Source organism: Callorhinus ursinus, unplaced genomic scaffold (genome assembly GCF_003265705.2).
Source record: "Callorhinus ursinus isolate GAN/ISIS: 27379988/994484 unplaced genomic scaffold, GSC_fseal_2.0 scaffold12, whole genome shotgun sequence".
NCBI classification, from domain to species: Eukaryota; Metazoa; Chordata; class Mammalia; order Carnivora; family Otariidae; genus Callorhinus; species Callorhinus ursinus.
In genome coordinates, this window is record NW_027397074.1 from 59,000,732 (window position 1) to 59,072,820 (window position 72,089).

Sequence of the window (72,089 nt, forward strand, 5' to 3'; positions counted from 1 at the left end):
GAAGGAGAGGGAGAAACAGGAACAGACTTCCAGCGGAGCAGAGAGCCCGATGCGGGGCCCAATCCCAGGACCCTGCGATCATGACGTGAGCTGAAGGCAGACGCTTAACGACTGAGCCACCCAGGTGCCCCAATCTGCTGACTTCTTAACTACTGGAAACTCAGTGTGGAAGTTCTTTAACTGATTCTACTCCCAAGGCCAGTAAGAAGCAAGGCCATCATTTAAGAGTGAGATGAGGAGGAGGTCTTAGAAGTTTGAGGACAAAGAATCTTAAAATAGTTCACCAGTGAAAAAGCTGGTAAATGTACTGGGGAAATGGAATAGAGTTGCCAGGTGGCACTAAGCCCCCCACTTAAGGAGAGCAGCAAGTATGCATGCTTATCTTTCTTTGAAAGAGATGCTTAAAATGTATTATTTGGGTTCCAAAGTTGATTATAAGATATAGGAACATTTCTGATCCCAACTTATTAAAAATTAAATGCCAGTTAATTAAAAAAATAAAGTTTTTCTACTTTCAACTGCATAGAATTAACACTTGGTTTATATTTCTATCTGTGTGGTTTTAGAGGGGTCACTGTGGAACTTGTTTTAAGAGAAGAAAAATGATTTGTACAATCTTATAAAAGAATGAATATACCAGAAGATAACAACCCTCTTGTGGTAAAGCACTGTAATCAAATCAAACACAGGAGGAAGAGACTTATACTCTAGATAAAATTACCATTTTTTAAATGACGAGGAAAATCTTATTTTGTTATGCATGAAGAAACAATTTTTTTTAAAGATTTTATTTATTTGAGAGAAAGAAACCATGAGCAGGGGGAGAGGCAGAGGGAGAAGCAGACCCTGCTGAGCAGGGAGCCTGATGCGGGGACTCATTCAATCCCAGGACCCTGGGATCATGACCTGAGCCGAAGGTAAATGCTTAACTGGCTGAGCCACCTGGGTACCCCTGAAGAAACAATTTAATCACAACAAATGTTGCCCTATTTATTTTCAATCTGTAATCTGAAAACCATACTGTATTTGTCAAGGAATTAAAAATATACTCAGAATATGCAGATAAAATGGACTTTACGGTATTTCCCTTGAATGGCTAATTATGCTTGAAGTACACTGGGGCAGATCATTATTTTAAGGAATTCAGTAATCTCTTTGGAAAACAAGTATTTTATCAATTTGCGTTTTCATAGTTCATCCTCGTATTTGGGAGATGCATAAAGTTTGGTTTGATTAGAGGAAAAAAAACTGACTTATTCAGCCAATAGATGAAATACGATCATCTGTAAGATGAACTGAGGTGAAAGACTTCTGTTAAATAATCAGGTAGTATGTCTGTTTTCTTTAAGAAAACTAACATTTATTGAACACCTTCTGTTTTCCTTGGTCGAGTGAAACGTGATGTGTGTTAGAAGAAGGACCTTTTCTCCTATCCTATTCTAGTTTGGTTCTAAGTCTTGAGCCCTTTTATATTGAAGGATAACAGAAAAAAGTTTTGCTATGGCACTTAGGATAAAATGTCAGACACCGGTCCCTTCCAGTGATATATGGTTGAGTACATTCTCAGAAAAGGAATGACGCAAGTCTTGCTGCTTTGGTATAACCAAGAGCAGACGCTGCCACTAATGACAGCTCCTTGTGCGATCCTTGTCTTCTACAATTTCTTCCTTTTGCTTGAAGTTTACCTTTCAACAGTTGTAGATCAACTGCATCGAAGTACGGGAGTAAGTGGAGCAAGATTTAATTATTACAGTCCTGTGAAATTGGGCCTCCCCTTTTTTACCTTTACTTTTAAAATCTGAATATCATTTTGATTTTGAAAAAAAAACCAAAAGCGGGTGCCTGGGTGGCTCCGTCGGTTGGGCGACTGCCTTCGGCTCAGGTCATGATCCTGGAGTCCCGGGATCGAGTCCCGCATCGGGCTCCCTGCTCGGCGGGGAGTCTGCTGCTCCCTCGGATTCTCCTCCCTCTCATGCTGTCTCTCATTCTCTCTCTCTCAAATAAATAAATCTTTAAAAAAAAAACAAAAACCAAAATCATGTATTACTTCTTTAGATTGATATGAGAAATTATTTGCCACATGCCACTCACTTTCATAACATCTTTAAGAATGTTACACATGGTACATGTCATAGTTCCCCTAGGTGCATTACATAAAAAATTTTAAGGTACTTCTGTGCTTTCTATACTATTGTCTAAATTTTCTTTTTAAATTTCCATTTTAAATATTTCCCTAGGTTTTTAATCCATAATTCAAAAATTTTACATTTTATCTTTATGCTTTGCATTCTCTGAAACAGTTTCAAAATTAATTTCCTAATGCTATATAACAAAAAAAAATTAAATAAGAAATTCCTTATAATTACAGAAGGGAAAAAATACGGACTAAAAGGGTACTGACTTATGAACACTTTACAAATTCTGTAAGATTCACTGTGACAAAGGAAGTTTTTTTAAAAATTATTTTATTCTTTTCATCATGATAAAGTGCCCTCTTTAAGCCCCATCACCTATTTCCCCCAACTCCCACCCACCTCCCCTCTGGTAGCCACCAGTTTGTTCTCTATAGTTAGAGTCAGGAACACACTGGTTTTAAATGTCAAAGAATATTAGATAAAACTTTTATTTTTTTTTAAAGATTTTATTTATTTATTTGACAGAAAGAGAACACAAGTAGGCAGAGCGGCAGGCAGAGGGAGAGGGAGAAGCAGGCTCTCCGCCGAGCAGGGAGCTGGACGTGGGGCTCGATCCCAGGACCTCAGGATCATGACCCGAGCTGAAGGCAGCCGCTTAACTGACTGAGCCACCCAGGCGCCCCTAAAACTTTTATTTTGAATGTGATTTAGAATCACAGAATCAAACTTAAGAATCACTTATAATTTACTGCTTGATCAAAATTAACATAACAATATAACAAATTATGTTTTCAACTCAAACCAACAAACCATTTTCTAAAGAAACTTTCTGCTCTATGCTCTCAGAATTTCTCTCATGGAGTATCAGCAAATAATGTAGTTATACTGTGCCACAAATAGTTAAAAGCAACATTTGTAGGTAATTTGAATTATACATACATTATTCAAAAACAAATATTAGGGTTATTTTCTCTGGAAGCTTAGCTTGCAAACAAGAAGAAGAAACCCAAATCCGCATACTGTAATAGCCGTCCTCTTCAAAATTCTACTATTCCACGTAGATACTTCTTCCATTAATGGTATATGAGTTGGATCATTTTCTCGCTCATTTTGCAACTAATATTTAGTATGAGAAAATGAAAAGAGTTAATGTACACTGAAAATATCTTTGATTTTTAAAAATATAATATCCATGTTAATTCAGTTGATGTAGAGGCAGCCAATGCAAGATTTCCATGGAAGATTTAAAGTGAACACATATGTCTTAAAAGAGTTTTTTTCCCCCCAGGATCCTATCATGGTAAATTAGTTTCACATTAAGAATAAATGCTTTCATAGATTATTACATTTTAAAATCATGTTTTTGTATCAGGAGATAAAGGTCCTTGAATGTGAATGTATCAGGAGATAAAGTTCCTTGAATGTTTCTATTTTTACCTTACAAGCAATGACAGTTGTTATTTTTCCTTCTATATTTAAACATCAAATGATTTCTTACAAAAAAGTGAACCATTTTTATAGTACACCTACAATACATAAAATTTAACAAAAACTAGAAGATTTGATTCTACTGCTAGAAGTTTAATCCTTTATTTAAATATAATTGTAGGAACAAATACTAACAAAAACTTAAGTGGTTCTTCTAGGACTTCTCAGCAATAAAGTACATGGCCCAGTCAGTTTCTAAATACTCATATACAGAACTCCATTGCTAAAGAAGGAACCCAACCACGTGTGTATGTGTATGAGAGAGAGAGAGAAGGGGAGAGAGACAGTTGATGGGGGAGGGGCAGAAGAGGGAGAATGAGCAGAAGCCAAAAGATCTTCAAAAGATAAAAAGAATCAGGCACATTTATAGAGTGATATATACTAGAAACATCCTGGGCTGGAGTGGTGACATAAATATTTTCAACATTAGCAAGAATAACTGCATCTAAAATCTACAGGGTAAATATTTAATTTAAAAAGCCTGCAAAATTAATTTTAAATTTACAGCAGAAAACAGACTTCAGTGCCAATCTCATTAATACCGTATTCTTGGCCTAACTTCCAAATGGCTTCATTCAGTAACAGATTCCTTTTTGACACTGATGCTCCATTTATTGAATCCTGAGACAGCCATTCCTTTTATTAACCAATTACTTAGAATGACCCTTTCTGACAGGAGCCTGTCAGTGTGTTGCTTTGAAAGAGAGTGATGTGGTGTTAAAGTCTAGCCTTGACCTCTCCTACCCTCTCTCTTTGTTACCTCCATACACTTATCTATGGTAACTCATATTTTTTTTTATTTGCTTCAGTTATTACTGGTAAACTGAAGTATCATAAGCTTAGCAGGCATAATAGCATACTCCCAAATCTGGAAGCCTTCGCAGTTCTCTAAATCAAATCTCATTATGGTGATTACTACTTTACACTAATCCAGAAAAACCAATGTAACAGCTTGCGTAAAAATTAAGACTTTCCTGACCAAAGAACTGTTTCTGCCATTATTATAAACCAATAAATGTATTTTCAAGGCTAGTTCTTATATAGAAATGTATAAATTCAAGGTAGAGAAGGCCACAGAAAAAAGACTTTACGTTAGCTAAAGAAAGCTAAAATTTCTCCTTATAGGTATGCATTATTAAAATAAATATCATGGTACCTGACTGAATTATTTATGTTTCAGAGTCAAAGTCACCCCTAGAGTAGTGCTTCTTAATTTCATTCCTTTAGGAAAAACCTGTCCTGTCGCTCTGATTTCACCTCGGTCTTCTCCTCTCTTCCCCCACCCCACCGCCCCAAATGTTTTTAGTTCATCTTGGAGAAACCGAATAATTAACAATCCTGAGGAAAAGCTGTCTTGGGGAATTTCCTACACTAAACATTAAAGGATGATACTTTGCAGGAAGTATCTTTACATAGTCCTTCCAAATTTCCCCTGGATCTTCATGAAAAATATCATGCTAAGTAAAATCAATACCATTTTCCTTCACTTATTCAAGATGATGGAAGGTAGTGAAGATGAGTGGTGCTGTAATTCTCATGTTGTCAACAAGTTCAGAAAGTAGAAAATCAGATTTTCGTACAAGAAAGTTTGAGGAGTGGTGTGGATTAAAGGAACACAAAAGTGGAAGGAGCATAGTTAGGAGATTAATGGGTAGCACAGTTGTCTGACATACAGCAGGCCTCTTATGCCTGTGAATGAATAAATGTCAGAGATAATACAACTTCTAAGATGCCTCTTTCTCTAGAAAGGAGGTATCTTCTACAGGAATTCTCAGATATACTGCTCATTTGCCCCATTTAAAATTTATTCCCCTATTATTTTATAAAATTTGCTTCGTAATTTTCTGCTTACTTTTTAAAAAGACTCCTTTTAATTGAACACATGTTCATAGCTAGGATGACAAATTACCCGGAACATGTATAAAGGTGATTCTGAGAACTTTTTTTGATAAAATATTAATGAAAATATCAAATGACTTATTGGTTAAAGCTATACAAATTTAATGTATAATCTAACATTTACTGCAGCTATTTCATAAAAATATTATAGATACCAAAGATATTTATTAAATAGACTAGGAGAACTCAGAAGTGAGTTCTTGAGTCAAATGAAAGTGTTTTCCTTTATTACCTATCTTCAGCACAGTTCCCTATTTCAGTAACTTGGATCTTGTTATAGCCAATTTTCTTAAAGGGGGGAAAATCATCTGTCCTTAAATCCAGATATATAGTTCTATATGAATATAGAAACAACATCAAAAAATCCCATACTCTTTAAGAAAGTCTAGAAAATAGAATATTTCTTCTAAAAATCTATCTCATCAACAGAACTGATAAACATGTCATTTTCATAATTTCCCATCTGCATATTTACATGTAAATAAATTTTACAAACATAACTTCATACCTTTAACAAGTTGATACTTGATTTTCATTATTTTTTTTGGCTGCATATCATTGTAACAAATGGGTGTACCATAATTCATTAAATCATTCTCCTGGCATAGGACATTATGGCACATAAAATTTTGGAATCATTAAACTACTGAAAGATACAAATATTTTTATGGTCTTTGGCACATCTTGCCCAACTGTTTCTAAAAGGGGATGTGATACCAGTCTCACATGAAAACAGCTTGGTGAATAACCAATAATGGGTAGGATGATCATTCTACCTTGCTAATTTAAAAGATGAAAATGATAGATCTTGTTCTTTTAGTCTGCATTCCTATAATGACCCACAAAGTTTGTTTCTTATATTTATTCCTTCCTTCCTTCCTTTTTCCACTTGTCTGGTGGGAGCTTAAGTTGCTCTTGTCAGAACTGCTTCACTGTCTGACATGTTATTTGTACATCATTTCCCCCCTTTTTAATATTAAATAAATACCTTCTGAATTAAGTCTTTTAGTTTGCAGACCTCTTCACTCAAATCTTCAACATTACTAACCAGTTCTTCACAAACTGAAGTAAAATTCCGGGGAGAAGCCCATTCTAGTACTATCTGTGAATATTTTCAAAAGTTACATTTTAAAGAACGGGAAACGACTTTTTACAACTTTGTATCTACAAAAATTATACAGTGTTCTCACCCATTAAATTATGTAACTGAAAAGCATTTTTTGTTCAGGATAAATTCTGACACCAAAAAGAAGTTAGTGATTAGTCACATCAGTTTCCTGAATACATTTACTAAATATATGTATGTATGACTTTATGGAGACTAACATTTAGTAATAATAAAATTTATGGTGAACAAATAAATTCATGAAGGTTTTAAGAATGATACAACTCCTATATTAGAGTTATATAAAAATCAGAGGAAAACAAATGCATTAAGATTTTTTCACGATAAACAAATAGCTAAAACCAAATCAAATGAAAAACTCTACAAAAAAGTTTGCTTTTACAGGTCACTTACACTTTAACTTTTCCTTCATTAAAAAACCTTATACTGATATGGTTTTTAATAACACTCAACACATTGTTTTGTTTCAACTTTCACTTGGGTCTCCTGTCACTTTATATTTTAAACAACTATATTCCCTTTAAGAACAAATGTTAAGTTCAGTACACAGATCAGTATAATTTTTGGCCTGACTCATTTTCCTTTTCCTAAGCTAGAACAGTTTTTCAAATAATTAGTATATAAAGGAGTAATAATTAAACATATTGAGTTATTTACATTTTATGTGATTTTATAGATGAAAGATACAATTTTACCAGATCACTGTTTAGAGAATTATCAACTTATCTGGAATGTTCTTCAGCACTCATACTTTTCTTAACAACTTTTATAGAATACCTTGTGAGAATTTACAGGCAACTCAGTAATGATATTCTGTACAGCTGTTATTAAATGGCCACACTGTTTGTTTAATTTCAGAAGAAAGTTGAGGAACTCATCACCACTAAAGAGAGGAAACAAATAGGAATCACTAATATGAGCAAATTACTTCATTCTACTGGGTTACTCAGTGTCTAGTCATAATATTTACTAGATTCTTTAAAAATATTTATAGAATAGCTAATATGTATTAGCTATGAAATAGACATTGGGTATACAAAGAAAACAAGTCTGCAATCTTGAGGATCTCAAGCTTCAGCATGACAGGCAGACATACAATTATAATCTCATTATTCAAAGGGACATATAAAGAAGGAATATAAAAGTACCAATATTTGAGTATCTATTACATGAAGGCACTGCACTAGTTATTTTACATTTATTATTCTTTTAATTCCTCCCAACAACTCCCATAGGGTAGATGTTAACATTAGCTTATAGCTGAGACATCTAAAACTCAGAGATAATGAACTTAGTATAATGGGAATAGAGAATTCGTAATGCTTCACAGAGATGGTACTTGAATATAAATTTACACAGTCTTAATGAATAAAAGGAAAATACATACCTTTCTTGTGATGCATAATTTTCAGGGCCACTGAATATTGACAGGCATGTTGTAAAAATCACAACTCTAGAGTACGCATTCATCACATACTATGTGAATGGCTGCCTACTCCCCACCCCAGAGCTGTACAATATGCCTCCTGTTAGGATGTATCTTTCTTTACCCTGCCACAGGAGCCACATGTCCAGGGTGGGGCTGTTTCTCCAGCCTGTTCTCAGAATAATAACAAGAAGGAGATCCACTTCAGTGCAGCCATGATACAGGTGCTCAAGAAATACATTTTGTTATTATAAATCATTTAGATTTAGAAGTTATTTCTTTTTTTTTTAAAGTGTAGTGCTTTTATTTTTATTTTATCTTATTTTTAATTGGGATGGATTAAAAAGAGGCACAAAGGAACTTTCTGGGGTAATAGGAGTTATTTCTTACTGCAGCATGACATGGTGTAAACTAACTAGAACAACAGACCATGTTTTAAAAATGTGAAGTATTGGGAAAAAATTTATACCTTAAATAAAGGTACTTCAAATAAAAGATAAAAATATCTGGAAAAATCAAAACCAAAATTACCACTACTCTTACCACCTAAAGATAATGACTGATGCTATTTTCTTCCAGAGTATTTTCTTATAGCACACATTTTCTTCCAGTATTTTTCATATGCATATATACAACTGGCATTATACCTCTCATTCCATTTTATATTTGCCTTTTATACTTACTATGAGTATTTTTTCATGACATTAAGTCTTAAAATAATTTGAAGGACAGAACAGAATATATTAATGCAATGTAATTCAACCATTCCCCTGATGTTAAATATTTAGAGTTTCCAATTTTAGAAGGTTTATAAATAATAGATGTGAACAATACATTTTTACATAAAATTCTGTATCTTTTTCTTTTTGGAGGAGAAATAGTTTCCTTAACGGACACAGTTTTGAGATGTCTTTGATATACTCGAGTAAATGTCAGGTAGGCTCAGATAAAAGGTCTGGACATAAACTGCTGAAAATGTCAAGATATGGATGAAAGCTTACTGTTTCAGTTCAAAGCATCTCAAGGTAGTAATGAAATTGTTATTATTTTTAAACTGAATTCTCTAATTCTGCAAACTAGTAAGGCTAAGTGTAGAAAAAAGTAAATGTACTATGCATATGTGTTCTTGTAACAGACTATTTTAGAAAACTTAACACATAGAAGGAAAGTATCATAAAATAAATCAGTAGCTAGATTGTTGAAGTCACCTTACCAGAAGATTATAATCAATCAGTTCAACTTTTCCTGCTGTTAGTTTTCTTATGACTTAATGACTAATTTCTTCTTTAAAGAATGACTTTGAACAAATGGGAAGTAAAACCTTTTTCATAACAGCATGTAAACAAAGTCTGTGATTTAATAACAAGGTCAAATTCCTGGAATATATGTCTGCCAGTTATATTTTTAAAAAAAAAATTCAGCAGTTTTAATAAGTGAACCATTCAGGATTCTGCACATTCTTTAAATCTATTAAATTCCACAAAGTAAATTCTTACAGACAACTCTGCCATCATATAAATAAGTTACATTAAAAATTTTAATTTCCAATTTAGTCATGTAGAACTTAGAATATTCATTCCTTCACAGAGACAATAAGTTAAATAAATTTTAAAAAGTAACAGAGATTCAAGAAGTTTTGCTGATTTTAAGTTCTCACACCTGAAATCCTTTTAAATATTTAAAGTGTTTAAATATTTAAAAGTTATAATGTTATTTTGAAACAGTGATGAGGCATTATTTTGAATACAGATCATCTTGTTATAAGGAAAAAGATAAAGAGAAATAATTTAATTTTGCAATAAGCTATTTAGAGAAATCTGGATCATTTAAATTATCCCATGAAAAACTTCTCTAAATCCTAAAATGTTGTGGAAATTAATAATTTATTTGTTTAATTCATGTTTATTATAGTTGTAATGTTACTTTTAGATAGGATACATTAGTGCTGATAGTTCTGCATTTGTAAGAAAGACAGAACTTGGATGACACTCAAGGGAATTAGGATGAGTGAAAAAAGCCAATCAAAAAGGATACATACTGTATGATTCCATTTAGGTAACATCTGTGAGTAATATTATCAAGATGGATAACCAATTATTGGTTGTTAGGGATTGGGGGATGGGTGTGGCTATAAGGGAGCAGTATGAGAGAGCTTTATAGTAATGGTATGTTAAGTATACTCATGGTAGTGGTTAAATGAAGATACACACATGATAAAACTGAATAAAGCTATACATATACGTACAAATGAACACATGTTTAACTGGTGAACTACAAATAAGCTATGTGGATTGTATCACCTATGTCAGTTTTCTGGTTTTAAAATACTGGGTGAAACTGAGTAAAGAATGCATGGGACTTCCCTGTACATCTCTTTGCAATTTCCTGTGATTCTATATTTATTTCACTTAAAAAGTTAAGCAATTTACTGCCCCACAAAATATTACTAAAATCAAATACAATTATTTTTAAAATAGGTTTTAGATTACTAATAATCAGTGCTTGAAAAGTTTATAATATTGAAACCGAACTTTATATACTGACAACATAATTCCTTAAAGAGTAAGGCTGAAAATAGAGCTGAGCTACACTGCAAATACTTTCTTATTGCCCTAAGTGAAAAAATTACCACTAATTTTCAACTTGACACTTGAAATGATTTAAAGAGAATAAGAGCTATACTACAAAAAGCATGGGATCTCATATAGTTCATTTAACAAAATGCAATGAAAAAATAAAAGTGTTTCTAAGTGAGTTAACAAGAAGATGCACTGTTTTGCTTTATGGTAAAATGACTTTACAAAAATTGATGTTGTAAAGTACCTCCCACTTCAGAACATAATATATTGTAAAATGAACTATCCATTTCCTTGGGAAAATGACAATATCAAGTAAAAAGACTCAGAAACTATCAAAATTAAACTTTTTAGTTCTTTTTTAAGAACAGCTGATTCTAAACAATATTAATGTTAATTTTACCTGATTTCCAACTTTGCCACTTCAGGTAATTCTCCAAATTTTATCTCTTCTACCTCTAGTTCTTTAAGAGCAGCCAGAATTCTCTGCTGATCTCTACTGGTAATTCCATTCTAAGTAGAAATAATTTTAAGGTACAATAGGACAGTCATACTTGAGTAATTTAATATTCAATATTACTAAAGAAATTTTCTACTTGATTAATTCACAACTTGAAAAAACAATTGAGAAAAATAAGAAACACTGAAAAATAGATGGTTTGCTTTTAATTGTGATTGATAAGGTTACATCATTAAGATGTTTAGATATATAGTAACTATAGACAATTTTTTGCAAAATTGGATTCTAAAAGCAAATTACTAGATATTAAAATTTCCAAAACCACCATAGTAAAATAATTTTTCCTTCAAAGTATTTAAAATATTATCAGTGATTAAATAAGGATTATGTCTTTCCTTTATCTTTACCTTTAGTGTTAACTAAATTTTCTCTCCTGGATTTAGCTAAGTAGTATGTTTATTTTGACTTGTAGTAACACTGAAGATTTCAAGTTTCCAATGTGTTCATGGAGGAAGATTATTACTTTTTAGGTATTCTATTAAAGTATCTCTAAATTTCCCAAGCTTATTTTCAAATTGTTACTTAATAATACTAGATGGCAAAATAATGGTCTTGATCTTTTTGAGAACCTAGCAAAACGCAGTATTTGGATGACACATACGCATACCTACGTACACAAAAAGCCACCTCTTACTTCTAAGTAACCTGTTTTACAAAACTATTCCAGATTAAGAAATGAAGCACCAGTTTTAGTTGCGACGTCATGATTAATCTGAAGAAAAAAAAAACTCTAAGTCTTTAAATGTTCTTAAAGCAACTTAATACTATAACAGAAGATTTTAAATATGGTTATAAATAATCGTATCTAGTAAAAAACCTAGCAAAAGGTCATTTACAGTCTATACCCCTAGGATTTTTAAAATAGAAAATAAAAGCATCCAGAATTCTTAAAATATGAAAGAATATCTGAAGTTTTTGAAACTGATACTAACCTTTGTAAATTCATCTTTCCTCATGGTCAAAAGGTGTCTTAAGGTTATATCCCTTTCCTGTAGAAAAGAAAAAAAATGCAACCTTTCAATATAAATAAGACATTAGAAAGGGAAGTAGGCAAATATCATAAATTAGTCAGTTATATACTACCCTCCTAAACAACTTTCAATTCTAAAAGGGGATAGGATATGCAGGTATAGAACTCTACTACTGGGTAGACAGTACAGTGTCTTAATATGTATAATTACCTAAAAAAGTACAAACATAGCCAGTTTCCCAGATTCAAAGAAAATCATTACAACTTTTATTTCCTCACATAAAGGGAAAGATAGCTTTATAAAATTTGACAGAAATTATGTTTTATGAATATTTTAAATTTCTAACTGTGTATTAAACAATCAGTAACTCAGTATTTCTCAAATAAGAAGTTTCAAGATTATACAATGAAGCCCAATTCTGAACTACCTAAACAGAATGTGCATATTCCTAAAGAGAGCCTATCTTAAATAGTGCTTTACTGCTTCATATCAGCTAAATGGCTGATAACTGTCATCTATTCAAATGCCATAATACATATCTGAGGTATCTGTAACAATGCTAGGCATATGATCTAATTTAATCTCTATGACAATCCTAAACTAGGTATTATCATCCTTATGAAAAAACAGATTTAAGTAACATTTCAGTTAATCATTAGAACAAGAATCTGATACCAGATTTGCCTGAATGAAAATCATGCTTCTAATATTCTATATGGGAAGATCAGCAACTGTAAAAAACAAACTAAGGGCTTAAATGTACAAGGAGGAGTTCTATGAAGTTTTAGGCAGTGAGTAAAAACTGTTTATTCCAGCCAGATTCAAATTTATATAAATTTCCAGAATAATAAATTTTTCAAATGTTTTTAAGTTTAAAATGGGATCTACTACAAATTATGGAGGAAAGTGTACTTGGCACTTTTATATCAGCATGCTTATGAATTAATACTTAGTTAACAAATAAACATACATATGTAACTCACTGTGGCTCACACAAAATCTTACCTTTAATAAATCTGTCATATGTTCAAGTCCAAGACCGTGTAAAAATATTTCCAGATCTCCAAATGCTGTATATGAACTATACATATTTATAGCAATGTCAATTTCAGAAGAGACTATAAATGCACAATCAACATATATTTATAATACAGAGAGAGAGAATAAGAATAAGAATGAATGTTCTATATAGATAGAACACAGGTGCAAATTTACACACTAGACCTATGGTATATCAAAGAAATAAGGAAGGTTTCTTGAGTGAAGATCTAAGTAAACAGAGAAAATGATGACAATAAAATGTAGCTCATCTTTCCTAAGAATTAGTTGCCTATATGTATGTTCCTTGTGAAGTCTCTATACATGAAAATCTCTTTAACTGTAGGAAGTAAAGATTTAATAATTTTAAATGTGGGTAAGCAGAGAATAATTTTGTGGCCATGTACTGAACTGTGTTCAGCAAACAATGTATTTTTAATTTTAGCTTATAAAATCAGAAATCTGCTAAAAAGAATTAGAAAGCAAGATGCAGTCTAGTTTGTAGGGCACCTGGGTGGCTCAGTCATTAAGCATCTGTCTTCGGCTCAGGTCATGATCCCAGGGTCCTGGGATCGAGTCCTACATTGGGCTCCCTGCTCAGTGGGAAGCCTGCTTTTCCCTCTCCCACTCCCCCTGCTTGTGTTCCCTCTCTTGCTGTCAAATAAATAATTAAAATCTTAAAAAAAAAAAATACAGTCTAGTTTGAACACTAACAAAAATATAATCTTTGACTTTTTAAGAAATAAATTTCACTGTTATTTAAAGTCAGAAATTATTCTCATTACTGTTAGTACACATATATAAAATTTTTCAAAAATTCTGGAGAAGAAAAGCATTTAAAATCCAGACATTTCTCAGTGATATTGAAAAATGCTTGTAAAAGTGTAAAATATATTTTAAATTGTCATCACATTTACTAAAACTTCTAAAAACATGCATATTTTTTGCTTATTTATAGGTATTTTGTCAAATAAAAACATGTTATTTACCTAAATATGTGATCTTTTTCTTTATCAGAATCCGTTGTCAATAGTTTACAAATAGTCTCTTCTTTAGTTAGCTGTTGAAGCTTTCCCTCCAATGGATTTAAAGTTAAAGAAAGAAAATTGAAGATCTGCAAAAAGTTAACAAGCCATTCAAATATAGTCAACATTATTATATACTATCACTTACACTTAGAATCTAACTTTTTAATAAGTCAGGATTATGTCACATAATCAGCCAGAACACAAAATCAAGTCTCTTTAAAAAACAATTTATTACACAAAATAATCTTTGATGTTCATAAATTTCTCATGTCAAATTCAGTGTCATCTACCCTAAATTTAATACTGCAGTAGACTAATTAAAAGTTTCCAAATTTTCAAAGCTTAGAAGAAAAATGGTAAATTTCTTTTTGAAGTTTCCTAGGGCATTAGTAATTAGTAAATATTCTAGAATAATTTTGGAAGTGCAGATTTGAGTTAGAAAATGAAAGGCATATTTATCAGATTGCTTAAAATATAGAGAAAGTTATTTTCCATGCAGTAAAAGTGGCATGGTCTGATTATGTGATGGAACTTTTTGAATGTTACCATGCTTTTAAATTCAGAAACTCAGGTTTAGAAGCTCTTGAACTATATGTTAGTTTTACAGTTGTACTGTATTTGATCCTTGCTTAGAAATTACAGGTCTTTGGTCAAAAGCTTTAATACTCAGACTAAAAGTTTGTATCAATAAAGTGATTTAATGTATGGCAAATATTTATTATTGACTTTAATATGTAAATGACAGTAGATCATCTACCCAAGTATGTTATCACTTTATTATATGCCTTGTTACATGTATAGGAGTAATGTAGCTTAAAGGATTTGATTTTTAAAATGTTTACTATGTATTAATTAAAATTAAAAAACAACATTTTAATGTTCAAATTTTGGCTTTTTACTAGCTTTCTCAAAACACTAGTTAATTTTTAAAAGTCTGGACCAGTTTGAATTGTTAAATGGTCTATTACAATTTTATTTCTAGGGCCAGAATAAGACTTTATTATTTCCTTATATAGCTTTTAAATTACCACATTATAAATGCCTCTTATTTAGTAAAAGTGAATACTCTAGTAAAATAAAGTTTTCATTACCTGGCCAGAGGAAAATTACATAAACATTTAATAATAGCCAGATACACTATTATGACAGTTGTTAAGTTCTAACAAAATATTACAAAAGTTCTGAAATAATAATATAACATGCCATAGAAAAATTAATATATAGGATACCTCTAGATGTTTATTTCTTTTTGCAATCTCACTTGGTGTCTTTCCATCTTTGGTTTGTAGCATTTTATTAGCACCAAGTTCAAGCAACTTCAAAACTACATTTTTATGACCCTGACGTGCTGCCCATGTTAAAGCCTGTAAGTGAGGGGAAAAGAAGATTGTTTCAAGAGAGGGAGTGTATATGAGACAGAAAGGAAAACTTTTCAAAAGTATCTATGGCACAATAAAAGAGTGAACATGGTTAATTAACAGAATGAGGCAATCTCTTCATTTTACAGTATAATGTAAATAAATTTCCAAAGTTGTAATTGCAAAGCAGACTGCCATTGCTCACTGATTTTATAAAATCAAATAATGTTTTACATAGTCAAGTGATGTTATAGAATGAAATAATTTATCTGCTAATCACTGAACTGTTTTCTATAAAAACAAATTCTGTGTGTATTCTAGAACCCAGGCTTTGTTGTACGTTATAGCTTCTTGTGTCAAGGGTGAGGAAAAAAGAAAAAAGTTCATTCCTTTTTTTCCATTTCAGCTGTTTTCTTCACCAAACAGCAATTATAACCCAGTCCCTCTGTAATTTTTATTTCTCAAAAACTTTTTTGTGGACTACTAATAATGACAAGATATAAAAAGGAACATTGTGCAATCAGTTCTCACAGTATAACCATTCTCATCCTGGATATTAACTTCCGCTCCATGAGCAACAAGGAGAGCAACAACCTGAGGGTGACCATCTCGGGCAGCATACATGATTGGAGTCATAAGTCTCCTGAAGCGGAGGAAGAAAAGAAACATCTGTGTTAATGCTGCCATTAACAGCTACTCAGTTTCATGAATTTTACCATATCTAATACCAAAGTATTGTTTTGAAAGCAAAGGAAATGAAAGCTTTTAATAAATCAGATGATTTAAAAATCCAATTTCCCAGCAAATAAATGTGTAGAAGGTACTTTTAAAGTATTGAATGCTTACACAGCACCCTCTAGTGAAGAGATGTGTTTAAAAAAATCACTAAATAGGCCATACTTTCTAATATGAACTTTCATGAATTTACATATTCATACAGAAAACTATCAGAGTACCTACAATGCTTATTCTGGGAATATAGTGATGAATGACACAAATAAGGTCCCTGTCCCCTCAGCATTAATGGCTCATACTTAAATGCTTATTATATTTTATTACATTTAATAAAAATAAAAGTTTAAAATGTTCTCTTATTTCTTAATGTCGTCCATTATGATTCTATTTTAGTTTAAGCCTGAAAGAATTTTACCCTGACTTGGAGTCTTACTCTAATCAAGAAAGAGATAGTTTAATAGTTTAGCCAGACTCTCGGAGACTATTTTCTGAGAAAGCACAGTGGTTCCCCTCTAGTGTATCATTTCTCGAAATAGAGATTCAATCCCTCTCCTTCTGGAAGTTAGTCAGCTTCTGGTTCTATTACAAAGGACAGCAGAAAGATTCTATTAGTTCTACGTGGGCTGAACTTAGTATCATGGACTGTTTTAAAGGAGGTCTGGGATCCTGGGCTCAATCTTCCTGAGTTGCCTCAAATATCTAATTTATATACAAAGAATTTCACAAAAGAACAACAAATTAAATAACTTCAGAATTCTGTTTTAATCTGATTAAGGAAGTTCACCTTGGTTACTCACATTACATACATGACCTATAAATTTCTCTACAAGGTTTGTTAACATAAGGTATATCCTGAATCTGATCACTTCACACTAATGTCTTTAGCACAAAAAGATTCACACACTTCTCTCTTTCTTCTATTTCCTAGCATATTAAAATTTCAATGTTTTATTGGAAATTATATGCTAAGGTAGCTGTCAAGCATTGCCTCTTCTATCCTGAACATCTCTAACATAGTGGCTTCTTTAGACAATCTTTACAAAGTAAAGAGTGAATTGCCTGGATAACTTAAGAAAACATGGAAAATACATACAATAGAAAAAAATTATGAGTGAACTAGTCATTCAAATTCTCCACTAGGTTTAAATTAGACCTCTTGATGCCTTTTCTTCATCTCACCTTCCTGTAACAGCCCAAATCTGGTCCTTCTAATCTTCCCTATTTCACAAAGCTACCATTAACCACATAAACTCAGGCCTATGACTAAGCATAATTTGTGACTCTTCTCCATGACTCCATTTATGCCTTTTGTATATGGAGTCATACACAAGTCATCATCTGGTCCTACTGGCTCTACCTTCATTAGTATGTTCTGAATCTAACCACTTTGCACCATCTTGTTAGCCACTGTAAGCAGTCTAAGCCATCATCATCTTTCTTCTGACCTATATTATGGCAATAGCCTCATAATTGCTCTCCATGCTTCTGCTCTTGACCACTCAGTTTATTCTCTATGAAAATGCCACGTTCTTCCCCTTCTAGGGACTGTGCAAAGGTAGTTCCCTCCACCTTTTCCTAGACCTTTATAGTGCATACTCCTTCACCTTATTCTGATCCTCATTAAGAGAACAAAATCAATAAAGTTGGCAAGCATATAACCAAATTGATCAAGATAAAAAGACACAAATTACCAGTATCATGAATAAGAGAGGTGACATCAATACAGATTCCCCACAGTTTAAAGGTATAAGGAAATATTATGAACAAATTTCTGCCAATAAATTAGACAACTTAGATTAAATGGACAAATTTCTCAAAAGATTCAAACTACCGAGGCACACTCATAAATAAAGAACCTGAATAGTACTATATTTATAAAAAATTAAATTAGTAAATAAAAACCTCCCACAAAGAAAACAGCAGGCCCAGATGGCTTCACTAGTGAATTCCACCAGTTAATGAAAAGAATAATACCAATTCTACTCAAACTCCTTCAGTAAGTTGAAACAGAAAGAATCCTTCTCAATTCATTCTATTTGCAAGAATTACTCTAGTAACAAAAACTAGAAAGAGACATTACAAGGAAAGAAAACTATAGACCAATAATCTTAACTGGGCATAGATGAAAAAAATTCTCAACAAATTTTGGCAAATAGAATCCAAAAATAGATAAAAAGGATAAATATATTATAACCAAGTACAATTATCCTGGGAATGCAAGATTAATTTGACATTTGACCAAAAAAAGAAAAACAAGATTATCTCAATAAATGCAGAACAAGTATTTTACAAAATCCAACATCTTATGTAGGAGTAGAAGAGAACTGCCTCAACTGGAAAACTTTATAGCTAACATCATACTTAATGGTGAAAGAGTGAATACTTTCCTCCTAAGATCAGAAACAAGACAAAGATGTCTGCTCTCATCACTTCTATTCAACACTGTATTTCAAATTCTAGTCAGTGCAATAAAACAAGGAAAAACAGGCATCTAGGTAGAAAAGCAAATAAAATTGTCTTTATCCACAGATAGCACAGTCTATGTAGAAAACCCGATGGAATCTACAAAGAAAAGTACTAGAATAAATGAATCAGCAAGGCTGCAGGATACAAGATCTAATGGAATACACACAACATTAGTTACAGTTATTATTTCAACTTGCTGAACTCATGATATGCCATCACTGCATGGAATTAAAATCAACGGGGCAGAATCATTTCTTTCTGATTTACAAAAGTCTAGTTCATATAGTTCAACCCATATAAAAAACAACTTACATGTAAACACCAATTTAGAACACAGAATCATCAAAATTTGGTAATCTCAGCATTGACTATTAACTTGGAGAAACAAAATCATTATGCAGGGCTAGGCAGTTACCTTATTCACTGCTCAAGACCAACCTTACAAAGTAGAAATTATTCTCACTTTAGAGATGAGAAAACATGGGTTGGGAAATAAGTAATTTTTGCTGAAAGATCACTGTTGGTATGTTACTGAAGTAAGACTGTGTGTTTATTCCCCCCCAAATCTCCTGAAAATTACTTTTAATAATCTATCCTGATACAGAGAAACTTAAAGTTCTTTTTCTCTAAATTTTTATGTATTTGATTATGAAATATGGGTTAAATTTCATAAACTCACTCTACAAGATGGCAAAATTGGAAACCTAAACAAAGTAAATTGGCTAAAATATAATCTGAAGGAAGTGACCTCTGGCAGAGTATCCAAAGAAGGTGACATGAAAGTGTGAGTGTCCCATTTGCTTGAACTTTATTACTGAAAATTATAAGTGAAATTTATGATTTTGTACTGAAATTTGTTCTGAAATTGCACAGAAAATTGAAATTGTTGTTTGAAATATCAATTTCTCTTAGAATCTTGGAAACCAGCAGAGATTATAATTTTTGGTCAATTCACATGGACATAAATTGCTTCTTGGAGATGCTTACTTCCCCCTAGATAAGTACCGGACCAGCACAGTTTGCTTAGAAGCTTTAGATTACTACTGAAAGATGTGTTACAAAAGTGTTGCATTGGTTTCTTCTAAGAAAAGTTGTATTTACTGAATGGAACAGCAAACTCTTATAATAGGGTCTACATTACTTAGAAGGTTTATAACTTAGCTTCTAAACAGTTATTAAAGTTATTGATAACATCAGTAATGTTGCATGACAATTTTGAGAGGAGAGAGAACAATTCTTCTTGTGGTTTTACACCTACAGAAATTTGTAACATCTGTAGTTTCCTGCCTGTTACTGATTAACGAAATCTAAATGAATTATTCAATCTTACAAACTCTTATGAACAATCTTAAGAACTCTTCAAGGAAGTTATAAGACTTTGTAATAGCTGGTCTACTCAGGTGACATGGTAACAGTTTGTGCTACTGGTAACTTTACTTTCAGTATTAATTTCCATCTATGTCCTAAGATTTACCGTAGAGAATTCTTTACTTCCAATTCTCTCTTTAAATCATTGCAATTTTGTTCTGTCTGTCCCTTCTAACAAAATAGCTTTGGCAAAAGTCAACAGTTATTTGGACACCTTTTATTTTTCTAGCACTTAAAAGTATGTATTTCAAAGGCTTCTATTCTCAATGCTTTTCCCTTTTCACTACATTAAACACCATGCCTAAATGATCTCACCTACTCTCTTAACTTTATTGTCAACACACCAATGGCTGCTGAATCTGTCTCTCTAGGCCAGGCTCTGCTCCTGAGCTCCAGACTGAATCTGCCATTGCCACATGGGTATCCTAACCAAACACATATCCAACACATATCCCAGTCTGAAGTCACCATCTTATCTCTAACACACAATTCTCTTATTACTTACCTCTGTGAACAGCATCACAATTCATGCACTGCCCAACCCAGAAACCTGGAATTTATTCATGACTCCTCATTGTGCTTTCATATCTAAATCAGCATTCCTGTGAATTTTACCTCCTTTCCACCATTTTTATCTGTCTACTTTGCTCTCTCTCTCCTTGTTTCATGTGTTTATCATTTCTTACATGAATTACTGCCTCCTTGCTGCTAGTCTTTCCTCCACATTTGTGAATCTTGTCAATTCACTGTTTAAAATTTTCAAGGTTACACCTATGATATGGTAATTGTATCTTTGATGCTAAGCGCTCTGTCTGCCATTTTAGCACCTGCAATCCTACTCCATCCTAATAACAGACTTTGGTCATATCTGCGGGGCATGAATTTCAATTTCTCTCTCCTCTGGATGTCCTATATTCAGAGCACTCTGGATGAAATGTCTTTTCACATCTTTGGTCAACAGGCTTACTCCTAATCTCCTCCTAAGGCTTCATCTTAAAAGCCAACATTCCCCAGTTTTTTGATGCCCTACCTCATCTTAGATAGCAATCCCTCTCTCCTCTATGTTTTCTTAGCATTTTGTGTTCAGCTATCAGGCCAAAATGTATCTGTTCATCTCATCTATTTTTTTCAACTAGACTATAAGCTCTTTGAGGATAATGACCTTAATCTATCTCTATCCACCCCCATTCCACACAGTAACTAGTATAATCGTGTGTTTTGTGTCATGCTTACATTTAATACAGGCAGGATTTTCTCCTTATCTACTCCACCATTACATGTGTATTGATTGTATTTTTTAACACATTATGTCCTTATTCATTATAGACATATTAGATCTGCCTATTGAGAGCTATCCGTTGAAATGTCCTGCTATAATGCTATTTTGATCTACATCTTCTTGAATTTAATAGATTTTGATTTATGGATTTAGTGGCCATGTAGTCTAGTGTGTACAGGTTTATGCTTGTTGTATTTTCATTGATTTTGCCTTTTATTGTCAGAGTTCTTTATTTACTGTATTTACTATTAATAATATCTGATGTTGACAATCTTGATTTCTGTGAGTTTGCCTTCACTTGTGAAGGGTTTTTCATATTCCTTTCTCTTCAACATTTTTTTTATAAATAGCATTTAGCCATCTGTTTTTTAAGCCAACATCTCAGTTGATAAATTCAGTCCATTCTCATTTAGCGTAATGACTGACAATTTCGTTGACAATATTTCTTTTTTATTTTGTTGGTTCAAACAACTGCTATTCACTACACTTTTCCTCCTTGAAAATCTGATGATTCTGCTTTTCCTTTTTTTTTTCTTAAAGATTTTGTTTATTTATTTGACAGAGAAAGAGAAAGAGCACAAGCATGGGGAGTGGCAGACAGAGGGAGGGGGAGAAGCAGGCTTTCTGCTGAGCAGGGAGCCTGATGCCGGGCTTGGTCCCAGGACCTGACCCCAACCAAAGGCATCCGCTTAACCCACTGAGCCACCCCGGAGTCCCTGCTTTTCTTTTTTTTTTTTTTTTTAATGTCATTAAGCATTATCATCTTTCTCTGCTCTTACTAAAAAACATATGACCCTGTATTTGTAAGCAACATAAGACCTATTTCTCCTAATGAGACTATGGTTTCCTCCACCACCACGCCGTAATTCCCCTAGGCTTCTACTCTAATAGGATAAGATCTTTTGAATACTCTTAAGTTCCTCTTAGGAACTTTATCAATCCAAACTAAAACTCAGGGACTTTTCCAATATGCAGTCTTTCTTTCAATATGCAGTCTTCAGAGTTTTCAGCTCAGCAACCATTTTTTTTTTCTAGAATGTGTTTATTACCAATCTTGCATTTGTTCCTTTTTCTTCCCTGAATTTTGAATTCAAATACCACATTGTTTTTTAAGTTCCAAGAGATCTTTTTTCATGCTGCATTTAGATCTCCTTATATGCTCTTAATTTTTAATTCAGGTATTCACCATTCTCTGTCAGCAATTTTATTATACTAGGCAAGCAAATATTTTAATTAATAATCCTTTCTCTAGCTGCTGGGAAGTTTTTTCTATTGCCTCTTCAAAACTCAGATCTAGTTGTTGGAATATTCATTTAATTTTTTCATCATGATAAGCATATTCTTTAATCCCCATCACCTACTTAACCCATCTCCCCCCACCACCCCTCTGGTAACCATCAGTTTGTTCTCTATAATTAAGAGTCTGTCTCTTGGTTTGTCTCTTATTTTTTTTCCTTTGCTCATTTGTTTTGTTTCCTAAATTCCATGCGAGTGAAATCATATGGTGCTTTTCTTTCTCTGACTTACTTTGCTTAGCATTATACTCACTAGCTCTATCCATGTTGTTACAAATGGCAAGATTTCATCCTTTTTATGGCTGAATAATATTCCATTGTGTATATATATATATATATATACCACCTCTTCCTTACCCATTCATCTATTGATGAACACTCAGGCTGCTTCCATAATTGCACTATTGTAAATAATGCTTTAATAAACATGGGGTGCATGTATCCCCTTGAATTAGTGTTTTTGTATCTTTGGGGGTAAATACCCAAGAGTGTGATTACTGGATCATAGGGTAGTTCTATTTTATTTTTTAAAAGATTTTATTTATTTGACAGAGAGAGACACAGTGAGAGAGGGAACACAAGCAGGGGGAGTGGGAGAGGGAGAAGCAGGCTTCCACGGAGCAGGGAGCTCGATGTTGGGCTTGATCCCAGGACCCTGGGATCATGACCCGAGCCGAAGGCAGATGCCTAATGACTGAGCCACCCAGGCGCCCCCTATTTTTAATTTTTTGAGGAACCTCCATACTGTCTTCCACAGTGGCTGCACCAGTTTGCATTCCCACCAGTAGTGCAAGGGAACGTTCCTTTTTCTCCATATCCTTGCCAACATTTGTTTCTTATTTTAGCCATTCTGACAGGTGTGAAGTGATATGTTACTGTAGTTTTGATTTGCATTTCCCTGATGATGAGTAATGTTGAGCATCTTTTCATGTCTATTGGCCATCTGGATGTCTTCTTTGGAGAAATGTCTGTTCATATCTTGTCAATTTTTTTATTAATTTGTTTTTGGGGTGTTGAGTTATATAAGTTCTTTATATATTTTGGATACTAATCCTTTACAGGATGTGTCATTTGCACATATTTTATCCCATTCACTAAGTACCTTTTAGTTTTGTTATTTCCTTCACTGTGCAGAAACTTTATTTTGATGTAATCTCAATAGTTTATTTTTGCTTTTATTTCCCTTGCCTTAGGAGACGAATCTAGATAAATTTTGCTATAGCCAACGTCAGAGAAATTATTGCCTGGGCTCTCTTCTAGGATTTTTATGGTTTCAGGCCTCACATTTAGGTCTTTAATCCATTTTATTTTTGTGTATGGTGAAAGAAAGTGGTCCAGTTTCATTCTTTTGCATGTAGCTATCCAGTTTTCCCAACACCATCTGTTGAAGAGACTGTCCTTTTCCCCCTGGATATTCACTCCTCCTTTGTCAAAGTTTAATTGACCATATAATTGGGGGTTTATTTCTGAGTTTTGTATTCTATTCCATTGATCTTTGTGTCTATTTTTATGCCAGTTCCATGTTGTTTTAATTACTATTACTTTGTAATATAACTTGAAGTCTGGAATTGTGATACTTCCAGTTTTGTTTTTCTTAAGATTGGTTTGGCTATTCAGGGTCTTTTGTGGTTCCATACAAATTTTAGGATTGTCTGTTTTAGTTCTGTGAAAAATGCTGTTGGTATTTTGATAGGGATTGCATTAAATGTGTAGATTACTTTGGGTAGTATAGACATTTTAACAATATTTGATCCATGAGCATGGAATGTTTTTCCATACCTTTGCGTTGTCTTGAATTTTTTTCATCAGTGCTTTATACTTTTTAGAGTCACCTCTTTGGTTAAGTTTATTCCTAAATTTTTTATTGCTTTTGGTGCAGCTGCAAATGGGACTGTTATCTTAATTTCACTTTCAGCTGCTTATTAGCATATATAGGAATACAAAAGATTTCTGTATTGATTTTGTATCTTGTGACTTTATTGAATTCGTTCATCAGTTCTAATAGTTTTTTGGTAGAGTCTTTAGGGTTTTCTATATACAGTATCATATCAGATGCGAATAGTGAAAATTTTATTTCTTCCTTACCAATTGGGAGTATTTTTTTTTTTAAAGATTTCACTTATTTATTTGAGAGAGAGAATGAGAGAGAGAGAGAGAGAGCACATGGGGGGGAGAGTCAGAGGGAGAAGCAGGCTCCCCGCTGAGCATGGAGCCCAATGCGGGACCCGATCCCAGGACTCCAGGATCATGACCTGAGCCGAAGGCAGTCGCTCAACCAACTGAGCCACCCAGGCGCCCAACTGGGAATATTCTTAATAGCAGAAATCCTTACAGATTTTGAAAATCAAATAAATTTCTTGCGCGGTAGGTCCATAGTTTAAAAGCAGGCTATTCGCTCCCTCCAGAAGTACCTGGAGCATTCTCCCTGCTTTCTTATCTTCCCAAATTCTCCCAACCTCACCGACAGAGCCAATTCAGCTCACTTGTTTAGCTCCAAGTCTTTAGGAGTCTGGAAACCTAAGACATTCATGCAGGATCAGCTTCACCCCAGGTCCATATATCTTCTAATATCAAGCTTGTATGGAATTATAGCTGCTCTCCACCTAGACTTACCCCTGATGACTTCCCACCATTTTGCAGGGATAGGAACAAGAGCCTGAGACCTCATCAGTATCCAGCTGCCTTAAGGTCTTAGGAGTCTGAGGCTCAAAGAAAGGCAAGCAGCTTAGAGTTGAGAAACAAGAGGAAGAGAATGATGTCTTGGTAGCAATTTCCCAGATATCCTTGTGTCATGTATATAAGGGCCTTTGCCAATCCAACATATATTCATCCACATTTTCATCTAGTAATTTTTATTATTTGTGTGGCTCTACAGTTTTTAGTATTTAAATATCTTGAGGCATATGAAATAATTTTGGTGTGAGGTTTAAAACCAGCATTTTTTATTCCTTCAAACAGCTATGCAAATCCCCAGCACTAAAATGATCTATTTTCTTCCTCTAGTTTGAAATGCTGTATTAATCATATATAATAATTTCAGATGCTCTTGAATTCCCTTACATTTTCTTTTCTGTTTTACTTCTAGGGATCAGCAATAGACAGTTTTCCACTAATTCCACACTGCTTTAATTATTGTGATTTATTTTTAATATAAGGCTAAATCTATACCATTACTCTTTAACAAGATGTATTAACTTCTAACAATTACTTAATTCAGGGGTGCCTGGGTGGCTCAGTTGGTTAAGTGTCCAACTCTTGACTGGTTCAGCTCATGATTTCAGGGTCATGAGATGGAGCCCTATGTTGGGCTCCGTGCTAGGCATGGAGCCTGCTTAAGATTCTCTTTCCGTCACCTTCTGCCCCTCCCCACCGCACTAAGGTAAATCACTGATATGAGTTGGCTATCTTTCCAAAAATAAATAAATAAATTTTACATTGTATAAACGTATGTAGAAAAAAATGGCATTTTTTAACACAATATCATGCTGTTCATGCAATGCTTTGACTTGCCAATAAATGAATTTAAGACTCTTAAATTCCCTGTGAGGATTGCTTTGTCTCAATCACACAAGTTTTGATATCAAGGCTTCAATTGCTCAGGTCTAAGTTTTACCACTTCTCTTTTGGTTTCTTCTTTAATCTACAAATTATTACAATGTATAATTTTAAGTACCCAATTTTATGTACTGGAGAGGCTTCTGGTTGTAAAATTCTAAATTCATTACACTGTGGTTAGTGAAAGTGTTCTATAAGAGATCACTTCTGAAAAGGAATTTATTAAGGCTTCCTTTGTGGCCTAAAATATCACATTTTGAAAGCAATCCAAATGTATTTGAAAAGAATCCATATGTGTGAATTATGTTACAGTTAGAATTCTAGATAAATATCAATTAGATATATTTGTTAAGTGTTTATTTCCTATATCTTTACTTTTTTGCTTACATTATTTTTGTCTGACGTTTTTTTATTAAAATCTTCAAATATGATTACAGATTTTCTATCCTTTTAAAAAATTCTAGCAGTTTCATTTTATATATTTTAAAGCCATTATGTATTGAAACTATTTTGTTAAAGTTTTGCTTTTTATCCCAGAGGTCTTTTTTATCTTGGGATCTACCAGGTATAAATATTTGCTAAATGAAGGATATAGTTTTTGATCATTTTATTTTCAACCATTATATATTATTTTGTCATTCTCATTGGATTTTGGTTTCAGCCAATATGAGAGTTACTATATTTTGGTCACTGAGTTTTACCAATTATATTACTTTTCTGTTAATATGGTTAGACTTATTTCTGATATTATGCTTTTTATTTACCATGTTTCCATGGTAAATACATGCTTCCATGTCTCCTTTGCAGTCTTATTAAGACTGACCAAATTCTATTTATTCTTTTTAAAAAAAATTTATATATATATTTTTTTAATTTTATGTTATGTTAATCACCATACATTATACATCACTAGTTTTTGATGTGGTATTCCATGATTGTTTGCATATAACACCCAGTGCTCCATTCAGTGCGTGCCCTCTTTAATACCCATCACCAGGCTAACCCATCCCCCCACCCCACCTCACTCCCCTCCAGAACCCTCAGTTTGTGTCTCAGAGTCAGTCTCTCATGGTTTGTCTCCCCCTCCGATTCCCACCCCTTCATTTTTCCCTTCCTACTATCTTCTTCTTCTTCTTTTTTTTTTTTTTTAACATATAATGTATTATTTGTTTCAGAGGTACAGGTCTGTGATTCAACAGTCTTACAAAAATTCTATTTATTCTGTCTACCCCTTACTCCTACTCCTAACCCCTTGATCTGAAAGCTTATAATATCCTTATTTTAGTACCTACTTTTAATCCTTCTCACCTTCCCAACACTCTTAATCTTACCATTTAACAAAGACTAAAGTTAATAACTGTGGTCTCATCTGCAGAGAGAAGTTTACTTTTATTTTGCTTCATTCTCCCCTCAGCCACCCAAATTCCAAAACTGTTGGCGTGGAAATTTAGTGTAACTTGTCATTTTATTATAAATGCTCTTTTCTTTTAAAGAGCTAGTAGTTATTTAGATTTACCAATGTTTATTAATTTCTTTGTCCAACATTATTTCTTGCATCCCATTTCTTCTGGCTTTATTTTTCTTTTTGCAGCTAACTCTTTAGATGTTATTTTTAACAGTCAGAAGAACAGTGGTTCTTGGCCAGGAACACTTTTCTATGATATATGTGGAAGCATTTTAGCTTACTAAAATGACTGGAGGGAGCTACTGGCATTTAATGGGCGAGGGCCAAGGATGCTAAATATTCTGCAATACACAGTACAACCTTACTCAAAATGTCAACTGTGCCTGTAGTGAAATAACTAAGTTTTTATATTCATGAAAATGTCTATTTTGCTTTCACTCTTGAACGACAGGATAGCCAAATAAAGAATTAAGGTTCAAAGTTTATTCCTCAGATCATTTATCTTCTTCCATATACAGTTGTTAAGCTTAATATCAGATGGTCATTTCTTGATAGGAACTGTCATGATAAATTGCCTTTTCTACAGGTATCTTTTATGATTTTTGCCTTTATTCTTGATATTCTGAAGTTGTGATGTGTCCATATATTTTAATTTTTAATTAGAAATATGTTGTATATCTTTATCTATTTGTGTATGTGTATAAATCTTGTTTTCAAAGATCTTTCAATCCTAAGGCTTTGTGTTTTCAGTTTGAGAACATTCCATTCTGGCTACTATTACTTCAAATATAGTCTCTTTCATTTTCTCCTTCTGGAACTCTTATTAGATAGATGTTAGAACTTTGGTGAGGTTCTCTGTCTCATATCTTTTCCTTTGTAACCCTTTCCTTAGAACCCTAGTCGTATTCTAGGAGATTTCCTTACATTTATCTTCCAGTTCTAATCAGCAATTCAGCTGAATCCCATCTGCTGTTATTCACATATACTTAGTTTTAATATTCAACAAGTTTCTTTTTTTTTCCATAATTCACTGTATTTGTTTGATAATGTCTGTTTGTTATTTAGTGGAGGCAGTTTCTTCTTTTATTGTTCAGAAGAATAAAGTCCTTTTTAAATTTTTTTCCCACTTTCTCTAGGCTAAGTTATTCATTTGTTGTCCGTTTTATGATGCTTACATTCTCCAGATTTTGATGATTTGTGATTGTGCACCATCTTCTGGCCTGAAAAGGCTTCTCAAGCATGGAAGATTCAAGCCAGCAACCTTGGTCTAGCTGATCAGTACTGTAGTTCTTAGGGATTGCCAGAGAGGGTTCCCATCTGTTTCCTTCTTTAGGAAGTTACTTCTTTTCCATTCCAGAGATTATTCCCTTTCCTGTTTCAAAAAGAACTTTACTAAAACTTTATGGATATCCAAAATTTGTTGTGGAACGGGAAAGACTTTAGAATTTGTTCACTTTAACATCTTCAAGTCATAAACCTATTCTTCAGAAAATTCTTGGTCTTTTCTTTGGTCATGTTTTTCTCTCAGATTTTGTAAAATCATTTCATAAAGTTAAAACAATCCTGGGGCGCCTGGGTGGCTCAGTCATTAAGCATCTGCCTTTGGCTCAGGTCATGGTCTCAGGGTCCTGGGATCGAGTCCCACATCGGGCTCCCTGCTTGGCGGGAAGCCTGCTTCTCCCTCTCCCATTCCCCCTGCTTGTGTTCCCTCTCTTGCTGTATCTCTCTCTGCCAAATAAATAAATAAAATCTTAAAAAAAAAAGTTAAAACAATCCCCTTGGCACTCTGAATGAGATGTTTAATTTTACAGACTAATTTACATAAAAAAACAAAATGTCTTTTTTTAATGCTGAATCATCCCAGCCAAGAACATGACACATCTATTTAATTCAATCTCCTTTTGTTTCACTCAGTGTAGTTTTAAACTTTTCTTCATTTGGATCTTTCACATTTCTTGTACACGCACTTTTAGATATTTATGTTGTTTGCTCTTGACACTGGGATCTATTATCTTATTGTATTCCCAAGCTGGTTATTATTTATAATTTGGGAACCAACTTTATTTTGCCTATTAGTATTTAAAAAAAAAAAACCTACATTGGGGCGCCTGGGTGGCTCAGTCGTTAAGCGTCTACCTTCGGCTCAGGTCATGATCCCAGGGTTCCTGGGATCGAGCCCTGCATCGGGCTCCCTGCTCAGCGGAAGGCCTGCTTCTCCCTCTCCCACTCCCCCTGTCTGTGTTCCCTCTCTCACCATCTGTCAAAAAATAAATAAAATCTTAAAAAAAAAAAAAACTACATTTTATGATTACTACTTCTAATAGTTTCTGGGTTGATTATCTTGGGGTTTACCATGCATATAGTCATATAATCTAAAATATTAGAATTTTATCTCCTCTTTCCTAATAAAAAAGGCCTAATAGTTTGATCAAAGGTAACATAGGTTAGTGGTTTAAAACAGGATTTGGCAAAATTTTTCTGTAATGGGCAAGAGAGTAAATATTTTAGGTTTTTAGAGTATACAAGGCTGTGTCACAGCCACTCAAGTCCATGGCTGTAGCATGAATATAGCCACAGAAATACGTAAGTGAATGAGCATGGCCCTGCTCCAGTCAAACCTTAAAGGTTTGCGAACTCTTGGTTTAAAGTAGAAGTTGTATACTTGTAAGTATAGTCATTCTGCCTAAGTTCAAATCTAGTGTTCAGCATTTATTGTCTGCGTAACCTTAGGAAGTTTCTTACACTCTTACTGCCTCAGTTTCTACAACTTTATAGGGGCATTTGTGGCACCTATTTGTGGTATTATCATATCTGTGGTAATGACGTAATAATGTTCAATAACCAGAATAGTACTAAGCATGAAATAAATTATCTATCATCATTAGCTATTTTTATTATTTGTATCTCTTGTTTTCTTCTTCCGCATAATTGAATTACTCTACAATTCCTAAAACAACGTTAAGACAAAAAGAGAGCTTATGATAAGCATCCTTGTCATCTTCTTGGCACCAGTGCAAATGCCTCTCGTGTTTCTCTGTAAAGCATATGACTTGTTTTGGTTTCAGTTACATGTTTATGAAATTAAGGAAATATTCATCTAATCAAATTGTACTAAAGTTATGAAAATTGGAATGTGATTTGAACTTTTATAAAAACACCATTCTGGCCATCTATTATGATGGTAACCTCCTTTTAAAAAATCCCTTGACCTATTTATAAAATATATTTCCCTAATATTGAACCATTTTTTGTAGTTGACATGAATCCCATATGATCACTGCATGTTATTTATTTAATCTGCTGATAACATTTCTTTTCCTGATATTTCATTTAAGATCTGGGATTTTTCTATTTATATTTATAATAGATTGATTTATAAAGTTTGTTGGAGTAGATAATTTTTTTTAAAACTGGATTTCAGAAATCAGTTATGTTTACTTTATAAAAAAGAACTGAAAGGCTTCTCTCTTTTTTTTTATACCCTGGAACTATTTAAATTGTATTAGTGTAATCTATTCCTCAGAAATTTAAAAGTAGTAGCTTGTTTCAACTCTTTGAGCCTAGGACTTTTTTTTGGAAGTTAGCTTTCTGACAAATTTTCTCAAAAGACAGAAATCACAACATAAAATTTAAAACAAAAAACAGCACAAATGAAAACATTTGTTTTAAACACATATAACAATAAAAAGCTAAAAGATCCACTATACAAAAAGATCTTATAAATCAGTAAGAAACATGTGGACCACCAAATCGAAAAAACGGCAAAGGTCATAGGCAATTAGTAGACAAAGAAATATAAACAACTCACAAATATGTGGAAGACCAATCAATGAGGTATTACTGAAAAGCATGCAAACTAAAATGAAGTATCATTTTTACACATCAGATGGGACAATTAAGAACATCAAAAATATCCAGTGATATCATGGTGTAGGTCCTCTCAAATACTGTTGCAAGTAGTATAAAGTAACCAAATTTTTCAGACGACAATTTGGCACCACTTATCACAATTCTAAATATAAATATATCTTTGAGTCAGCAACTCTACTTTAGGAATATGTTCCATAGAAAACCTACCCATGTTTCCAAAGATGTTCACTGTAGCATTTTTTGTAATATTAAAAAAACTGAAAACAATCCAACTGTTTTTCAGTAAAATATTAGGTTAAGCAATGATAACACATCCATACAGTGGAGTATTATGCAGCCATTATGAAGAGAGAACTATAGTGATCATACTGGCAGTAGAGTGTCTGCGAAACACAGATCAGTTGGAAAAACAATTGCAATGCAGTATACAGCAAATAATCCCATTTAAAAAGAAAGGAAAACAAAAGAAAAATGCTAACACATGGAAGAAATTCTTTAAGAATATATAATAACCTATTACAGAGTAGGAAAAAAAGACTTTTCACTTTCTGAACTATTTTTTAAAAAAAATTTTAACAGGAACATTTTGTGATTAGAATTTTAAGTAAAAATACATTTTGATAACTATTAAGGTATAGTGGAACTAATGTTTTTCAAATTCAGGCAAAATTACTTGCTATTTTCAATTCTGAATATATAGTCCATGGCTCTGGCGAAAGCAACAGTCTTTTAACTGGACCTCTTGGCTCCAACTGATCCTCAACCTACTGTCAGAATAACCTTTATAAAATACTAATACATTCCTTTTTCTTAAAATTGTTCAATAGCTTTCAGGATGAAATTCTTATTTTCTAGCATGGATGACACAGATTATTATCTAGCCACTGCTAAATTCTGACTCATTTTCTACTCTTAATACCATATGATTTGGTTATATAACTTACAATTGCCTGAACAAAATGTGTCTCTCTTATCCTTCTCTGCCTGCAGAAGTACCTCCCTCTACACTGAATATTATTTTCTATCGTCTTCATTTGACTGCCTATTCATTCTTCAAGTCTCAATTCTAAAGATAAAACCATAGGAATCTTTCACTTGACATCTTCATCTCTGTTAAACTCTGTCCTAATTTCTATTCCTAGAGAAACCCTCTATTACCTGTAGTCTTACTATATTGTAAATGTCTGTAATCCTGTAATCTCTTCTACTATATTGTCAAATTCTTGAGGCAGGGAATGAATTTGTTACCTTGTATCTCCTAGTGCTTAGCATATATTGTTTAACTAAACCCAGTTGAATATACTAGTGATATTGTTTTTTCCTTCATCTACCAAAGTTCCTCAAAAATTGTTAACCATCAAGAGTTGATAAAAAAATTAAATGTACACATGTTATTATTACCATAATTAAATTTTTTCTTCTGGATGATACAGAGCCTTTTATTCATCTCTTTGTAATTATTTCAATAAAACTTCCACTAGAGGGCATACAAGGAAAAGTAGAAGCAAAACCCTTAATCTGACAGGGGAAAAAAATGTACCTTCATAATGATATATTTATTACTTCTCTGTACCAAGGGCAAAATGGTTGGTTCGTCTGCATGTCACATTTTTACCGTATAGTTCAGTACTATCTACTGTTTTTGCTCTGCTTTAAGCAATCAGCTTTTAGCTGGGGGCTTAATGAAATAACTATGAAAAAGGAGATGATGATAAAATGCTATGAATTGGACATCCATTTCCAGCTATCAAGAGTAGTTGTATTATATTAACCCTCCCACTAACAAAGGCTGTAAAAGCTGACAAAACACAAAATATGTTTGAAGGCCTGATAGAAAACCAAGGCAGCCAGAACATGAGAAGCCAGTATCTTGGGGAGAAAAGAGGCATCTGTTGAACTGAGTACTAAATCCCCTGTCACTTTCTCTCTTGAGACATTCACCATTCCTCGGTAGCATACTCAGGAAACAGTACCCCTAGGCCTTCTTATGGGGATAAAGACACAAAAATTGGGGTTCAAGGCTACCAACCAAGAACTTCAAGGATTAAGAGTCTGGAAAAAAGGGAACAGCAGAAAATAAAAGGGACCCTGCAGAGAAGTGATCTTCTGCTAGGCTTTTATCTTCAAGGCATATGCAGATTCCTAAGATACACAAAATATGTGTGGGGAGGAGAGAAGAAGACAATAAAACAGATGCTAAGAGGCTGAAAAGGTAAGAAGAGCTTTTAGCATTCCCATAAAACTGAGGAGACAAAATTTATCATTCATGACTGTTGGAGGGTGAGTGGCTCAGGTAAAATCCCAAGTTTGAATTGAGATCACTAAAGGGCTATAAGGGAAAGAGATTAATACTGAAACCCAACCTGAACCATCATAATCACTGATCAGACCAAGGTTCTAACTCCCAGTCAGAAGAAAATATTTTCTGGAAGCAAACAGATCTATACAAGTGTTTATACATTAATACCTAACATTCAATCAAAAATTACTAGGCATTCTAGGACACAAAACAAGTGACCAAAGAAAAGAGAAAGAGACAATTAAAAAAGACCTATAGAAACATACTTTAAAATAAGTGTGATTAATATGCTCCAGAAAACAGAAGACCAAGAAAAAATTTAATTAGAGACCTTTAATTTTAGGAGAAAAAAGAGGTAAGCAGAAATTCTAGAACTGAAAAAGAGGATTACTGAAATTAAGAAGTTAATAGATGAGTTTAATAGCAGGTTAACTGCAGCAGTTAACTGGATGGAGGTTAGGAGGCGGCCAGGAGAAAATACCCAGGGTGAAATATGGAGAGGAAAAAGGATGGAAAATAAAGAAAAGATTGTTAAGAGACATATGTGATATGAGTATAATGGTCTAAATCTCAGTTGGAGAGAGAGAGAGAATGAGGTAAAAGCAGTATTTGAAGACATATTGGCTGAAAAACTTTTGACTCACAATATATATCAAACAACAGATTTAAAAAGTTCTATAAACCCCAAGCTGAACAAATTCAAAGAAAGATATACCTAGGAATATTACAGCAAAGTTGCCCAAAACAGGAAACAAACAGAAAATCATAAAAACCACCAGAGGATAAAATAGAATACCTTCAACAATAAGACTAACAGCTAGCTTTTCAATAGAAACAAAGGAAGCCAGGAGACAGCAAAATGATAGCTTTAAAATACCAAATGGAAATAACATCTAACCTATAGTCTATGCTCAATTAAAATGACTTTCATAATTAAAGTTTTAATAAAAAGGTTTTCAAACAATAATAGACTTTGTCACCAGCAAATACACTAAAGAAAGGTTTTCAGAAGACGAATAATCCCTGATTGAAACATGAAAATATAGAATGGAATTAAGAATACCAGAGGGAATGAATATATGATTAAATCTAAATAAGAGTTCAAAATAACAACATAATTGATAACAATAATAAAATGACAATTATGTGCTGTGAGGTTTAAAATACACAGAGATTTAAAATATATGACACCACCACCACAAAGGAAGGAGTGGGATGAGCAAATGGAGTTAAAATGTTCTAAGATTCCTAACATTGTCCAGGAATTGGTAAAAGTATTAGTATATAATGGACTCTTATAAGTAAAAAGTACATGCTACAATCTCTAGAGTAGCCACTCAAAGAATAAGAGAAGAATGAATAGGTAGCAAGACAGGAAACTGAATAAGAAAAAGATTAATCCAAAAGTAATCTTGGGGAAAAAGAGCACTATGAAACAGATATATCAGCATGTACCCTAAACGCGAGTGAACTAAATATTCCAATTAAAAGAAAACTATTGTTAATCTGAATTTACAAAAGATCTGTTGCTTACTTTAAATAAAAGCACATAGAAAGGCTGAAAGCAAAAGGAGGGAAAAATATACTAAAAGAAAGCTGATACAGTCATACTAATATTAAACGAAGTATATTATAATAAAGAAGCATTATTAAACGTGTAGAGGAACATACTTCATAAAAGGTTAATGCATCAGGAATATGATGACCTTAAAAGTTTCAAAAGTTGATCAAAATAGAAATCACAGTAACTGATAGAACAAGCAAGCAAAAAAAATCAGTAGTCCTTGAGGTTTGAATAACAGAACAAATAAATGTGGTCTAATTAATATACATGGACTATGAAATCCAACTATTGCCAAATTATTAGTGGACGTGAACATGGAACATTTGCAAAAACTAACCACATTCTGGGCCATAAAGAAAATCTCAACAAACTGTAAAGATCTGAAATCATGTAGAGTGATGTTCTCTGACCACGGTGGAATTAAGACAGAAATCAAAAACAAAAAGAAAACAAGAGATTAAAAAAACTGTGATATATTCAAACACTGGACTATTTATCAGCAATAAAAAGAAATGAACTGATACATAAAACATGGATATATCTCAAAAATATTATGCTGAGTGAAGATTTCAGATACTAAGAGTATATAATGTATGATGCACTAAACAAAACACTAATCAGGGTAGAAAAAAATAATAGTGGTTGCCTCTAGGGTTCAGAGGATTGTCTTGGAAGGGACCTACTAGAACTTCCTAGGGTAATGGAAAAATGTTCTGTATTTTGAAAGGGATGTGAACTACATGGGTGTATTTATTTTTCATTCTCCAAACTGTACACTTAAGATCTGTAAATTTCACATTGTAAATCAGATCTCAATGAAAAAATGGAATAAAAATGTACCAAATGATGTAATTTTTAAAGATATATGGATGGATTACTATATGTAAGTACATGTGGATGATAATCAATCCAACTTGGGCAGGAAAAATACATACAAATTACAAGATTTCTTACCTCTGGGGAAGAAAGAAATGAAATGATTATGACTGGGGAGGATGCACAGGGGCGTTTAATCATAGCGTATTATTTTAAACATATTTAAAGCAAAATTAGAATCAATTTTCAAAGACTATATGAGTTACAGCTTTGATATGCAAAGTTTTATGTTTTTCTTGATGTTTTAATAAGTCTAAATTGGCTTTAGTAAGGGCCAATGGATATTAAAAATTAGTATCTTGACAAGATGCAATAAATTCTTGACTCGGTAAAGGTCCTAATTAGTGCACAGTTCTACAAAGACATATTAACAGGAGATATTAAACTTTTCCAACAAAAATGGATTCACTTCTGTGTATAGGTATTCATGAAGTTGTTGCCATAAAGCATTATGTAGGAAATGTCGGAAATATTTTCAGAAGGAAATATAACTGTAGCAGTATGCTTCTTATTGACTAAAATACCATCTATACGTATACAAGATAAGCATAATGGAGAAATAAATCAATTCTTTTAATCTTATGCTTCATTACATCAGAAATCCATCCTTCTTTAGCACAGACCATTAATATGTAGAAAGCAACCTATTTTGGTGGGAACCACTGAAACAGAGTATATTTCTTTTTTTTTTTTAAAGATTTTATTTATTTGTTAGAGAGCAAGAGAGCGTGAGCATAAGCAGGGGGAGTGGCAGGCAGAGGAAAAAGCAGGCTCCCTACTGAGCAAGGAGCCCGATATGGGGCTCAATCCCAGGACCCTGAGATCATGACCCTAACTGAAAGCAGACGCTTAACTGACTTAGCCACCCAGAAGCCCCACAGAGTATATTTAAGAAAAAGAAAAAAAAACTTTCATTTTTGAAAGCTATGAAATCATGAGAGAAAGCTTAAAATGTTATTTTTACACTGTTCACTTCTTCCAGGACTTCTAGTACCATTGGACAACCCTGAATACAAAAAATATAAGCCAAGACAAAACAATTAAAATAGGTAACAAATCTATATTTCATTTGATCTATGACACCATCAGTTTTTGGAGGCACACCAATTTCAGAGATGCAAATATGTTAAAAAGATGTGTCAGAATACATGAAATATGGTTGGTTTTTATTTCAAATTAATTTTAATCTTTTTCAGGAGTGTTAGACAAACTACAGCTTCACTTAAAAAAAAATATTCTTTCAGCAGTCAGAACAGAGCTTAAAGACTAACTGCTGAAATCACAGTGTATCTAACTTTCCGAAACATTTAGCTAATATCCTCTATCTTTTCTTCCTTGTTAAGCTACTGGAAAGGGTAGTTCATATCCATTCTTTTCACATCCCCAACTCTCATTTACTCCTGATCTACCACAATAATAATCCAGGTATATGTCATATTGAAATATTTAACCATTTTTTAAGTTCAAAAGAATAGACTTACACACTTATGTACATTTTATTAACATGATAAAAATGTTTAAAGAAAAATAGTATTCTTATCAGTTTAATTTTATAAATGAGTAAGAAATATGCATTTCAGAAATTGTGCTCTTAAAATACAGCACAGGAAATATCATCAATTTAAGTAATGTGACATTTAGTAAGCATGTATTATGAAATGGCAGCATGTTAAGTACTTTCATATTCATTATCTTCTTTTAATTCTCACAGCTACCCTGCTAGCTAGTTAGGTATCACATCTTTCAATCACTGAAGAAACTGAGCCTTAAATATTTCAAAAAGACTTAATGGCTACATTAGCTTGGGCAAGTAGGTGAGATAGTATTTGGACCCAGATCTTTAGCTTCTAAGTCATGTTTCACGTTTTCTCTGGTATTAATTACTTCATAAATAATATGTTTCAGTTAAGTTTTGCAAATAAAATAGATAAATGATCATTCTATGTCAAATCTATTAAAGTCAACAAAAACTTGATAAATATCAAATCAAAGAACTGTGAAGGAATCGAAAAATATGTAGTGCCAGGATAGTCAAGTGGCTTACAGGGAAATCAAGACTTTCATACAAGAAAACAATGAAAGGACAACACGGGAACTGAACAAGATAATCACCCATCCAAAATCATAGCTTCTGAACCAAAGTGCTCTTGTGGCCTTAATAACAAAGGAAAGCATCACAGACTATTAACCTGGCACTTGAAGACACAATTTCAATGCACAGTGAGGGAAGAAGATATTCCAAACTGAAGAACAACAAAAGCAAAAACACAGAGGCAGGAATGACCATGTTATCTAAGGAACAATGCTGAAATAAAATGAAGTCAGACTTTAGGAAGTAGCGAGAAGTCATTAAGGTGGGATCAAATTACAGAGAGGTTTGGCTTTCACCTAAAAGACAAAAGGAAGTGTGTTCTACAGGCAACAGCACACAAGACTGACTAAATTACATACATAGTGCAGTCAAAACTATCAATTAGGAGGCTATTAAAGTAGCCCTTAAGGTAGGATTATAGGGCGCCTGGGTGGCTCAGTTGGTTAAGCAACTGCCTTCGGCTCAGGTCATGATCCAGGAGTCCCGGGATCGAGTCCCACATCGGGCTCCCTGCTCAGCGGGGAGTCTGCTTCTCCCTCTGACCCTCCCCCCCTCGTGCTCTCTCTCTCTCTCATTCTCTCTCTCAAATAAATAAATAAAATCTTAAAAAAAAAAAAGAAAAAGAAAAAAAAGGTAGGATCATAAATATCAAAACTGCAATGAATTTAAGAGATAATATAAAGAGCAAATTAGGGACAAAATTTTTTTTTTAAAGATTTTTGAGAGAGAGCGAGAGCGAGAGACAGCAAGCAGAGAGGGAGAAGCAGAGATACAGAAAGAGAGTGCAAACACAGAGGGAGAGGGAAAAGCAGACTCCCTGCTGAGCAGAGAGCCTGACATGGGGCTCCATTCTGATTCCAGGACCCTGAGATCATGACCTGAGCTGAAGGCAGACGCTTAACCAACTGAGCCACCCAGGCGCCCCGGGACAAAATATATATAAAAGTAAATGAAAAGTCTGAGATAAATACCAATTTTTCTTGCTACAAATTTATGTTCAAAATTCAAAATTAATTACTGCGTTAGGCATACAGTTAAGAGAAAATTATTGTGGCCCTGAAGAAAAGGTATTTAAGGTGACATGGTAAATCATCAGGGCTGTCCACCCAATATTGCTGATTCTCCTGTGACATAGTAAGATTATACTTCCTCACTCCTTTGAAGCTAGATATGACCACAATTAACTAGAAGAAATGGTATGGGTCTCTTCCAAGTGAAAGCTTTAATAGCCAACACACAACTTACCACTGGTGCTAGACACCAATAAAACAAAGTCAAGTCAGAATTTGGAAGTTATTTTTTTATTTGTTTTCAAGCCTTGGTTTCTGTGCATGTGTTTTCAGAGATTAGTGTCAAGGGCTTTCATAACTAGCTTTTCTCACCTCTAGTCTCTCCATTCCGTGTTTTCACCCAAAAGGACCAAGTAGATTTCCAGGTTTATGAACAGCAATATTAATGCCATGCCCTAAGTATGCAAGGTAACACTAAGGTATTTGTCACTGTTTGCATACATGTAAAACTGCTAACAAAGATAAAATCAGCTCCTATATGCCGATAAAGAAAACACAGGTAAATAAAAAGATGAGCAAAGGGTCTGGATAGGCAATTTATAAAGATATATAGGAAGAAAAAAACCCACAAAGTAACAGTTTCTAGTACTGTTTTCTAAGTAAGCTATTTTTAAATTCTTTCTGAAAATATTATTGTGACTTCAGCCTATGTTTTCAGAGCAAAGATATGCCACATATTTACTTATGACTAGAAAACAAGTTAATCTTGTAATCCAAAATTACACCTCAATCTACCAAATGCTCCAGTGACATTTACAAGTAAATTTATATTCTGAGAAAGAAAGTAACATTTTTCCCAGAGTATTTTCCATCTATTAGAACAGGCAGTAACATTCAACAAGTTAACAATCACACAATGATTACGTCAAAACCTTGGATATCAGTTAATGTGTGCTGTCTTATCAATGGTAATAAAAACATCTATTGAAATTAAAATGCCACATCATTTTACAAAACCTTTATCTCATGTCTGAGCAATCTGAATATAATAAACTTCTCTGCCAGGAAAATTGCCTTCTAAATGTAAAAATATATGTATCTTTTTTTGATATAAGAAAGTGTTTCAAAAAAAAGAAAAAATGTTTCAGAAAACCTGGAGAAAAGAACCCACACAATTCCTAAAACCAGAAATTATAGGGGTGCCTGGGTAGCTCAGTCAGTTAAGCGTCTGCCTTCGGCTCAGGTCATGATCCCAGAGCCCTGGGATCAAGCCTGCATTGGGCTCTCTGCTTAGCAGGGGAGTCTGTTTCTCCCTCTCCCTTTGCCCCTCCCCCTCTGCTCATGCTCTGTCTTTGGCTTTCTCTCTCCAACAAATAAATAAAATCTTAAAAAAAACACAGAAATTATAATTATATATACTTTCTGAAAGCTTATTACTTTAACAATAAAAATTTCAACTCCAAATTTAAGACTAGATTGAAGAAGTTTTCAAATTTTATCATATATCCAATCACCTAATACAGAACTTTTAAACTTTAATAATTTATAATGTCATTGGTTACTATGTTATCAATATGAAAAGAAAAATAATGGTTGGTTAAGTCCATACTATGGCACAACTGCCAAGTTACAAGTAATCTGGTTACAGGCCACCTTGTTTTCAGGGCTAAATATGACTAAGCTACATTAAAGTGATAATATTTTTGTGTTCACATACTTTCCTTTGACATCTGTAGACTTTTAAAATCAAAACATTAAACTATCTACAATAATTTAGGAAAAAGAGAAAAAAAAAATCCCAAGATATAAGGCAGGTTAACACAAACATGTGTTTTGCAACAATTAGGAAAGACCATGTTGTTTAAACTGGTTGTGTTGAAAAATCCTAAATATGGACAAGAAGGGAAACATAAATACATTCCGATGGTGGATCCTGTTTGGATTAAACTGTTGTAAATTCCTTTATCAAACCTGTGCTACATTCAAAGTTTTAAATACTTGACAGCCACTTTTCCGTTCTGTAAAAAACACTACCACGGGGGTCTAAGGATTATATTAGAGAATTTATTTAAGAGCAATCAACACACTGCCTGGTATACAGTTTCATTTAAAAACAAGCTAAAGAACTAACCCCAGAAACAAACCGAAACCAGTACTAAATTTGCTAGACACAGTATACTGTGCTAAGAATTGTCAATAGCAAAGTCCAAGAGAAACATAAGATGTGATTTGTGTCAACTTAAAAATGGCTTTCAAGTTGTCAGTTTTTTTTTACCATTTGTCCCACAGGAGGAAAAATTAAAATAATTTTAAAAATTAAGAAAAAATAATAAAAAAAACCCAAGGTAGGTCTGTAGGTAGTAATACAGAAAGTTCATCATTAAATATTAAATTAGGGCTATTTTCAATAAGATAGAAGTCTGTATGGAAAACAAGGAATTAAAGAATTAACAGAAGATCTGTAAGTAAAAAACATTTAGAAGATGCAGGTTTCTACTTCCATTAATGCCAAGCTAATTTGTATCAAAATTGTGAAGGTATCTAAAACAGCTAAATGAAATTTTGTTCTAATTTCTTAAAAACTGAAGGACTAATAAAATATTGAAGAACCACTAAAACAAAATCTAGATGGCAAAACCCCAAAGAGGTAAATAAACATAGCATTTGTGGTTGCTTTTGCCTTCAGGGCATTTGCCAGTCCAGAAGAACCCAATGGGAAAATAAGCTGTGGTTTTGGAGGCAGTGAACACAAAGAGGAACAAAATTCAAAGTTCTGGGCCTATATAAAGTATAAAGTTTACTAAACCACACTCAACATACATTAAGCTAGGACTCTAAGGACTACACCTTCAGGGTAAGGATGAACCAGAAACAAACTAGCTTTCTTGGTATACATCACCAAATGATCCAGGGGAACTTCAACCCCTGTACTTAGTTAGGTTACATTAAGTCCTGGAGTGATGGTACCCAAGGCACATTTTAGAAACATAAATTCCTACTTGATGGCCTCATATTATTCCGACAAGTAAGTTTTTTTAAAATCTAATGACTAGTACCTAGTCATGAGTCAGAAGCATGAGAGGCTACTGCTAACAGAAACAAACCCACCAAGATTTCAAATATTGTAACTGTTACTTCTAGACTACAGTTGACCCTTGAACAACATGGGTTTGAACTGTATAGGTAGACTTATACAGATTTTTTTCAATAAATACAGTACAGTACTGGGGCACCTGGGTGGCTCAGTCGGTTAAGCATCCAACTCTTGATTTCAGCTTAGGTTATGATCTCAGGGTTGTGGGACTGAACCCCACATCAGGCTACATGTTCAGAGTGGAGTCTGCTGGAGATTCTTTCCCTCCCTCTCTGTGCCCCTCCCCCATACATATTCTCTTTCTCTCAATAAAGTCTTTAAAAAAATACAGTACAGTACTGTATCTTCTCTTATGATTTTCTTAACATTTTCTTTTTTCTAGCTTACTTCATTGTAAGAACACAGTATATAATACATATACAAAATATATGTTAACTGTTTATATTATTGGTAAGGTTTCTGCTCAACAGAGGGCTATTAGTAGTTAAGTTTTGGGGAAATCAAAAGTTATATGCAGATTTTCACCTTACAGGGATTCACCGTACACCCCTGCATTGTTCAAGGGTCAACTGCATATGTTTGCCATATTAAAGAAGTTCTAATTTAGAGCTTGAAAATGTTTTCAGGGAACAAAGAGCTATAAAAAGTGACACTGCTAGGGGCACCCGGGTGGCATAGTTGGTTGAGTGTCTTACTCTTGGTTTTGGCTCAGGTCGAGATCTCAAGAATCCTGGGATCAAGCTCTGTGACCAGCGCCATAGCCAGCTTGGAGTCTGCTTGGGATTCTCTCCCCCTTCTCCCTCTGCCCCTCCCTGTCCACACATGCACGCCCTTGCTCTCTCAAATAAATCTTAAAAAAAAAAAAAAAAGTGACACTGCTGGTTTTAAAAAGAATCAAACAGAATTTTCAGAAAAAAAGTAACTGAAATTATGAACTCAACTGATGAGTTTTAACAATAAATCAGAAGCAATAAATTAGAAGTGTGTTTACAAGATAATAAGTAATTGGAAGGGTAAAGGTTTTGCTTTCTGTAATACAGTGCAAAAGCAATTAAAAAAAAAAAAAGAGCATCAGCAAAAAACAATTTCCCACTGAACCCAGAATGGCAAATCTTATCATAAGCCACTTCTCAAGGTAAAAATTACAATTATAGCACCCATCGAGGCTTACTTCAGCTAGATGTTTTGGAGTCCCCAATTCCAAAGTACAGCCAAATCCAAAAGTTATACCTAACTAGGGATTATACCATATATGACAGAATAAACGTTCCTGTGAATTGATTTGCTAAAAATTTGCAGATAGTCTTTCCAGATCTTTAAAAAAGCTGTTTGTTAAATACTGATTATCCATTCTGTAAGTCCTGACTTTTCTCACACTAGTTTCTCAACCTGGGCACTATGATATTTTGGGATGGATACTTGTTTTGAGAGGCTGTCCTATGTACTGTGGATGTTTAGCAATATCCCTGGCCTCCACCCACTATGCCAGTAGCATACTCTAAGCCAGAAGAATCTCCCAGGTGTGACAATCAAAAATGTTTCCAGACATTACCAAGTGTCCACTGGGAAACAAAATAGACACCTGTTGTCTAGCTGTCAGAGAAATTAAACTAAATTAGGGAAAAAAAACCTTCTAAAGTCAAGTATAGTTATTTCTATATATCAGGCATTAGATCATTATTATTTGAATGAAATATGAATAATCTATTCATGCTAGACATATTTCAGTTGGATAGCCTATTTCCTACTCTATTCATTTTGAAGATTAAATAAAAGACAGAGCCAGATTAAGGGAGGTCAGTAACAGAAATTTTAAGCTGATTCATTTTTTAAATTACTGACATTTCAACAGATCCAACAGTTACTGCTTGTTTTCTATGCATCTAGACACTATTACCTATATGATATAACATAACTGGAAAAGTCTTAGGAAAAGTAAAACATTTCAATATATTATTTTGGAATTCTTAATATTTGTGCAGAACTGTTTAGCTGGTAAATGTTATACAGAGAGCACAAAGAGGTTTTACTATTATAGCTTAATCATCTTTGAGTATATGATTCATAAGAAATGATATAGTTTATTGTCTTCCTTTCCCTCTCATTTCAAATTATTAGAACATTCCTCTAAAAATTGAAAGTTGAAGGACTACTTTTGTGATATGCCCTTCCTCTGATAATCTTATAAAATTGGAACCATGACCTTATGACCTATTTTCATTCCTCAACTATATGGTCAAGTAAACACACTGTTTATGATTTTTAAAAAATCATGCTATCAAATGTTTAACAGGCTAATAAAGAAAAATATCCATAGTTTTTAATAGATAATAAGGCTCTTACCTACAAGCAACATTTGGATCAGCATTTCTTGAAAGCAGTAGCTCTATACACTTTAAAATCTGTTCCTCTGAGCCACGTGCAGAACATGCAGTTATCAAAATAGTCTGCTTATCTGTAGTGAAAAGAAAAGTGAGGAAACGCCTCCACACACATCAAGAAGGTATCTTTTTTTTACCATTCAAAAGATTCTAAATTTTTCCTGTACTCTTAAAATTTTATAACCTATTCTCAAATCTCTTACTCTTAGTAGATACCTTTGTCTACCTGTCTACCTTCATCAAAAAATGAGATTAGGAATGAACTGCCTTAATCTCCAAAATATATCTAGGGGCACCTGGGTGGCTCAGTTGTTAGGCATCTGCCTTCGGCTCAGGTCATGGTCCCAGGGTCCTGGGATCAAGCCCCACATGAGGTCCCTGCTCAGCGGGGAGCCTGCTTCTCCCTCTCCCACTCCCCCTGCTTGTGTTCCCTCTCTTGCTGTGTCTCTGTCAAATAAATAAATAAAATCTTTAAAAATATATATATGTATCTATAATTCATTTCTTAATTTCCCTTTTTTATTCCCTTTCCTTTAAGAAAATAGGAAAGTGATAAGAACATGAAGGCTGTGTAGAGATACTGCCTGGAGTTGAACAGTTTTTGGTTGAAAAAAATTTGCTTTGCTGAACTTGTAGGTGAAAAACAATAATTGATATTCTCTGATTTCACTTCTTTATTTCTCATTCATTTGACATCTCAGTGAAATTTTGGTTTTTATCCAAATCATCCTATTGAAAATGACCTGCCATATCCATTGGTTTCTTTTTGGTCCTTTTCTACTGGATCTCACTGAGCTCACCCTGTTTCCTAAAAACTTCTCCCCTTGGCCACTATGGCACCAAAAGGAATCACAGATTAAAAAAATAAAAACACCTTTCAGGTTAAGAATTGGGGAATTCAAAATAGGTCATGGCAGCTATGGTTTACATCAGTGGTTTAATACTGATCAAGTATAAAGATTCTAGTCCCAGTTCTGCTACTGATAAACTGAGTCCAGTGATACTTTAATATCTCAGTAGACCTAGCTTATAGATAGGAAGCTGCCCTCTTTACCTGACGGGGCTATTGCTGAATACATAAAGAATTTATATGAACATGCTGAGAAAAATATAAACTGTTTTATAACTAAGTATTCCTCTGATTACAAAAAGCAGAGAAAGAAAACTATTAATTTTTTTAATTTTTTAAGTTTTTACTTAAATTCCAGTTGGTTAACACATAGTGCTATATTAGTTTCAGGTGAAACTAATCATCACAAGTGCAGTGATGCTGCCTTCCAAAGTTGAAACAGGTGCTCATCACAAGTGCACTCCTTAATCCCCATCCCCACACCCATCTCTCCTCTGGTAACCATCAGTTTTTTCTCCATAGTTAAGAAAACTATTATTATTTTTGAGAATATTTTATATACTTTCAGAAATCTCATTCCTAAGTCCAGCTTTCATTGGGTGATATTTTAAAATGACATAATAAAAGAAAAATGTATTATAGAAACAGATTAAACATTAAACTACTGAAAAGATGGGAAGTTATATAAAATACATAGATGACAAAACAGAATAGAAATGGTTTTACAAACACCTAATGTAGGTACAAAGTAAATGTGAAAATTAATTCTAAAGTGAAATTAATATCTGAATTATGAAATGAATTTAACTGCCTATTGGAAACATGTTAAAAGTAAGTAAGCAATAATTCAATATAATAATTAAATTGGATTTGCACATATACTCTTATTTTTCAAAAGCATCCAAAGCAGTACAGAGTAGGAATTATCTAATAACAAAGAAACATATGGATTTAATAAGCTATCTTTGAAACAACCTTAGATGATATAATTCAGAGTTGAGTTTTAAATTCTAAAGACTGGTTTTCAAGTAATTTTTGACAAAATTATCAGCCTTTTGTTTTCTTTCAATGCATTTTTCCTTTAAAAAATAACCAAACCCTCTAGCATAGAAATTAAAGGTATATAATAACATAAGCAGTTATTAAGATAATATAAATGCAATCTATCTTCTTGGAGAGAGAGTTCCCCCCCCAAAAAAATCTATGGTTTTTAATTTGATTTTGTATCTTAATTACATAATATAACTAATAGGAAGGCTTGTTTTTTAAACTGCTTTAACTTTTTTCACTTTGCGTAATAGTTGCTTGGGAATCAAGAAAATCACAGTAAACAAAATCAGTTGGGTTACCTCAACATCTTACCTTATCTTTTTTCAAGGACAAAGGCTTATTTTAATGTATAAAAACAGAACATGGAAAGTGTACATCACCACCCTTAAACATTATAATTAGGCTTCTAAACAGAGATACATACAAAGTAAATACTCACATATTTTAAATGTTTAAAACACCTTACCCTTATCAAAGCTTGCATTAGCACCTCTGTCCAGAAGGGCCCGAACCAGCTCTACATTGGAAACACTAGCAGCATACATAAGAGGAGTCCATCCATACCGAAAGCTGGAATCTACACTAATGCCTGTCAGTATAAAAAGCAAGTTTTAACAGCCTCCTCCACCGAAAGAAAAATCATTGCCACCTTCATATGCTTAAAGTACTGTGCATAATAACATATACCACGTAATTTATAACAAAAGGGAATTTCTTGGTAATAATGGCCTAAGTTTAAAAGGGTCCACACAGTAAATGATTGTAGCTCAAAAATATTCAAAGTAACACTATATGGTTTGGGGATAATATATACCTAATAAAAATATAAGGACACACATAGGAATGATAAGTATCAACTACAGCAGAATGGTTATCTCCAGGGGTAAGGAGAGAAACTGCTATACCTTTTGGAATATATGAAATATTTAGTAATTTAAAGAGAACTGAACAGGTGCGCCTGGGTGGCTCAGTTGGTTAAGCGACTGCCTTTGGCTCAGGTCATGATCCTGGAGTTCCAGGATCGAATCCCACATCGGGCTCCCTGCTCAGCGGGGAGTCTGCTTCTGCCTCTGACCCTCTCTCCTCTTGTGTTCTCTCTCTCATTCTCTCTCTCTCAGATAAGTAAATAAAATCTTAAAAAAAATAAAGAGAACTGGGCGCCTGGGTGGCTCAGTCGTTAAGCGTCTGCCTTCGGCTCAGGTCATGATCCCAGGGTCCTGGGATCGAGTCCCACATCGGGCTCCCTGCTCGGCGGGAAGCCTGCTTCTCCCTCTCCCACTCTCCCTGCTTGTGTTCCCTCTCTCTGTTAAAAAATAAATAAATAAAATCTTAAAAAAAATAAAATAAAATAAAGAGAACTGAACATATTAACAGATTAACAAAAACTGGAGATATCTTTCAACTGTTAGAAGTGGCTGACTCAAAGGGAACTTTCGTTTTTTTTAAAAAGATTTTATTTATTTATTTAATTGACAGAGAGAGAGACAGTGAGAAGAGGAACACATGCAGGGGGAGTGGGAGAGGGAGAAGCTGGTTTCCCGCTGAGCAGGGAGCCCAATGCGGGGCTTGATTCCAGGACCCTGGGATCATGACCTGAGCCAGAGGCAGTCGTTAACCAACTGAGCCACCAGGCGCCCTGGGAACTTTCATTTTTTATCAAACTTCTCAACTGGTGCAGAAATTGCAGAAATATGTATCAAAACCAAGCATAACTTTGGAAGGCAAAAAACTAAACATATTTTTTAAAGTGTGAAATAATGACATCTGGAAGGAAACTAGGAAACGCTAAATTAAGAGTTACCTGTGGAAATAAGACTTCAGGGGTACTGGGGGAGAAAATGGGTACAAAGGTTATCTTTCTACTTATACCTATATATTTATTATTGGCTTCTGAAAATTAATTTTTAAAATGTTTGTAATTAAAAACAAATTCTAAAAGGTTGACTAAATATCTACTTCACCAGAAGGTCTTTTTAAGTCCTAATCTTTCAGGAGCCTCCATCATTTCACTGCACCTAGTCCTACTACAAACTCAAGCCCCAAGGCAAATTCTCTTTTCTAAAACAAATTTCTAACTATTCCATCCCATCCAGCACTATGCACACTCCTGCATGTGTTCATATTAGGTATTAAGCCTGTTTCAATTATTCAAATTTTATTTAGTTTCATTCTTCAATTTACAAACTCAAGTTCCACTGTCCACAAAGTCACACAGATCCTTCTTTTTTGTTACAACAGCTAATATTTATATAATGTCTGTATGTTTTAGATGTTTATGTATTCTTTCACTTTAATACACCCCCAAACCCTCTGATATTATGCATTCCCATTTTTAAAAGGGGGAAATTGAAGCTTAGGAAGGTTAAGTAACTTGGTCGGATTACAAAGCCATCAGGTGGCAGGGTTAGTAATCAAACCCAGAACTGTACTGTTTCCAAAATGATTCCTTTTCCACTAAATCATGCAGTGTCTCTAGCATAAAAGAAAAACATTTTGCTATATACAATCTCATTTATCTACTCTGTGTGAATGTTTTGGATTTACAAATAAATAGTAAATGCCTATTACTCCTTTGGATAATTTCAATCATTATTATCAACAACTCACATTCCCACATCAGGTAATTAAAAAAATTAGTATTTACTTTGATCACAGAAAAATGTTACAGGACCCTGGACAGAATTATGACGTTTTACACAAAGAAACTGATGCATTGGAAGTTTAAATGATTTTCCTAAGGAACCACAACTAGCAGGCAATAAAGCTGGAACAGATACCCACATATTGTGATTCCTACCTCAGGCCCCATTACACAGACACCTAGCACAACAAAAGAACATAACTAAAATATACATAACTAGAAACAATTCTGGAGAAACATGTAATAATACTATAGACAGTAAATGCTGAGAAAAATGTGTAAGAATTACTCGAGTGGGGTAGGATTAATCAGAACAGGCTTCTTGAAGGAGGTCCAAGAACTGATGGAAGAAACAGGGTGGCATTCCAAATTTGAGCGTAGAAGAAGAAAATAAGGCAAAGAAAACTCAGAATCAAGTAAGATATATAGAACACTTGCTACATTAACATTCATTGTGCTTCCACTAGAAAAGCAACTCAAATCTTTTAAAATAAGGAACCCTTGTAAATGTAGACAATCGTGTTAGGTTGAAACTATCCCTTATCTCTCACCAGAATCTAGGAGCTCCTCGACCAATGAAATATCTCCTGTGGTCAATGCTTTTTTAAATGTTTCATTCTTTTCTTCAGGGAGTAATGGCCCTTTTAATTTCTAAAAAGGAGAAAGTTAAAAAAAATTGTTATATTTTCATTTCCACTACATCAGAAAACAATGACTGGTTTCAGGTACATCTTCTTTAGGGGGCGGAGGGAGTGCAACATACAAAGTTCGTAAGGAATTCATGTCTAAAATTATCTTTAAAGGAAATGGTAATACTATGGGTCCAAACCCAAGTGAAGAGCTACATCGACGACCTAAAGAAGCAATTGATGGAAAGCACAAAAGGGAACAGGAAAACTCCGGGTTTGTTGGGAGTCTAGAAGCCTGTATTTCCACTACGGAAACAGGCAAGCAAAAGGTTTCACGAGATTGGGCCTTCAAGGGCCAAGGGGTGCTGATCCAGGTGCGGTCAAAAAAAGGCCTCCTGGGCTACCTGAACCGTCCGATCGAGATAACCAATCTCCCAGCCGTCATCCTCGCTCTCGCTACTCTCGCCTCCACCGGCCACTGCCAGCCCACGTAGTGCACCAGCCGCCATGCCCGCCGACCTCTCCTAAGCACACGGCACCGCCCACCCGCTCCCCCGGCGCCTGCGCACTGGGGGAGCACGCAGGGTTGCGCGGGAAAGCGCGCGTGCGAGCAAGAGGCCTTGCGCCCTTAGGCGCAGGCGCGTGGGCATGCGTAGTGGCCCTCACCTTCCCTCTATCCAGCGACCCGCCCTGTGGTCTAGGGAGGTGGAACCCTGCCTAACGTGATAGGGTCGGTGGTCTTGAAGCTCCGGATGAGGTTCGGGCGCCACGCCTCTAGCCACTGCTTCCAATTCCTTTCAGGGACTTACTCTTCATTCTTTTTAGGGTATTTGATGAAGTTCTTGCTCTTCAGGGAATGCCCTACTTTCGGTGGAGCATAATGGGGATTAAAATGCCAAGTAAGACTAGGCTTTCTCCCTCATCCCCTTCAAGCCGCTCCCTCGGGATGAGGAAGAAAACCTGTCTAACATGCGACCCCCTGGGAAAGGGACAACTCTTGGTCGGAATACAGATAGGAGCACCATCCTTGCATTCAGAAAGCCGTCAAACGGGAGCTGACAAAGGAGCCAGGAGAAAATACCATCCCAAAGGAAGAATTCTTTTTCCTTTAAATTTCATGTGACCTCAGATCTCAGCTTAGATTTGGAAACTTCAAAACCATCCAAACACCTTCCCAGCTAGACACTGGATGCCCTAAAGGAAAAAGTCAGTCGACAAAGCGGGAGTTTGGGGAGAGAGTGGATCAAAGTGCTAGGAAGAAGAAATGATTTAAACGTTCAGAGAGCAAGTAAATAATACAAACAACTCCAGGTGAAAGCCGCCCAACCTCAAACTGGCTTTTCTGCATCTAACTTCTGGATGAAATGGTAACAAATTAGTTATCTTTGCCACAGAAAATTAGATCCATCAAGAAGTAAGTCACGTTTGTGTCCCTCGAGATGATTGCTTTAAAAGATTTGATTTATTTATTTGACGAGAAAGAAAGGGGGGGAGCACAAGCAGTGGGAGCAGCAGGCTCCCTGCCTGAGCCACCCGGGCGCCCCCATCAAGCTGATTTAAAAGGAAAATAGCCATACACCATTCTTTAAAAGTTTTTGTTGTACTTTTTTTCTTAGAGAATCTCCAATATAAGATTTTGAAATTGTTTCCTTAAGACACTTTCACAGATAAGTATTTTTAAGTAGTTAAGTTATTTTGGGCCCCACCTCTGTTTTCTAAATGCATTCCTTCAATAAATGTTAAGGATTGTTGAGTACAACCAGGCACAACTAGGTTTGGGGAGACAACATCAAAGCTAAACCGAGCTGCCTCAAGGAGCTCACATTTTAACCAGGAGAGACAATAAGCAAGCAAACAAATAAATAAGGTTATTGCAAATTAGAGGTGCCACAAAGAGGTAAGTGTGCTGGGTTTCTGGAATCAAACCACTTAGGTTTCCTAGCCAAACCATTTATTGCTGTTAGCTGTGTGCCCTCTAGCAATTTAGCCTCTTTCTTCTTTTTCACTTTCCTAATCTGTAAAATGGAGAGAATGATAGTACTCACCATATAGCGTTGTTTGAATAAAGTAAATAAAGTCATGGGCTTGGCATAGGGTTAGTCTCAATGTAAGAGGTAAATAAATTTTAGCTACGACTATTATTGTTATTTTCGATAAGGTAGTTAGACCGGAGTAGAATTCTGAATGACAAGGAGCCAGCCATAAAAAGTCAGAAAGCAGAGCGTTCTGGCAGAGGAAATGGCTAGTACCAAGGCCTGAAAGCAGGAAAAAGCTTGCACCCAGGCTTGAGACTAAGATGGGCAAGTGAGACTTCTTTAAGCTGGTGGCGTCAAAGGCAACCATACTGTTTTGCATCACAAGCAAAATTTAAGGAAGCACTTTCTTCAGGAAGGACCTTGTAATTCTTATATTTTGCATCTGGGCACCTTACTTACTTCACCTTCATCCTTGCCCTGCTTGGACCAGAAAGGAGGCCTGAGGCTGGACCATCATGAAGGAAGGGGTGTGTAATGAGAGGACCTTATGGAACTTAAGTAAGTAGTCTGGATTTTACTTTAAGAACAATATAACATTAAATATTTTTCAACTAATGAAAGACATTCTGGTGTGTGTGTGTGTGTGTATTTGAAGACACTCAAACTCTTTCGTAAAGAAGGTTTTTGTTCTGAGCATTTGGCTAGTTAGTGGTACCACTTACTAAGATAGGGGAAGACCAGAGGATAAACTTGAAAATGAAATGAGCATCTCAAAATTAACATATTAAAAATGAAACACTGAAGTGTAGCTGTCAAGTGGGTAGTTGGATGTTCAAGTATGGAGCTCAGGAGAAAGACTGGTCTTAGAGATATAAATTTGGGAATATTACCCATATTGTTATTGTATATGCATATTGATTACACACAATAATCAATACACATATTATTAAAAGCAAGATTTTTCTTTTTTGTAAATATACACGCTTTAGATTGAATGTTTGTGTTTCCTTTCCCCTAAAATTCATATATTGAAACCTAATCCCCAAAATGATGGTATTTGGAGGTGGGGCCTTTGGGAGGTGATTAGGTCATGAGGGCAGAATTTCATGAATGGGATTAGTGCCCTTATAGAAGGGACCCCAGGGGCCCCCTTGCCCCTCCCACCATGTGAGGACACAACCAGATGCTCTATGAACCTGGAAGTGAGCTCTCACCAGACACTGAATCTGTTAGCACCTTGATTTTGGACTTCCCAGCCTCCAGAATGGTGAGAAATAAATTCTCTTATTTATAAGTCATCCAGTCTGTGGCATTCTGTTAAAACAGCCTGAACAGACCATGACAATAGATAATTTGAGAATTTATGTGGAAAGACAAAGGAACTAGAGAGCTAAAACAATTCTAAGAGAGAGGAATAAAGTAGGAGGAATTTCTGAACTTGATTTTAAGTCTTAATGTGTAGTTACAGTAATCAGGACTGTGTGGTATTGAAGAAGGGGTAGACACATAGATGAATGGAACACAACAGAAAAGCTAGAAATAGACCCACATAAGTAAGACCAAATGATTTTTGACCAAGGTGCAAGAACAATTCAGTGGAGCTTCCTTAATATCTTCAATAAAGGATGCTGGATCAACTGAATGTCTGTTAGGTAAAAAAAATGAACCTATCTAACCTTCATGTCTTCTATTAAAATTAACTCAAAATGGATCATGAACACAAATGTTCATAGCAGCATTATTCCTATTAGCCATAAAGTGGAAACAACTCAAATGTCCATCAACTGATGAGTAGATAAACAAAATGTGATATCCATACCATGTATATTAGTTTCCTAGAACTACAGTAACAAATTACCATAAACTGGGTGGCTTATAACAACAGAAATTTATTTTTTCACCATTCTGGAGGCTAGAAGTCTGAAATCAAGGTGTCACCATCACCATGCTTTCTCTGATGATTCTAGGAGAGGATCCTTCCTCACCTCTTCATAACTACTGGTGGTTGCCTGCTGGCAATCTTTGGTTTTCCTTGCCTCCTGGATGCATCACTTTAATCTCTGCCTCTATATAAGGCATTCTCTTCTGTGCGTCTGTGTCTCTGCATGTCTGTGTTTTCTAAATTTTCTTCTTCTTGTAAGTCATATTGGATTTAGGGCTCTCTCTAATTCACTGTGACCTCATCTTAACTTGATTACAAATAAATTCCTATTTCCAAATAAAATCACATTCACAGGTTCTGAGTGGCCATAAATTTGGGGTAGGGAGGCACTCTTTAATTCAGTACACTATACATATTGCTCAGCATAATGTTTTCCAGATCTACACCGTGGTATGTTCTATACTTAATTTTCTTTTTATGTTGAATATTGTGTGGTATTGATTTCAGAAGGTGATTTCAGAAGGTGGCAGGATCCATTGGAAGGTTACTACAATTGTGGGGCACCTGGGTGGCACAGTGGGTTAAGTGTCCCGACTCTTGGCTTTGGCTCAGGTCATGATCTCAGGGTTGTGGGATTGAGCCCTGTTTCAGGCTCTGCGTAAGATTCCTCTCTCTCTCCCTCTGCTCCCCCTCCCTGCACACAATCTCTCTCTCTAAAATAAATAAATAAATCTTTAAAAAGAAAAAGAAGGTTACTGTAATTGTGAACTGGAGAAGGACAGGAAAAATGGAGAGGAGAGGATACATTCAAAATTTATCGTGAATTGCAATCAATAGGATTCAGGGATTGTATATGAAGGATGGGGAGAGAGAGAAGTCAAAGCTGATGTGGTAAGAACACAGGAAAAAGAAAATGTTTTGAGGAAACAGATAAGTTTTGTTCTGCCCAGAGACAGTCTGAAATGCCTGAGGAATATCCATGTCCAGATAAGATCAGGAGCTCCCCAGAGAGGCCCGGACTATCAATTTAGCCTTAGAAATCATCTTCCTAAGAGGTAATAATGGGTCTATTAGAGTGATGATATTGTTACAGGAGAAGGGATAGGATGAGATGATCGAAGGGCCAAGAATATCCTTAGGGAATGACTTCTTTTAGGAAGCCACCAGAGAGAGAGAAGCAGCAGAGGGGCCTGAGAAATAATAATCTTAGAGGCAGAAGACTAGGAAGAAATCAATGCCTCAAAAATCTTACACTGAACTAGAACCTAAAGATAGAACAATGAAATCAATAATGATAAATTCATTTTACTGTACTTCCTATAGGCCAGTCACTGTTCTAAGGGCTTTACTTATACAAAGTCAGTTAATACTCTTAAAGCCCGATTGAGGTACATACTATCTCAGTTTTGCAGAGGGGGAAATGGAGGCCCAGAGAGGCAAAGTCATTTTCTTGAGGTCATCCACCTGGCAGGGCTGGGATTCTAACTCAGGAAACAACTCTGCAGTCCATGCTTTTAGTCATTAATTAGTATCTAATACTGAGGTAGCACTTCCCTGTGCCCTGACACTCATCTAAACATTTTATATCCATTAACACGCATAATCCTCACTGTAACTTTTTGAGGTATGTGCTATTTTAAAGACACATTATACAATATGTTTATTTTACAGTTGAGGAAACTGAAGTACAGAAAGTTGATCTAAACTGCCCAAGATCATGCAGCTGCTAAGTGGGATGGTCAGAATTCACACCAGGCTCTCCGGCTCCAGAGTGGGAAAGGGATGCCCACAAAAGCACTCTCTCCTTGTGGGGGGATACACGTTTTGCCTGTGGGCGTTCACTTTCACACTGTAGTGCTCCTTTCCCAAGCTGATTTCATCTGACTAATAAATCAGACTCGGAATAAATGTTGACTCATTTACAGGTTAATCACGGGCTTCATTCCCGGACAGATAAGAAATCGGTGATTTAGTTTTGTCTGAAGTGATTTGGGAATTCCCCCAGGGTGACTTCCTGGAGTGGGTCAGAAAGCCACCTACCCACATTGTTAATGGCTGTAGTGTTCTGCTTGGTTCAATGATGACAGGAGACTGGTAAAACAAAGAGGGCAAGAAACTAGCAGGATCCGAGAAATAAAAGTTATTCAAATTTAGGTTCTCCTTAGTTCCTGGGCATTTTTAGTTTGTTTGTTGTTTAATTTTTAAGCTTTGACTCAGACATGAGTGATGATTAGCTAATACAATTCATTATACCATTACACATGATTATGCTGTACATTGTGAGGAACTTGTTTTAAATTTAATGTTATCACATTTTTAAAAATAATTCTTGCTTATTTTCTATAGTGATATGTGTGGTATCACTTTCGATAATTTGAAAATATTCTTTTTTAAAAATTTTATTTTATTATGTTAGTCACCATCCATTACATCAATTTGAAAATATTCTGTTGGGATCCCTAATTCTTAATCGCGTCTGTGATCCAGTTGGGTTAACTGCCTCTTTTAGGGATAATTTTGGAGGCATAAAAATGGTAAATACATTTTTTTCATTATTAAAATTCATGTTTCATTATTAAAATTCACAAGACAGTCAAGGAGAGAGAGAGAGAGGCAATATTTAAAAATTATTATACGGTATTAATTGATTCCATAAATACTTACTGGGCTCCCACTATATTTTAGGCGTAGGGGGTGAAGTTGCAAGGAAGACAGGCTAAATCCTTAATCCCCGAATGTTTAGAGGGTAGTAAGAGGAAAAAACAAATTTATAAATAAATATTAGGTAATGATAAGTTCTATGAAGAAAAATTAACCAGGTGAAGGGGGTGGAAAGTAATGGAGGCAATTGGGAATTTAAAATCGGGATTTCAGGGAAGACCTCTCTGAAGTATTCTTCTTAGTGTGATAGGAAGTTACAAAGATTTGATTTCTTATTTTAAAAAAAGATTTATTTATTTATTTGAGAGAGAGTGAGCAAGCAGAGGGAGGGGCAGAGTGAGAGAATCTTTTCAAGCAGACCCCGCACTAAGCTCAGAGCCTGAAGCCAGGCTCAATCCCATGACCCATGAGATCATGACCTGAGCCAAAACCAAGAGTCAGATGCTTAACTGACTGAGCCACCCAGCTGCCCCTTGATTTTTCCGTTTTAAAAGGTTATTCTGGCTACAAGGAGAAAAGTAAGTAGGAGGACAAGAATAGAATCAGGAATACCAGTTATGAGTCTGTTAAAATATTTTAAGTCCTCAACCCTACCTGTATATTAGAATCCTCTGGAGGTGATTCTAGCCAGACCCAATCTAAACCAATTATGTAAGAATCTCTGGGAATAGGGTCCAGGAGTTGATATTTCTTAAGGCTCCTCTGGCGATTTTAATATGTAGCCAGGTTTGGAAAAGGTTGTGGAAAAAAGATGTCAGGGGATGGATCTAGAGCAGTTATCTATATCCATTAGGAAAATATAAAAAACCCAGAATGTTTAAGTTAAGCTATTAAAATAGGAATGGATCTTCATCTGTATCTATTTTCTTCCTTAAGGAATATGGTTAGATCAAAGAACAAAACACATCCTTAAACAAAGAGGAAAATAATCATCAGGAAATGATGAAAATGGATTTTGGTTAACAAGCATTAACCAATATAATACAAAGAAGTAATGGTTAATGAAAATGTTTGTTTGCATCATGTTTATTTCTTCAAATATTCTGGTATGTAGCCCAGGTTTGAAAATGACTATAGAAGGACATGGGAGGCTGGATCTAGAGCAATTATCTTTGTAGGCGGCTAGATGTCAGATACAGGGTATATATGTTTTGTGGAGGCATCAGGGAGATGGAAAGTGAGCTGAAAAAGAAAGATGGGGTCAGGATTGGTTTCCAAATTTAGTCCTGAAAAATTGAGTGAGTGATGATTGAATGGGAGAAATGGGAGAAAATGGGTGGAAAAGCAGGGATATGTGTGTCTGTGTGTCTGTGTATAGGTGTGGGTGGCTATTGAAATCAAGAGTATCACTTTGTAGAGAGGGCTAATCAACTCTAAAATGGGGTGTTAAGTAGAGAGTTAGATAGAGGTTCACGACTGAATTATCAGTTTCCTGAAATAATTGTCTTCAATTTTGTATCTGTTTCTTATTTATATTAACTAGAAAATTTACCCCATTATTTACTTCACTTGTAAAGGCAGCCTTTGTACATTAGAAATTTTTTTCCATGTAATTTTATTTTAGTTTTTCTTCCTAGATTCTTAATGTATACTCACAAAGCTACTGTACTGCAGATAGGCATCGTGTAAGAGAGTGCCTTATGAGTATGGTTACCCTTACTTCCAACAAAACATTATGGATGTAGACTTCTGGGAAATAGTAGAAGGTCATAAATGCCAGAATATTTTTCCGTCAAAAACATTGCAAAAATTTACTAGTTTTTTTTAATTTTGATTTTAATTTTTTAAAGGAATTAAAAGGTAGCTAGCTAATTATGAAATTCCAGAGCAACTTTTCCAAAACTTACTCAACTAAAGAGCATCTTTAAATTCATTACATACTGATGAACAGTAAGAGGAGCTCAACAAATATAATGGGCTCCTGAATTAAAATAGCAGAAGGTGGGCTTTTAGATTAATTGCTACAAGAAACAAATTTATCCTGTATTTAAAATGCAGTGAATTTTAAATAATGTTACAGCTCTATATTGAAACTGTAAGACAAGACACACAAACCAGACAAATACAGATCATGGATTCATGAATATCAAGTGGGTGAAATACACAACATGTAATTAACAGCAAAATAAAACGTATAGCTAAAATATTTTGAATATTTACCATGGCTAAGAACTATGCCAAGCATTTTACATGTGTTGATTCTATATCAGTTAGAAATCCTTTTTTTTTCCCCCCCCCAGTTGGGAATACTTTTAGCTACAGTATTCAATATCAATCATTGAAAAACACACGGTTCATTTTTCTCGTGTTAAAAGGAGTCTGGCGGCTGACGTTGGTTTGGCGGCAGTGGTTTCTGGCAGCACTTAACCCGTCCTTTTGGCCTTGTCCTCTTAGTTGTAAGCTATCTCTCTCAGCTCCAGTGTGTTTGTGTGGAAAGCCAGAGAATGGAAGGAAAAGATGGTCCCGGTCACATCCGTCTCCTTTTATCAGGGAAGGCAATGCCTTCCAAAAGCTCCAACAGATACCTGCTTTTGTGTCCTCTGCTGACACTGTCACTTAGCATCCCAAGTTGCAAGGGAGATTGAGAGATCGAGTATTACATTTTTCAGGCTTCATAGTGGAGCAGGAGAAGGGAAAAGAAGGTCGAGGAAGGGTGTTGGGTTAAGTAGCCAACAGTGACTGTCACAAACCCATGTCATCCTTATAAAAACCCTACCAAATGGGTACTGTTTTTTATTGCCATTTTACAAATGGGGAACTAAGACTTAGAGAAGTTATGAAACTTGACCAAGGTCCAAAGCTAAGAAATGATAGAACCAGGAATCAACTCAGGTGGTCTGCCTCCAGAGTCCACGCTCTTCTCAGCCACCCCTCTACGTTATGGAAATAAAGCCTTACGTGATACCACATTGTGCCTTCTTGTGTGAATGTTCTCTCATATCACGTCCTAACATACTCATGAATGCCATGTTGTTTTTTATACAACAGGCAAAGTATTACCCTAAAAATCAAATAAATATTTACTTTTGCAGTTATATTTTCTTACTTGACCAATAATAATAAACCCCATAGTTAACTTAAATTTGTAGACTCTCATTCAAAGAATTCTACACATTTTCATGCATAGTTTCATACTTGATTTCTTCATAAATCCTGTAAGAAAAAGACAGAGGTAGGTATGACCATTTGCATTTGATAATTGAGAATACTAGATAAAGTTATGTCAAAGGGATCAGAGACTTAAACTCAGATCTATGTAAAGCCAGGGCCTTCTTCATTAAACACCTGCAAGTATAGGTGTTTTTACTTTAGGACACATTTTAAATAAATTTACAGAAGAATAAAACTAGTGTTACGTTAAAAATTTTCCTACCTAGGCAAAGGCTTAAAACTTTAAAATTGAGCATGTAAGAGGTGCCTGGATGGCTCAGCCGGTTAAGCACCTGCCTTCGGCTCAGCTCATGATCTCAGGGTCCTGGGATAGAGCTTCACATCACATCAGACCTCCCTGCTTAGCAGGGAGTCTGCTTCTCCCTCTGCTGCTCAACCCCACCCCACTCGTGTTTTCTCTCTCTCTCTCAAATAAATAAATAAAATCTAAAAAAAAATTGAGCAGTTAAATATATCTTCATTTCCTTTCTTAACAATGGTCTCTGAAGTACCTTATTTTATAAGAGCTAGTTCCATTGGTTGCTTGAAATTTTGACAAATTTCTATGGCTCTATTTAGATAAACTATTACCCCAAGTAACTGTAAATTTTCTGCAGGAAATGAATTGTACACTTTGTTGTTATTGCTTGAAAGAAATTAAAAACTCACTGATGTCATTTATGTCAAGTATTTTTTCGGTTGGAGTCAATCTTTTATTTTGTTTCTTGTAATCAAATTCATTTTCTTCCTTACTAATTTTTTACTTGTCTAATAGACAACATTGATTTTTTAAATTTCTACAAAGTTTTGTAAATAAACAAATAGATCATTATTTCCCTTTAGTAGACTTCTTGTTTACATACCACCATGTCAAATAGCTTTTGTCTTTCAGTGTTGTGAGTTTATGGAAGATGTTTATGCAGTCATTACTGCCATAGAATGCACATAAAACAGTTGCTGTGAACTTGTAGAAAATGACCTCTGGCACATCATTTTTATCATTTCATATCATTTTTATTTTTTAAAAAATTTGTATTTATATGTGTACAGTAATTAAAACTATAACTTGCATGTTTTCGGCTTAAAGCTATGTTTGGAATTGTTATATTAACATAGACCAGTAGTGTAGATGGAATTTTTTTGGCCTCCAAGAAAAATTTCAGAAATGTACCTCTCACAGTTTGTTATTTGGAGAACAAACAGATCTCCAAATGGGGGCTATTTGAATGGTATTTATTATATTTTGGGAGAGAGAAGCAGCTGTCTCCTTGCTCTGACCTGGCTTTATGGCCATTGTTTTTCTTGGGTTCTTATACGTGTCCAGATTGTATAGTATACAGATTGGCCGGGCCTATATGAGTTATTAATAGGTAATGAGCTAAAGAATAGATCTTCTAAAACTCCACAGTTTTATGCTGAGTGTTATCAGCAAGATAAACGGAAAGCAACAGCACAAAGAAGAAAAGGCATATTTAAAGTGGAAATGTAGTTACTATTGAGCACCTACAATATGTGGGGCCTTTTTCATACTCTTTTATTTAAGTCAGGAAATCACCCTGAGAATTATGTGTCCACCCTATTTTGCGTGAGAAAAATGAGGCTTAGAAAGTTTAAATACCTTGATTAGAATCACTAAGTCTGAGGCTTGGATTTGAACCCAGTCTCTTTTGTTCCACAGTTGTGCAAATATTGCCTGACACCAAGATAGGCTTTGAGAGGGGCACCTGGCTGGCTCAGTGAATAGAGCATGGGGCTCTGGATCTTGGGGTCATCAGTTCAAGCCCCGTGTTGGGCACAGAGCTTAAAAAAAAAAAAGGTTTTGAAAAGCACAAAGAAGGGGTATTTCATATTATACTGTAAATGTATTTACTATAAAATATCATCTGCCAGATAGAGTCATTTTATCAAATTCTCCATTTTTAGGAAGCAAAGGTGAGCTATTATTTGCTGGGCAAAGGTACACACAAAAGCCCTATTTAATGCATTTATGTTTGGCTGGGAGTTGCCTGAAAAGTCTGACTCAGCACCCACTCCTCAGCATGGTGAAGAATGCAATAGTGGAACGCACTTGGACCCCGGGGAGCACGGAGGTGGAAAGGCTAAGGAGAAAAATATGCTAGTTGTAGGGAAATCCCGAGAATGTCACAACCTTGAGTAGGAGTTAGCACCAGGGGATGGGAGAGAGGGTAGCAAGTTTAATCCAGTAGGCAAAACACAACAAAAGGCTAGCTCAGGCCAAAGATGATACTTGACAACAGAACAACAGAACAGCTGTGGCTTCTGATCTTCTAACGATCTTTTAACGGGGATCAGGAGACAGGTCATGAAAGAGAGAGGATCAGCAACAACCTTTCGGTGCCCTTCCACTTTTAATCCCCTGCTGCACACGTCGATGCTGCTTCTTGTCACTCTTGGGACCTCAGTTTGTAACACTCTTCCCCTTGCCTATTCCTCTTTTTGCTTTCCCTTAAACACACCAGATTCAGGAGCCTGGGTGGCTCAGTTGTTAAGCGTCTGCCTTCGGCTCAGGTCATGATCCCAGGGTCCTGGGATCGAGCCCCACATCAGGCTCCCTGCTTGGCAGAGAGCCTGCTTCTCCCTCTCCCACTCCCCCTGCTTGTCTCTCTCTATCTCTCGCTATCTCTCTCTCTGTCAAATAAATAAAATCTTTAAAAAATTAATTAAAAAAATAATTCAAAAAAAAAAAAAGCCACACCAGATTCTCTGCTTTTTCTTTGCTGTAGCTGTTCCTTCTGCCTGAAATGCTTCCCCCCTTCCCCCCTCCCCGAGACATCCATTAAACCACTAAACTAATGCATTCACCCCCTTTATGTCTTTGCTCAAATCTTACCCTCTTCCAAAGGCCTATCATGACCACCCTATATATATGTTTTATATATATATATGTATGTATATATATAATATTATATATATATATATGGGGGGGAGGTGACATATTAACATTATATTCATTCGTTTTCGGTAATGATTTGATATATGTATATATTAAGAAATGATGACCACAATAAGTTTAGTTATCATGCATCACAACACAGTTATACATTTTTTTCTTGTGAGAACTTTGAAGATCTACTCTTTTTTAGCAACTTTCAAATATATAATATAGCCTTGTTAACTACAGTCACCATGCTGTGCACTACCTGACCACTTTATTTAATACTTCAACTTGCTCCTTCATGCCTTACTCTACTCTCTATGTTTTAATTCCATAGCATTTACCACCTTCTAACATACTGCAGGATATTATTTGTTTACTTATTATGTTTATCCCCTGCTAGGGTATATGCTATAGCAGGAATCTGTGTTTTATTCCTGATGTATCTTACGACTCTAGAAAAGTGCTCCAGGCAAGCCAACTGAATGTGATGCCAATCACAAATGTCACCTGTCAGCCTGTACCTGTAAGTTGGGCATATATCCCCAACATGAATAAAAATGAGAGTTGTAATCCCTAGGGATCCATCACTATTCTTCATTATCTGACTCCATCACCATCCCCCTGCTATTGTAGGACCCGAGTCTTGTGTTGGGTGCATCTTCTCCCCAACCAGGTGTCTCATATGTTTTCACAAATAAGTGTGGTCAGCTCTGGCATGGGTTCAACATTTTCTTTTTTCTTCCTGTTCTAGTTTCCTTTCTCTGGGTGTCATGACTTCTGCTGCTTATTCTATATCTTCTGGGCAAGGCTATTGCTCTCATGAGAATCTCTGCACTTCCCCCACCACCTTGGCTCTTTCTTAAGTGCTACCACTTGGTGGGAACTTGGTGATTATACAGATGTCTGTGAAAAGAGGCAAGATACCTTTATTGTGTAAAGCTTTGCAAGAGGGGGACCCCAAAATATTTCCTTACTTGTAGAACTTGGCTAAGCATCATGTCCTATTGAGAGAAATCATACTGTTCTTTCAATCACTTCTGCTTTCTAACTACGGAGCATTTTTAAAAATATTGTTTGATTAGCACTAGCCCAAGTGCTAGGCACGCATTTATTTTTTTAATTCTCCAATCTTGAGAGACAAGTGTTATTTTCCAATTTTATAGATAAAGAACACAAGGTCAGAGAGCAAGTGTTGAATAGCTAGTAGCTATATGGTGGGATTCAAAGCCAGATTAGTTGGATCCTGTAGTAGATGTCGATCCTGCAACCTGATCCACTTTACTCACTGACCATCCTATCCTTCAGTAGATTTGACTCAGTGAATTGCTCTCTCCCAGGGGGCAAAGATTCTTCCTATTCCTACCAGTAGATCTTGACCAATGACTGAATTACATAGGGGGTTACAGAGGGCTAACCATTTGCAACAAGGCGAGGCTAATTCTGTGGTGCAATTTATGCTCCAGAGCTTCCTGTGGGATCAAACTGAAATTAGTCTCTATCTCAGACACATTCTTGCTTCCTTTGACCTATTCTATTTCTTTCACTTTTGGGAGGACACCCCAGTGAAACCCATCTCAGGCTCTTCTAAGGAGCCTAACCTAAGACAGACTCCTAATCCTATTTTCTTTCTTTCTTTTTTTAAAGATTTATTTATTTATTTGAGAGAGAGACAGAGAAGAGTGAGTGGGGGAGGGGGGCATAAGGGGTTGGGAGAGGGACAAGCAGACAAAAGAGCCCTACATAGGGCTCAATCTCAGGACCCTGAGATCAGGACCTGAGCAGAAACCAAGAGCTGGATGCTTAACTGACTACACCATCCAGGCACCCCTCCTAATCCCATCTTCTAACCACCATAATACACTGCTTTTTTTTTTTCTGTTGGACCAAGAAGGTTTACTCAGTTCTCTCTTTCCTGAGGATAAATTCTTTCTCAGAAGTTTCCTGGAATGCTTATGTAAATGGATAAGGCAATAGATTGAATGCCTGTGGTGAATACATCTTATGATCAAGCTCCGTTGCTCTTATATTCTGTTCTTTACACTGAGAGTAGTTTAGGGCCGAACATAGATACATTTTTGTAATCAGGCATGTGAGCTGCTGGCCCAAGGATATCCAGGGGTAATTTCAGAATATATTCCTCTCGGTAGAATTAGGTTTAATATTTCGCATTTTTTTTCTGTTAATGAAAATTACATCAGAAAAAAACCCCCACAAACTTGGAATGCTTTCTGATAACAGAAAACTAGGTTCTGTGGAAGAGAATGTATTTTCTGTATTCAGAGTGTTGTGGGTTTTTGCCTCTAGATCTTCAGGTGCCTGTTAAGTATTGGATGTAATATACAGTTTTTGAGAAACAAGTTGCATGTAAATCCAGGATTTTGAAAGGTATATACATAATAATAAGTATATATTATAAAATGTCTGACTAGGAGTTGGAAATACTAAAGATTAAGAAAAAAATAATTTGGCCAAGTGTTGTTCATGAAGGACTTTGTGTTTTCAAGCAGCATTAATGTAACTGCCATTGGCTGACCAAAATGTGTATCTTATCATTACAAATAAATTCTGTGTAATCGATCCACACAACGCATTCCATTGGAGGCCCTTTTTGATTACAGATTGCTTGCTTTGACTTCAAGGTCAGGGAAGCTGGTAGAATTTGTAATGAATGGTATAATTGTTGAACATTTAAGCAAATAAAATCTATTGGGTGATGAACACAATGATTTACGTAAGGGGAAATCATACCACCCAATCAGGGTGAGTTCAGTGAAGTGATAAATAGCTCTCTGAAAAAAGAGGAACAAGTAGATGTAACTTATTAACATTAGAATAAAGGCCTTTGACAAAGTCTTCCTTCTCCCTGCTGCATCCCACCATTCCCCATACACATCCCAAAACACATCCACATGTACCCATTCACACCAGAATCTATCTCTTAAGACAGACTATAGGGTTGGAGGAAAAGCTTTGTTTTATTTAGGAACTGACTTCGAAACCAGTAACAAAGAGTTGGTATAGTTACCTATATAAAAAGAAAGTTTGGGGGCGCCTGGCTGGCCCAGGTGGTGGAGCATGTGACTCTTGATCTCGGGGTTGTGAGCTTGAGCCCCACGTTGAGCGTAGAGATTACTTAAATAAAAAACAAAAAAATTAAAAAAAAGTTCAGGAGTGACTTTTTCAGTAAGAAATGCTGACGTTGGTATTAAAAATGTACAAATCAGGCACTTATATTAAATCACCACGTCATAATCACATAACAAATGCTTTATATGGATGTGATGAAAATTAACAAAGGGGTTTTTAAAATTTGCAATGCTAGGAGAGAAGACAGAAAAAAGATAGTTAAACTTTTGTATGGCTCAGAATAAGATAAGGTGTATGTCTAGAAATAATTCAAATTATCATTGTGGGGACATGATCTTATGAGAGTCAGTGTAGACCTTCCCTAGAGATTTTGGGAAGGTAAAAATGATGGCTTAAACATTTTTAAAATTTAAACATTTTAAAAACTTTGTTTATTTAGTAATTTTATTGTGAAATATACATAACATAATATTTACCATTTTAACCACTTTAATGTTGTAATTAAGTAGCGTTAAGTACTTCACCATATTGTACAACCATCACATAATTTTTTCCATTTCCCTAACTTTTATCATCCCAAACAGAAACTCTGTATCTATTAAACAATAATTCCCTATTTCCCTCTCCCCTTAGCTGCTGGTAACTTCTATTCTACTTTCTGTATCTATGAATTCGCCTATTTTAGATCCCCCCTGTAAGTGGAATCATATAATAGCTGTCCTTTTGTGACTGGCTTCTTTCACTTAGCATGTTTTCAAGGTTCATCCATGATGTAGCATGTATCAGAACTTCATTCTTTTTTTATGTATTCTATTAGGAGAAAAATAAAGATGTTATGGGAGTTCTACCTTAATTTCTTTAATCTGGTAGCACAGAGGGCAACTACATGTTCTGCATCACGGGCTGTAGCCACACTCTTAAAGCCAGACATATGGGCTTCAAGGTTATCTATTACATCCTCTTGCGGCAAACTCTCCCTCCATCTGTATTTTAAGAGACAAGGAGAATGTGCAATCTCATTTCATCACTAGGCTAGTCAGACGTACAAATTTATGTTGAAAATAGATCTCTCTTTTTTGGCCTTCCAGCCTGGGGTCTTTTTTTTTTTTTTTTCCATGAGACTTTGCAGAACCAGCCTAATGTTTTCATCCCTATGATAGCCTTTCAACTATTTGAAGACAGCCTCATGTCTCTTCCTATACCGGTCTTCCCCATCTCGAGATGATTAGCAGCCAGGACTTGAGAAGCCAAAAAGCCAAAGAAATAAGCCTAGATTTTTGCTCTGAAGATCCTTGTGTATATCTAACAGGTTACAAAAACTCTTAACTATAAAGTAAAAGATTAATAAATTGGCCTTCATTAAAATTAAGTATTTCTTTCCCCAAATGATACCATTAAGAGAGTGAAAAGTCAGCCCACTGAGGGGAAGAGAATATTTATGATCTATTATATCTGCTGAAGGACTTCCACCAGAATACATGGAGAACTCTTAAAAATCAATGAGAAAAAGGGAACACATAATCTAATGGAAAAATGAGCAGGTGAGCTGAGTATTTCATGAATGAACACACTGAACTGGCCAGTACACATATAAAAATGTGCTCAAAATCATCAATTATCAGAAAATGCAACTTAAAACCACAGTTAAATACTATTACTTACTCACCAAAATGACTCAAGTTAAAAACGAAAAAAAAAAAAAAACAACAAAACCACAACCCTGGTAATACTCGGTATTGTGTTGGATGTGGAATGACCAGAGCTGCCCACATGCTGTAAATTATGAACAGGGACTAACACTTCGGAAAACGATTCCAATTTCTCCTAAAGCTGAACATAGACAAAACCCATGACCCTGATTTTCTACTCCTACTCCCAGATACCCCAAGAAGAAATGCGAAGACTGCAAAAAACCCAAATGTTCATTAGGAATAGAATGGATACATTTATTAATATCATATACAATGGGATACTGTGTAGGAATGAAAATGAATAGACCACTTTTATGTACAACAATATAGATGAACCCCACAAACATAATTTGAATGACAGGAGCCACACACTAAGAGATCATACTGTACAGTTCCATTTAGGTGATGTTCAGGCCAAACAAACCTATGGTGATAGGAATCAGAGTAGCAGTTTCTTTGGAGAGGAGGTAAGATTGAAATGAGGCAGGAGGGAGGCTTCTGTTTTGCTGGGACACTCTTATTTCTTGATCTGGTGGTCAAGAAACTTGTCTTCACTTTGTAAAAAGTCACTGAGTTGTCATGCATGACTTACATGCTTTTCTACATGTATATTAAATTTCAAAAAAAAAAAAAAAGACAAGAAATGGGTCTAAACATTCCAGTTCCCTGAAATGCAGGGCTGTGTGATTAAAGAGGCCATATGTTCTTAGTAAGCACAGTACTACAGATTGAAACTTAGGCTGCACACAAAAAATTAAAGTTTGTATAAAGTTTCTAATAGACTGTCATTTCTTAATCTTCCTTCCCCAGAAAAAAAGGATTCCCTTTTAAATAATGAGAGCTGGGCAATAAATGAACCAACCACGGATGTAAATTTGCATTAATCTGGGGTTTTATAATATATGTGAAGTGTTCGGTATAGATCTAGCCCACATGAAGTCCTCGGTGAAGGCATCTATTGTTAGCTTTGTTTGGCACTGCATCACACCGTAAACTTATTCTGAGTTTCCTAACAAGAGCAACGTCAAAGTCTCTTTCACAAGTGGAAATACTAGGAACAGGAAGCTTGTGTAAACTTTCAGACTTATGTCGGAATTCCTGTTTTATTTCGTCCTGGTAGAACTTTCAATGTCCAGACTGTTGAGATCTTTATGGGTTGGAGTTCACTGAACTTCATTCTCCACCTTGATAGTAATGTCACTCAGGAAGGACTAGAGATAAAGCCCTGCAGACCATCCTTATTAACTGTTATTGTGGCCCATGGTGACTAGTGATCAGACCCTTTTGGATTCGGCCATTCAGTCCGTTACAAACACCACCGGTGAGACTCTCAGCCAGGCCGTGTTAACTTGGTCAGCAAGAATATGAAGATAAAAATGACACAAGTACACCCCCCCCATTCTGACACTTTCAGATGTTTGTATTCTTACTTTAACATGGTAGTTTATCTGAACTATGTTAAATAGTGCAGTATTGTCCAAGTTCCAAACGTTATTTTTTTTATACTTCAATCTTCACTCACATGTGAATGGTGAGATAATATGATGGCAAATTAACCTGGCCTTATGAAAAATTTTAGAACACTATACATTTCTCCTTGTAAAATGTGCTTTTTCATTATGGGTGAAGCTTCCTTACTTTTTACTTTGCTCTGTTTTGCCAGCAGAGGGCAGGTGAGGAAGAGAGAAGAAAAAATAAGCATCTCTTCTTTACCTTGTTTCCAACTAAACACTCCTCTGAAAGATTTACAAAGCAGGTTATTTTGTTCTCTCTTTAATTATTCTATTTTAAAACAATTTATCTAAGTAGAAATTATAATTCTTAATAGATATATTTGGCCTAATAAATGAATTTCAAATGAGATTAGTACTTTGAATTTTTAATTGTGTACGAATCAGTGATTATATTGAAAATATGAATATTCTTTATATTTTGAGGTCATAGGTCCAAAATATCCTCTCTTAGTTTGGATAATGCTGGTGAATTAGCCTCCTTTTATATTGGTTTTCTAATTGGATTATGGATATGTTTATGTGCTTATTTTGCGTACGTATCTTAATACAGCTATTTGGTCATTACTTCAATATGCAGAGCTGTTAAGCATGGTTTACAGTTTCATTAGTCAAATAATGAGTCTATATAATTGAAGGAAACCCTTGTGCAGTACCGTGCCCCACAGGAATGTTTAAATATAGTTTTAGTAGGTATATTAAGATGTTTTCTCTTGCAACTTTAAATTTGTTTAATCAATAATAAAACATCCTTTTCAAAACACTAGATGGTATGATAAACTATGTAATTCAACAGCTCAAGACAACTTGCATGTAACCTTTGTTTAATCAGAAGTCAAGCGGTAGCTTGGATTTTTGCCTTCTTCGCTTGAATAATTCCTTTGTTCTGCAAGTGTAGGAGCAGAGAGAAACTCAATAGTTTCATGGGGAGGATACATCTTCATACTGCTTATTCCATGTACTGGGAATTCCTTCTTACCTCTCCTTATTGTGAAACTCATCTGTAAGAATCTTTTTTATTTTTAACCTGTCAAAAAAATTACACACAGTGCCCAGAACACTGCTGGTACATAGTAAGTGCTTTGTAAGTATTAGCTATTATTAGACAGGCATCTACTTATCTTAACTTTAATCCGTTTATTGAATTAGCCTGCAGGATCATGTAAAAAATTGAAAAAAAGTTGAAAAAAAATGGATTCTTCAGTAAAAGGAAAAACCTGAAAAATAATCTCATTCTCGGAAGTCCTGATTCTATTCTTCATTTATTTGATGGGAAAAAACCTTGACTTGAGTGACTCTGAACATCTAACTCTATTGAGCAAATGGAAGCAATAATGTTTGTCACTTAGTTGTCTTAGACTAAATGCTTCCTGGTATTGTGAATTGGTGTTGAATTTCCTGACTATGTGTAATGAATATGTTATGGGATAAGATCTGGTTGTTTTAAAAGGACTAAGCTGGATGAGGAAGAAAAGTTTTACTTTTGATGAGGAATCCCCCTGGTCTTTTTTTTTTTTAATAATTCCTTTTTTTTTTTTTAAGATTTTATTTATTTATCAGAGAGAGAGAGAGACAGAGGCAGGCAGAGGGAGAAGCAGGCTCCTTGCTCAGCAAGGAGCCCGATGTGGGACTCGATCCCAGGACCCTGGGATCATGATCTGAGCCGAAGGCAGACGCTTAACCGACTGAGCCACCCCCTGGTCTTAATAAGGAGTATTTCAAAACAATGAACAAAAAAGCGTTGCTTTTGATTATCCCCCCAAGGTAAGCTTATAGCTTGGGAAGCAGGTGGAGGGAGAATACAAGGCAGAGGTCTTCAGGACTGAGGAAAGAGGAAATTCTTCTGGTTGGCAGAGTGAAGAACCCTCAGGCTTAGAGCTGCTGTGGCCCCTCCTCACTGGTTCCCCAAATCATCTCTTCCTGCTCTATCAGGCCACTGTGTATATTTATTCACAATTAATCTTCCTGAAACACAGTGCACTGATGTTGCTTCCTTGTTCAAAACCCCATACTGACTTCTTTTTGCCAATGATAGTAGGAGGGGGACCCTGTCATTTGTGACTCTGAACTACATGGTTCCAATCTGATTTCCCGTGTTCACTTCCTTCTCTACTTTTCACACACCAACCCAACAGTGCTGTTCCTAAATAGGCTTCTCTCTGCTCAAGTGTTTCTCACTCATTTCTTGCTGTCAGTGGCTCCCTGTCTTTCAAGATCCATCTTCAATGACATGTCCTCTTGAAGACATTCTAATTCTTACCTGGACATGACCTTTGGTGCCATTGAGTCTCATGGCTATTTACATCTGTAGAAAGACTCTTATCTTATCCTATCATCTATACGAGGTATTTTCATTTTTATTTCTTTTTTTTTTCCTGCTGACAGTAAGCTCTCTGAAAGCAGAGACTGTGTTTTGTCCCCAGAGATTACCACGATGCCCTGCAGAGCCTGTCAGCTATTCAGAAAATCCAGGGCCATCTGTGGGTTATTTTTTTTTTTAAGATTTTATTTATTTGACAGAGAGAGACACAGAGAGAGAGGGAACACAAGCAGGGAGAGTGGGAGGGGGAGAAGCAGGCTTCCCGCGGAGTGGGGAGCCCAATGTGAGGCTCGATCCCAGGACCCTGGGATCATGACCTGAGCCGAAGGCAGATGCTTAACAACTGAGCCACCCAGGTGCCCCTATTTTTGGTTTTTTGTTGTTGTTGTTGTTTTTTTTTTTTTTTGAGGCCCTCAGTATATTAAAAACTGAAGAAATGGCAGGGTGACAAAATTGTGGTATATTTTAAATGTTATATTAGACAAGTGGATGCAATTAAAACACATACATTCAAAGAATAATCCCCAAAGGAATTGTGGTATAAGATTTCTAAAAAACTGAACTCATAGTATGCTTAAGTTGATGTAGCCTGGTAACTGGACACGAGTTCAGCGTTGACCGGTGACTCTTCTTTCTGTCTTGTCAGTATGTGTGGAACTGTGTATCACTGGAGGCCTGGGCCTAAGGACCCTCTGACTTTTTGTGTGAGAGGCCCTCACACATGGTGGATACCCAATAAATATTTACTGAAGTGAGTTAAATTTAATTATGTGACCAAAAGGTGCTGTATATAAATATAATGCATTAATTCCTATTTTTTAATTTGGTCAGAATATTATTAAAAAATAAGATCGAAAGTTAATATTAACTTCTAATGTAATGTCTATA

At 35.1% G+C, this 72,089-nt stretch overlaps 1 protein-coding gene across 1 annotated transcript; it reads right to left on the reverse strand.

Annotated features, from left to right (window-relative positions):
* Positions 1-2,636: 2,636 nt before the first annotated feature.
* ASZ1 (ankyrin repeat, SAM and basic leucine zipper domain containing 1) lies at positions 2,637-50,565 on the reverse strand. Its single transcript, XM_025873236.2, has 13 exons — positions 50,429-50,565; positions 49,947-50,046; positions 47,221-47,343; positions 44,817-44,928; positions 16,097-16,208; positions 15,437-15,571; positions 14,169-14,293; positions 13,147-13,222; positions 12,103-12,159; positions 11,054-11,163; positions 7,426-7,531; positions 6,511-6,624; positions 2,637-3,251 (listed from the first exon to the last, which is right to left on the reverse strand). The coding sequence occupies exons 1-13, from the start codon at positions 50,531-50,533 to the stop codon at positions 3,099-3,101; spliced, it is 1,428 nt and encodes a 475-aa protein (XP_025729021.1). The 5' UTR covers positions 50,534-50,565; the 3' UTR covers positions 2,637-3,098.
* Between the last annotated feature and the right edge of the window lie 21,524 nt (positions 50,566-72,089).

Coding starts and splice junctions, on each gene's coding strand:
- ASZ1 (XM_025873236.2), bottom strand. CDS start 50,533: ATGGCGGCTGGTGCACTACGTGGGCTGGCAGTGGCCGGTGGAGGCGAG. Junction 50,047..50,428: donor ATCTCGATCGGACGGTTCAG/GTAGCCCAGGAG, acceptor TCTCCTTTTTAG/AAATTAAAAGGGCCATTACT. Junction 7,532..11,053: donor GTGGCAAAGTTGGAAATCAG/GTAAAATTAACA, acceptor TCCTCTCTTTAG/TGGTGATGAGTTCCTCAACT.